Here is a 72,089-nt window from a genome sequence, read left to right as displayed (position 1 = left end):
GGGGTCATTCTGGTGGTAGATTTATTGTGTAGGGTAGTGCAGTGGTGTTTGGGTAGTGTAGGGGGTCGTGCTGGGGTAGTGTTTTAGGGTTAGGGGTAGTGCAGTGGTGTTTGGGTAGTGTAGGGGGTCGTGCTGGTGTAGTGATTTTGGGTTTAGGGTAGCACAGTGGTGTTTGGGTAATGTAGGGGGTGGTGCTGGGGGTATTGTTGTTGGGGCCGATTCACAGAACTAACTTAAGGAAAAATCCTAAACTTACTACTTTTGGTATTCACAGAAGTTAGGAATTTGTCTTAAGTTTGTCTTAAGACAAACTTAAGACAGACTTAAGACAGACTTAAGAAAAACTTAAGACAGACTTAAGACAGACTTAAGACAAACTTAAGACAGACTTAACACAGACTTAAGACAAACTTAAGACAGACTTAAGACAGACTTAAGACAAACTTAAGACAAAATCCTAACTTCTGTGAATACCAAAAGTAGTAAGTTTAGGATTTTGTCTTCAGTTAGTTCTGTGAATCGGGCCCTTAGGGTTTGGAGTAGCTCCTTGGTGTTTGGGTAGTGTGGGGGGGCATGCTGGGGGGGGTGTTTTAGGGTTTTGTGTAGCGCAGTGGAGTTTGGGTAGTGTAGGGGGTCGTGCTGGGGAGGTGTTTTGGGGTTTTGGGTAGCGCAGTGGTGTTTAGGTAGTGTAGGGTGTCGTGCTGGTGGTAGTGTTTTTGGGTTTAGGGTAGCGCATTGGTGTTTGGGAAGTGTAGGGGATCGTGCTGGGGTAGTGTTTTAGGGTTTAGGGTAGCGCAGTGGTGTTTGTGTAGTGTAGGGGGCCATGCTGGGGGTAGTGTTTTAGGGTTTAGGGTTGCGCAGTGGTGTTTGGGTAATGTAGGGGGTCGTGCTGGGGTGGTGTTTTAGGGTTTAGGGTAGCGCAGTGGTGTTTGGGTAGTGTGGGGGAGCGTCCTGGGGGTGGTGTTTTAGGGTTTAGGGTAGTGCAGTAGTGTTTGGGTAGCATAGGGGGTCGTGCTGGGGTAGTGTTTTAGGGTTTAGGGTAGTACAGTTGTGTTTGGGTAATGTAGGGGGTCGTGTTTTAGGGTTGAGGGTAGTGCAGTTGTGTTTGGGTAGTGTAGGGGGTCGTGCTATAGGTAGAAGTAGGGTTCAGGGTAGTGCAGTGGTGTTCGGGTAGTTTAGGGGGTCATGCTGGGGGCATTGGTTTAGGGTAGTGCAGTGGTGTTCGGGTAGTGTAGGGGGTCATGCTGGGGGCATTGGTTTAGGGTGGTGCAGTGGTGTTTGTGTAGTGTAGGGGGTCGTGCTGGGGGTAGTGTTTTAAGGTTTAGTGTATCGCAGTGGTCTTTGGGTAGTGTAGGGGGTCGTGCTGGGGCTAGTGTTTATGATTTAGGGTAGCGTATTGGTGCTTGGGTAGCGGAGGGGCTTGTGCTGGGGCTAGTGTTTTAGGGTTTAGGGTAGCGCAGTGGTGTTTGGGTAGCGTAGGGGGTCGTGCTGGGGGTAGTGTTTTAGGGATTAGGGTAGCTTAGTGGTGTTTGGGTAGCATAGGGGGTCGTGCTAGGTGTAGTGTTTTAGGGTTTAGGGTAGCACAGTGGTGTTTGGGTAGCGTAGGGGGTCGTGCGAGGGGTAGATTAAGGGTTTAGGGTAGCGCAGTGGTGTATGGGTAGCGTAGGGGGTTGTGCTGGGGGTAGTGTTTTAGGGTTTATGGTAGCGCAGTGGTGTTATGGGTAGTGTAGGGGGTCATGCTGGGGGTAGTGTTTTAGGGTTTATGGTAACACAGTGGTGTTTAGGTAGTGTAGTGGGTAGTGCTGGGGGTAGTGTTTTAGGGTTTAGGGTAGCGCAGTGGTGTTTGTGTAGTGTAGGGGGAAATGCTGGGGGTAGTGTTTTAGGGTTTAGGGTAGTGCAGTGGTGTTTGTGTATTGAAGGGGGTCATACTGGGGGAAGTGTTTTAGGGTAGTGCAGTGGTGTTTGTGTAGTGTGGGGGTCGTGCTGGGGGTATTGTTTTAGGGTTTAGGGTGGTGCAGTGGGGTTTGGGTAGTATAGGGAGTCGTGCTGGGGGTAGATTTAGGGTTTAGGGTAGTGCAGTGGTGTTTGAGTAGTGTAGGGGGTTGTCCTGGGGGTAGTGTTTTAGGGTTTAGGGTAGGGCAGTAGTGTTTGGGTAGTGTAGAGGGTCATGCTGGGGGTAGTGTTTTGGGGATTAGGGTAGCGCAGTGGTGTTTGGGTAGCATAGGGGGTCGTGTTTTAGGGTTGAGGGTAGTGCAGTTGTGTTTGGGTAGTGTAGGGGGTCGTGCTGGGGGTAGGTTTCGGGTTCTGGGTAGTGCAGTGGTGTTCGGGTAGTGTAGGGGGTCATGCTGGGGGCATTGTTTTAGGGTTTAGGGTGGTGCAGTGGAGTTTGGGTAGTGTAGAGGGTCGTGCTGGGGGTAGGGTAGTGTAGAGGGTTGTGCTGGGGGTAGTGTTTTAGGGTCTAGGGTAGCGCAGTGGTGTTTGTGTAGTGTAGGGGGTTGTGCTGGGGGTAGTGTTTTAGGGTTTATGGTAGCACAGTGTTGTTTGTGTAGTGTAGGGGGTCGTGCTGGGGGTAGTGTTTTAGCGTTTAGGGTATCGCAGTGGTGTTTGTGTAGTGTAGGGGGTCGTGCTGGGGGTAGTGTTTTAAGGTTTAGGGTATCGCAGTGGTGTTTGGGTAGTGTAGGGGGTCGTGCTGGGGCTAGTGTTTATGATTTAGGGTAGGGCATTGGTGTTTGGGTAGCATAGAGGGTTGTGCTGGGGCTAGTGATTTAGGGTTTAGGGTAGCGCAGTGGTGTTTGGGTAGCGTAGGGGGTCATGCTGGGGGTAGTGTTTTAGGGATTAGGGTAGCGCAGTGGTGTTTGGGTAGCCTTGGGTTCGTGCTGGGGGTAGTGTTTTAGGGATTAGGGTAGCACAGTGGTGTTTGGGTAGCATAGGGGGTCGTGTGGGGGGTAGATTAAGGGTTTAGGGTAGCGCAGTGGTGTTTGGGTAGCGTAGGGGGTTGTGCTGGGGGTAGTGTTTTATGGTTTAGGGTAGCGCAGTGGTGTTATGGGTAGTGTAGGGGGTTGTGCTGGGGTAGTGTTTTAGGGTTTAGGGTAGCGCAGTGGTGTTTAGGTAGTGTAGTGGGTAGTGCTGGGGGTAGTGTTTTAGGGTTTAGGGTAGCACAGTGGTGTTTGTGTAGTGTAGGGGGTAGTGCTGGGGGTAGTGTTTTAGGGTTTAGGGTAGTGCAGTGGTGTTTGTGTATTGAAGTGGGTCATACTGGGGTAGTGTTTTAGGGTTTTGCATAGTGCAGTGGTGTTTGGGTATTGTAGGGGGTTGTGCTGGGGGTAGATTAAGGGTTCAGGTTAGTGCAGTGGTGTTTGTGTAGTATAGGGGGTTGTGCTGGGGGTAGTGTTTTAGGGTTTAGGTTAGTGCAGTGGTGTTTGTGTAGTGTAAGGGTTTTTGCTGGGGATAGTGTTTTAGGGTTTAGTGTAGCGCAGTGGGGTTTGTGTAGTGTAGGGGGTCTTGTTTTAGGGTTTAGGGTAGTGCAGTGGTGTTTGTGTAGTGTAGGTGGTCATGCTGGGGGTAGTGTTTTAGATTTTAGGGTAGTGCAGTGGTGTTTTTGTAGTGTAGGGAGTTGTGTTTTAGGATTTAGGGTAGTGCAGTAGTGTTTGGGTAGTGTAGGGGGTCGTGTTTTAGGGTTTAGGGTAGTGCAGTGGTGTTTGGGTAGTGTAGGGGGTTGTGCTGGTGGTACTGTTTTAGGGTTTAGGGTTTAGGGTAGTGCAGTGGTGTTTGTGTAGTGTAGGGGGTAGCGTTTTAGTGTTTATGGTAGTGTAGTGGAGTTTGTGTAGTGTAGGAGGTCATGCTGAGGGTAGTGTTTTAGGGTTTGGTGTAGTACAGTGGTGTTTGTGTAGTATAGGGGGTCGTGTTTTAGGATTTAGGGTAGTGCAGTTGTGTTTGGGTAGTGTAGGGGTTCATGCTGTGGGTAGGATTTTAGGGTTTAGGGTAGTGCAGTGGTATTTGGGTAGTGTAGGGGGTCATGCTGGTTTTAGTGTTTTAGTGTAGGGGGTCATGCTGGGGGTAGTGGTGTGTTAGGGTTTAGGGTAGTGCAGTGGTGTTTGGTTAGTGTAGGGGGCATGCTGGGGGCAGTGTTTTAGGGTTTTCGGTAGTGCAGTTGTGTTTGGGTGGTGTAGGTGATCGTCGTGCTGGGGGTAGTGTTTTAGGGTTTAGGGTAGTGCAGTGATATTTGGGTAGTGTAGTGGGTCATGCTGGGGTAGTGTTTTAGGGTTTAGTGTAGTGCAGTAGTCATTGGGTAGTGTAGGGGGTCATGCAGGGGTATTATTTTAGTGTTTAGGGTAGTGCAGTGGTGTTTGTGTAGTGAGCAGCTCATGCGCTGCCTCGCTAAGCGAGACCTAAAAGGCATTGCACCAAGATGGCTGCCAACACTTCCTGGATTGAAGTGTTGGCAGCCAATTAGAGCCAAGCTTGTGCTTGTGTAGTTAGGTCCCACCCAGATATATAAAGATTTTTTTCCTTTAATATCTCAAAAACTACTGAACGGATTTAAACCATTTATGAAAAAAGGACGCTTTCTGAACCAAGCACTACCTTTTTGCCAAATTTGGTGTAATTCCGTTCAGCAGTTCAAGCTGTAGCCATGTCTAAAGTTTCCTATGGGAAATGCATTTTTCAACCTCTTTTTTTTTAATTTCTCAGGAACTACTGAACAGATTTACACCATTTAACAAAAAGGTCTCTTTCTGAACCAAGGGCTACCTTTTTGCCAAATTTGGTGTAATTCCGCTCAGCAGTTTGAGCTGTAGCTGTGTCTAAAGTTTCCTATGGAAACAGCACGTTTTGGGACCCCCCTTTTTTCTCAGCCCCTGCTTGGCGAATCACCCCGAATCTTTCAGGATAGGAGCTGACCGGAGCGGGCCATAAGTTTTAAAAATTTCGCGAAGATTCGTCAACCGGCGCCAAAGTTATTGGGAAAACTAAAAACCCTTTTCCAATGGAAACTAGGTCCTAACCATAACTATCTATTGGCAACCGCCAGTAGATAATATATACACACCCACACAAAATAATCGCCACACACGGCGTGGAGGTAAGAGCTGCCATACAAAAACAATGGTGATGTATAAGATTGAGTCATGTAGGCTGTGATGAATAGCCTTGTATGTATTTCTTTTATGTTCAGCGGGTCATGGACATGGACATGATGCTGTTGCGGATCTAAATATTTGCACAAATCTGCTGTTCTTTATAATCTTTTAAACAGGCATTTTAAGTGGGTGGCAGAATAAGTGCTGAAATCCCACTAGTAACTTTTAACTTAACGGCCCTCTGTATTACCACTCTACAATCGATTTATAAGTACATTAAACATGCCAATTATGTGTAAGTCAAGTTGACCATGTTAAGGGGAGACAACACAAGCATTTTAGCACAAGTTAGCAGTGGTAAAGCACAGATTCCTAAGGCCAACAAAAACAATTTTCAGCAAAATGTTTGAGGGAAGAGCACCCTACTGCTGACAGGTCTAACTATTAGTTTGCCAAATTAAAGTCAGATACTGCAAAATTCATGCATATAAATCTCTGCAATAATAATTTACTAGAAACAACTTGAATATTATTGAGTTGAGGTCTGTAAGATCAAAGGATAATATATTTTTTATGGAAACTCACAATTTTGTGGGTGCACCGGTTGTGATTAATTGGGTTTCGAACAGGCCAAGGGCTTGCTGTTAAAATTATTCTTCTGGAATTAGCTTACATGTTCACAAATATCTCAACCTCCCACACTTTTAAAATTATTTTAATTTGTGCATTTATTGTATATTTATTATCCACTACTGATCCCAGGGATATAATATACTTATCTAAATATCTAATTATGTTGTATCTAATATTATTATTATTAGTAAGAGTACTAGAAGTATCAGTATTAATGTTGTGATATCAGGATTCTTCGAACTACTAATCTAGAAAAAAGTTGCTAATAAAAATCTCTTTTTAACACATTACAAGCCTGCATTTTTCCACCCCGTGTGGAAGGAAAACTGTGCAGTAAATATTATGTTCTTTTATCAGAAACCAGGGTCAATTACATTTGGCTATTATTGATTTGCAAGGTGCATTCAAGATGGATTTTTTTTCCCCATTAATAATGATATTACTACGAGCGGGACCATACTGTGGTTGTAGTATTACAAATTCAATGCCATGAAAGTGGCGACTAAAGCAGATGATGTTGTCATGTGGAATGTTGATAATTAGATTTAATCTTGTTACAGTTTTCACAGTCAATCAGGTAGACTTTCACATCCCTATCCATCCTCTCGATACCTACTCAAAAAATCTCATCAAACCTGTGTGTCTTGAAAAAGCATATCTTTATAGAATACCAATATGCAGGGGTTTGAATCTAAAGGTTGGTTCTTTTGAAAAAATGTAGTAATCTGAATAGTTCAGTAACTTCAAACTTCGCTTAGTTAGTCATGAGCATTGGTACTCATAAGTAAATCATCTTTGCCGTTACGTATCACCAATAGAGGAAATGATTCTCTTGAATCCAACTTGCAATTAATGTAGAACAGAAAATTAGAGATAGTATTGAAGTTGCCAGAAATGGAATCAATAGGCTTAGGTTTTGGATTTAGAAACACTCAATACTTTGGGACAGATTATGTGTCTGGTGGACCATGGGACCACCAAACTTCTGGTGAAGGAGCGGCGGCGATCGGGGACTGCCACACCAGCGGTCTAACGACCGTATTACAGGTACTGCAGTCGGACCTCCAGAGAACCGTTGCAACCGCCAGGGATCCGTGATCACAGGTGGTGGCACAGCAGTCTGAGGCCACGATATGCTTGGTGGTCCCACTGCGGCACCGCCAAGCATTTAATGAGTTTCTTCACTACCCTCCTTTTCAGGCTGTGAGCCCACCATAAAAATGGTGGCTGTGAGGAAACCTAGGGGGCTTGAAGGACGTGCCCCTTAGTGGCCACACGGGCTACTTACAACCACCTGCTATGCCTTCCCAAAAATGAAGAGTCCGTCAGACAGTAGAGAATACAACTTACATGTTTATTGTCAATACTCTGCAGAGGAGTCTGATCAGACCTGCACCCTAAGATGTCTGCAGAGGGATTGACCCCCAACAGTCTACAGCAGATAATCTTTCCTCTTGTGGAGCCTTCAGCCACGCCCATTATGGAAAACTACTGGCCTGAGACGAACATAAACAAAGAGGCACTGTAGGATGAGCTAGCATCTGTCAGTTGGGGACATGTTATCAAGGCCTCAAGCCACAATGCTAGGTCTCAGCATCTCCTAACTTGGGAGCAGACACTACATATTCAGATTAGCATTGCCAGGGCAAAATGACCTATTCATTAGCAAGTTAGAAAACAGCCTTGAACAGCACAGAAAAATAATAACGAAATGTAGTGTTCTGCTGAGGCAAGCAATATGAGCAACAAGGCCTAACTTGGGCCCAGTCTAAGCAGCCTAATAGGAATTGCGAAATGCAAAATAGAGTCACACTTGCTAACTAAAGCCTGCACATTCCGGGGATAACTCAGCGGGTTGTATAAAGTGAATGAAATGGTATCTATTTAGTCACGCACTGCTAACCTAATATAGCATAAAACAAGTGAATTGCAGGAATGGGAATTTCCAAACCCTACAGACCCTCCTTTCAGCAGAAGTGGCTAAATGCATTATTTGGCTATCCGGTAGGGTCTTTACAATTCTAAGGGAGAGGGAAATGCACAGCTACTCATATAGCAAACTTGCAACAATTGAAGGAAGCAACAAACCTAATTGTATAAACCAATCTAATACTCAAAGATGCCCTCATCTATGAGCATTAGAGCCTGGATACCCTGCATCATCATAGTAGAGACCTTATTATCACGTCCTGGAGATTTAGGAGCTGGAGTAAGCTTTGTTACACAGTAAGTGCAGCACACCAGAAGGCAATGTGTACATAAACAACAGGTAAAAAGGACACCTGCAAGATGTATTAATACAATTAGTATCTTCCAACCCCATGATGTCAATAGACCCCAGAGCCATCCTGTGAGGGACCATTAACCATTACCCTCATGGATTTCTGAGGCAAGCCTGTGTAATTTCTGTATGGTGGAGTAGACAGTGGGGGCGCTATCGGGGTGTAAACACAGCAGCTGCTGCCGATGACGTGACAGGCTCCACCTCTATCACCCAGGATGACATCTAAAACCATCCAATTTTGGAGAGCAACGAGCCTCGTAGCCTGAAGCTCGACTGTAATATTGGTCAGTGTTTGACCTGGCATTCCTTGGCGTGGTTACCCCAGACGTTTTGCCTCTACCCCCCTCTGTTTGTGATGCTGTGATGGATTTTGTTTTGCTGGCTTAGATACTTTGGGCACTTTGTCACTGCTGATCAGTGTCAAAGTGCAAGTGCTCCCTGCATAAAGTGTTTTGGTAATTGTTAAATGGTTGTCCATTATTGGTATGTTTGTCTTACTAGTAAAGTCCCTAGTAAATTGCACTATGTGTACCAGGGCTGGTAATGCAAATGCTACTAGTGGGCCTGCACCACTAATTGTGCCACCCACATAAGTGCCCTAAAAAGAGATCTCAGGCCTGCCACTGCAGTGCCTGCGCACAGTTTGTTAACTGCCTTGCTGTCCTGACAAGTGCACCCGCTTGCCAGGCCTTACCCTTCCCCTTTTTATGCACATCAGACACCCCTATAGTAGGTCCAAGGTACACCCTGGGCAGGGTGCAGTGTATGTGAAAGGTAGGACACGTACTGAGGTGTGTACCATGTCCTGACAGTGAAATAAAGCCAATTTCATGTTTCACTGTTGCAAGGCCATCTTGCCCATAGGACAAAATAGGGAATGCTGTGTAACATGTTTCCAGCATATCTTCCCATCCGCATAAGATGGAGAGATGGAGTTTAGTGTACCTGAACTCAGAATTTAATAACACATCTTTTTGTGAAGATGGTTTTTTGAATTGTGTGTTTAGAAACCACGCTTTAAGTGGCTGGTTTCTTGTCTTAAACCATCCTGTGTGCCTCTGCCTGGTTGTATATTGCCTGCCTGGGTTTAGATGTGACAGGGTCTGGAAGGTGTCCTGACGCCAGGGAGGAGAAGGTGAGACCGCAACAGGCTGTCATGCATTTGATGTGGGTGGGAGGAGTAGCCCACTGGATGTGAAGTGGGCTATATTGCTGCCACAAAAGGATGGCTCCACCTCCTGCTGAGCATCTGGCCCCAGACCCTGACTATCAAAGGAGGAGGATGTGCACTGGCAGGAAGACACCCAGGTCTGGTTTGGCAATTAGGGGTATAAATGTAAGAGCTGAAACCCCTGAACTCAAGACTGAAATCCAGATTGAAACAGGATTGAACCTACTTGGTGATCAAGAGGAACCTCTGCCAAAGAAGAACAGCTGAAGAGACCGAACAGAAGGACTGCCCTTGCTGTGTGTTCTGGGGCTGGCCTGCAGTTTGCTGATTTCACTAAGGTGAGGACAAGGGACTTTTCCTTATGAAACCAGAATCAGACCTGTTGTTGTAAGGCATGCAATAAAGCTACACGAGCAAGCTGGGACCAACACTCAAATGGGGACTGCCAGGTACTTGAGGGAAGTCATAAACCAGATGATCATCCTCCACTTATATAGAGGTATGTCATCTCTTTGCCTCACCCACACAAATCCTTATCACCCTGGGAAGCAATCCTACTAATGTCAAATTGAGATTCCAAAAATGCATGCTCGCGGTAAAAGACTGGATGTCAAACAACTACCTCTTACTCAACGCTGAAAAAACAGAGATTTTGCTCTTTGGAAATGCTCATAGGCACTGGACAGATGATTGGTGGCCATCTTCGTTGGGACCTTGTCCCCCTCCCAAGGCAACAGCCCGTAATTTAGGGATAATGCTAGACAACAAACTCACTATGGCTGACCATATTAATAGCATCACCCGTTCCAGCTTTGGGCTCATGCGTAACCTAAAGAAAATCTTCAAGTGGATCCCTCTTTCCTCCCGCTTGCCTTTAATCCAGGGACTAATTATTAGCCGCCTGGACTATGGCAATGCTCTTTTCGCCTCTATAAACGAGAACCTCCTGAATAAACTCCAGGTCCTCCAAAATACTGCAGCCAGGATGGCTCTTGATCTCCCTTCTCGCACCTCTTCTGCCCCCTGCTTGAGGTCGCTCCATTGGCTCCCTATAAAAAAGCGTATTAAGTTTAAAATGTGCTGCTTGGTTCACAAATCTCATCGTGATGACACCGCACACTGCAAAGCTTCCATCTCACATCAAAACTGTAATGATTGCCCTGACCGACTCGCATCGGCGTGTTGGCCACAACATGAAAGGTACTGTCTCCGAGCATGACGATGGTTTAGCTGATCCGTACCGACGCCGTTGGCTGGAATTTTTTGACTCTTTCATGTTCAGTATCGCGGTAGCCCCGAACAGAGCTACTGAGTCGAAGGAACTGTTTTCACAGTATTCCTGCAATTTTAAGGTTATTTTGCACAGTAACTATTCTTTACAGTATTGTATGTTGGATTTTTGTTGTTATTGTTTTTGTTATTATCCTACAAATTGCTCTCTGGCAGTACACTTACAGGCAAGTGGCAAGGATCGTGAACATAGCAGATACATTATTGAGAAGAAGCAGTGTTCTTGTGAAAATAATAGCTGTTGGATTAGCTGAATGTAACACAACCACTCGTTTTATTATTTTAGATACCAGAAAATGCATATATTTTGATTAATATAACATAAAACTCTATTTGAGTCATATGAAAATAGCCTACACACTGACATGTTTTAGACCCTCTTCAATTGCTACATTATTGGAATAAGAATACAGGAAATAAACGCTGGTAGTAGAAATAGAGATAATACATTAAAAGCGCTTCCTACTAGTTGCTGCATCAGTAATCTCATTGAAATAAAAGTAAACACAATTTTGTGGATTATGAAAGTGGTTGCTGGTATCAAACGTGAAGATGAAAATCACACCTGAAAGTTCCCTGATGTCTTATGTAGTTTTTTTTGCAACTCTATGGGGCATTTTCTCAAGGACCAATCGGCGAGTTAGCAGCACTTTATCGCCGCCAAAGTGGCAATAAATTAATCGCATTATTCACAAGCTGGTGCTAACAGCGGATATCACAGTTTTCCTGTGATAACAGCCGCAAAAAACATCACCACAGATGACACCGGCAACTAAAGCTAATGAGATGCAGAGTAGGCGTTCCCATGCAAAAAGCCGCAACAACACCACTTCGCAACATTCTCAACGACCAGCCAGATCGGCGATAATTTTACAAAACTTGCGATAAGGCACGTTAGCAGCAGGGATTTAACACCTGCTCCGACCTGGTGTTAAGTCGAACGACAACAACCTGCAACATGAAAGGGAGCCCAGCCCACAGCAACACCTGCAAAACGACAGATGCAATGGAGCCATTGATCATGCAGCTCGGAGCCCCAAGAGGGCCACAACACCCACCGCAACCAGTCCCAGGCCTGCGACCCCCCTGTATCCCCCCCGCTCTCCCGGACCATCACAGAGGCAGTGCAGTCAAAGACAGCGGACCTACAAAAAACGCACCAGCCTCACAGACTTAACACCAGAGGATGTCATTACCCACTACAGGCTCAAAAGGACAACCATCCTACGCATCCTGACCATCATTGCCCACAGGCTGACAGTACCAACACGGCGGACAACCAACTTCCCTCCGCAGACAAAGCTGCTGGCTGTGCTGCACATGTTGGCCTCTGGGACCTTCCAACCAACAACTGCCAGAGTCGTAAGAGTCTCACAGCCTGACTATTCGAGTTGCTCACACATGTCTTGGATGCCATCATCAGCTTGGTAACCTGCTCAGGTGCCACCAACTCAGTGCACCCCAACTCATGGACCCTTTCCAATAGATCTTTTTTGATGTGATAGCTCACGCAACAATGTCACCTCAGGCAGTGGGGAAGATCTGAGAAGATGATGGGGAAGATGTGATCGGTGTGCGGAGGGGTGAAGGCAAGGACAATGGGAGGGCAGGAGGCAACAACCAGAAGGCAGCTATGCAGACTGGAGGTAGTAGTCCAGCTACACACCAGGAGCCATGGATGAGGTACGTGCTGTGTACTGCGGTTGCAACTATGTCACCTCATGTGGTGGGGAAGACCTGGGACGATAATGGGGAAGATGTGGCAGGTACAACACACCCTACTGTAACAGGAATATCCCGAAGGGACACAATCTTGGACTATTTCTTCACATGAGTACGGTCAGCTCTGGTGCCCCTACCTCAGTGCATTGCGACTCACCGACCCTTCTGATTGGATATTGGGTGACCTCTGTACTGTTCAAGTTGTTGTCAGCACCAACCACTCCATGAGGGCTGGCTCACACTCACCCCACACCCATCGAGCAAAGGCATCCCTGGTCAGGTGACCCTGGCAATAGAGAGTGGCCGGGCGCACTTGCCCGTAGCCAGTTCAACTGACTATCAATGTGTGTCTGTGTGCTCATTACGTATGCATGATGGCCCGAGTCCTACCACATTAAATTGTGCCTTGTACAGTAGATGCAACCATGTCACCCCAGGCAGTGGGTAAGACCTTGTACATTTAGCTCTGTCGTCCCCCCCTTCATACTTACGAGGAGTGGACCTGGCCGGCGTATGCAAGTCCAGTGTAGGGGTGTGAATGATTGTCCCGTGGCTCTGGGTGTGGTTCAGTATGGAAATGTGCAATTGCGTGTGGCTTTGTCGCAGTGTGTGTGTCCGTTGGTGAGTTTAAGTTTTCCCTGATGGGAAATAGACACCCACGTAGGTAATCGAGTTCAGCTGCCATGAGTTCGAACCACGCCCGCACCTGTTTAGCCACCTCCTTCTGGCAGTCTAACACCTGGCCGTGGAATGCGATGTGTGCTTCTGTGAGGTGCTGTGAGCCATCAGTGGTGGTGTGTGCTTCCTGCTGTGTGGTCTGTGCAGGGGGTGGGGTCTCCTGGATGCAGCTGGGCTTCCCTGCTCCTGGAGGTGGGTTGCCTAAGATGTCCATGAGCTGTTGTAGGGCGTTGGTGTGGAAGGTGTGGAGGTCCTCTTCATCATCACTGATGAGTTGTCTGGTCTGCTCTGCAGGATGTGTTGATTGTCCCTCTACTATGTGAAGGGGAGATGTATTTTGACATTGTGTTGACATGTATGTTGATGCATTTTTCATGTTTACCTCAGGACTGCATGACAATGTACATTGTGACTGTTTGGGAGGAGCTGACTATTTGATGCGGGACAGTGGACATTTGAACTACATCACGAATGTGAGGTTGTACTCGCACATTTTCATCTCACAGTTTCCTGCTATGCCAGATGTGATTGGGCAGTTTCCATGCACAGGCGGAACTAATTGTGCCCTCTGTTCTGTCGTGGGAGTGTTGCACTTTGTCCCACATTGTCATCGATGTTGATGTGCTGTTATTGCTATCTGTGTGTGCTGCATTGTGGGTGAGTCGCCCCTGCTGCTCAGATTTGGCTGCCCCTTATCCCTTTCAGGCTGTGTGCCTTTGACTTCTGTGCTTCAACAGTGCTGGGATGTTTCGGACTTGGGTATATTGGGCTCTTGGTCTAATTGTGGCTCTTGGGCATAGTTTGTCCACAGATGTTTTGTTGCGTCAGGGGTGGTTTGTGCACGTGGATGTTTGGCCTGCTCCTTTCCGAATGTGGTCCACACTCAGCCACCTCAGTGTTGTGGCATGCACAATGTCATGCTGATTGGACTGCAGCCATGCTAATCATTGTGTAGTGTCACTTGCATTGTCAGTGTTGCTCACAAATACACATTTTGCAGGGTTTCGCACTTGTGCATGTGTTAGTTGTGATATCGGTGATGTGTGGAGTAATACCCTTTTGGGCACGTTGTGGACGGGGGCCTACTTGGTGTTGGTATTTGTGCTGCAGTGTGCCACGGATGTCAGGGACATGATCCAGAGTCATTGTGGGTGTGCAGTATGCTCTGCTTAATTGTGCATGTGTGCCATTGTGCCTATCTCCCCCCATCCCCCCAGTCCCTGGTCAGTACTCACCCTGTTGATGTTGTGTCAGGTCATGTTGAGCAGTGCCCGGTGCCACAACTCCTGGCACTGTATCCCGACTGCTGACTGTGGCCACCATTTTCTCCACGTCATCCAGCTCATGGTGTGCCGCTCGACCCCCACCTCCAATCTGCGTTGCTGCTTTCATGTTGGCATCGAGTTTCTTCTTGGTTTTGGCCTTCATATCCTTCCAGCGCCTCTTGACCTCTTCTATTGTCCTCCTCAACGCTACATCTGCATTCACATGGTCCAAGATAGTCTGCCATATTTGCGTCTTTGTTGCCAATAACACGTTGGATGTCATGAACAGTTGTTGGTAGTGTTCTTTCACCTCCGTGACGATTATCACACGTTCTTGAGAATATCCCCCTATCAGTATCGCGCTGGATTCACAAGATGGATTCAAATGTTTTCCTGCAGGTTTCTTCCTTAGTTTGGAGAACATTCAATTTTTTTAGTGCCTTTCACACAGAATTTCAGCAATTTTCACAGCAAAGGGCCAAATTCACAGCCGTTTTGCAATGCTTTATGAATTAATTTCTCTGCTTTTTTGCTACAATAAAACTTTGTACTATGGGGGCAACATGGGTATACTCACTTCCTTAATCTTGGAGCGCTCCCTGCTCTCTGCAATTCTGACTTTGACAAAGTAGTTGTCCAACTGGATGCATGTTAGGAATTGGCAAACATTATATTAAAACCAGCAAACCTGTCGTCGTTCACCTACATAAACAGGCCTCCTTATTATGGAATGCTCACAGCCCACCCAGGAACATATTCACTCGCATAGAATATTACACTAGCTTGAGTGTAGTATTACCTGGGAGCAAATTTGTTTCTGAGTGTAGGTTCACGGACATATGTATACTTAAAGGTAAATATGGAAATAAGTTTGTTAACTTCCTCCTTGAATTTTGCTTGGTTGTAATTTTACCGACCCTCAATCTTCCTTATGCTAGAACCCTTCTGTTCCTAGCGGTCCAGTAATCTCCCTATATATATATATTCTGTATTTTTCAATTCTGTTCTTTACTAGTGAATTTCAAAGAGCAAGTTTCTCGAGGGGGCAAATATCTGTCAAAGTAGACGTGATTATCTCTTATACATCACTTTTCTTGATTTCAATACAATTTATTCTTACTCTCAATACCCTCCTATAAAAAAAATCTAAAAGGAAAGAAACCAGCAGTCTTGCTTTAGTAACAAGAACAAGGAACAAGGGTTGGTGCCCGCAAATATTGCCGCCTGATTGCCGAGTATTCCCGGACGTGCCATCCTTCATTAAGACTGCCTACCACTACCCTCACTAGGTCGCCCTGTGAGTAATTTTTCGTCACTGCACTCACGGTGACACTCTTTCCGCACTAGCCAGCGCTTAACATCCTTCAGGTGTCCCTACATTTTTACGTCCTGAAGAGACCCTATATTGCACACAAGGTCGAAACGCCATCGACTGTTAGTAAAAGGGAACCAACACATAGCAGTTCTCATTGTACAAAGTGCTGATTATAAAATGTATATCTCATAATGGTCGCTTTTGTGTTCTAAAGAAAACCATGTACATATGTCACGAGATATGTCACCATTTTTACAGGTTCCTTTAACTTCACTGGGACACCCTTCACTAATTTGTTTGATTATTGTTGATTTTTTTCTTTTTTGAAATACTATATCTGTATTGTTGTGTTTTTCATCTCATTGTATAAACAATTGTTCACCCCAATTGACTTCTATGGTGTGTTCGGCTGCTCTCTTTTAGACATCAATCTTAACCTTGAATATTGCCATTGTGCGAACTTTATTATTATAAATAAATTTGCATTAGTCCACAGGAGCCTATCTGGCACATGCATCAAGCCAAAAACAGCTTGCAAAATTAGCGATTAGCTAATTGCGAGCGCATGCAAGCGATTCCCCATGCATCAAACAAATATCCGAAAATTGCTAAAATACCGACTCGCAAATACCGGGATCCCAGAGATAGTGAATCGGAATCAGCGCCAACCAGATTAGCGGGAGCAAATAAGAAATCGCAGAATAAACCCGCAAATGGATGCATCAAACATAGCTAATAGCGATTTTCTCAAAAATCGCTTTTTAGCAAGTGCAGAATAAGGAGAATCAGAAGTAGGTGGTAAAAATGATTTTTGGACATTTAACTGCAATACAAATGATAGAGCTGGTGAGGGCCATTGCAACTAACCAATGAGTCCATAGAGGACGCACACAAAGGCGGCACACTACTTGTGTGATAGGAGGATGAGGACCCATGCAGCAGGCCAGGGCAGAAGGAGATTCCAGGAGAGGGCTTTCTGCCTGCGCATCAGTCAGATGTGACACACCCAAGAGGACATATATGAGTAGTACTTGATCAACGCTGCGATACAACTCAACCACATAGCCAAATTGGAAACAACAATGCTGCGCTAAACACAGAGGACCCATGCAAACCGTCCCCATGTCCAGGTGTAATGTTGCCTGCACCTACTTGCATCCAAAGGTGTCCAGGGGGTAGTGGCATTAGCGGGAGGGGTATCACTAGGCTCCCACTCACGTGTCTAGAGAACCTCCCTGGTTGCCATGATGACTCAGACCCACGACCACAGCAGCTTCCCCAAAACCCAAATGGATTTGAATCCACCCAGACTCCATTCATATAGGATTGCACAGTTTCCTAATGTGATATGAGTGGCTAGATAGCACACATGACCCATATGTCCACCATCAGTCAATGAGTAGAGCTTCCGTAACCGGAATTGTTATCACTCCATCAACGACCAACCAATATGCAATGTGAATGACATCATGACGGACATCGCAGCGCAATCTCCTTGGAGCATCAATGATCCATACATCTTCCGATACATGGCGAGGGACACCTGCTAGGTCAGACAATATACTCATGCACACTAAAGCATACTGTAATGGCAATGCAAACCTGACACATACACATTTCACACTACCCTGTAGGTGACAGTGCATGCGTGATGAGGTACTATATCATGACTCCAAAGTTGAACCCAGACGCCCAACTGGAGCTGCGGTACAATGCACCACACACCAGGACAGGTAATGTGATTGAAAGGACATTTGGATAGGTCAAGAGTCGCCTCCACATCCTGCACAGACCTGGTACTGCGATGCAGGACCAGCCGGTGACCTGCTGTCGGATAGTGGCAGCATGTGCAATGTAGCCCATCGTAGCTCCCACAATACGCATACCCATAGATGACCACGGCACTGCGGACAATCAGCCCCCTGTACACCCACCACACCTGCATCCTGCAAGCTATGCTGAGGGGCAGTTGATACGTGCCCACATCACCCAACATCACTTCAAAGGTATGTAATCATGAGACAGAAACGATCATCCATCACATGCCAAGTTTTTTATTTGCACTAGCACATGGACTCTTGTGTGTCTAAACATACATGTAGCCTAAGGATACATTAACGTCATGTACCGAGGCACTATGAAGAATGAGGTTTGGTACTCCATTGGCAGTCCCTCTGTATGTCCTGACCATGGCCAATTGTCCGGAGGGATGTGACTGCTCAGCGCGCCCTCCCACGCACACCGAGGCACCTATCTCCTGCAGCGCCATCCTCACCCATTGGTGGAATAGTAGGTGTAGAACGGCGTGCACTACACCTTCTCCCGGTGCTGACTGGCGCAGACATGCTGCTCACGCTGGATGCCCCCTCACTCCCCTCATCTCCAGTGGCATTGCTGAGGCCACCTACACCAGCCTGGATCTACTCTACAGCTGTTGTGAATTGGCCAAGGGCCCTGGCCATGTCCCCACAACAATGCCCCATGTCGATCTGCATTGCCACCGACCGACGTGACAGCAGTGCAGTGGCGTTGCTCAACTTGTGGTTGGAGCGTGTCAATCCAGCCAGGCGCCCCATGAATTGCCGATGCCTCCTCCGCTCGGTATTCTGTACCTCCTGCATCACACGCACAAGCTTGTGCAATGTGGCGTTGGTGTCCCTGTTGCCCTCCACAACTGCTTGAGTGAGGTCACTTATGCGCTCTGCCATGGTGGAGAGGTTTTTGTTCAATTTGCCCATTTGCAGGCTGATGGATCCCATGTGGCGTGCCTGCAGACGCTGCACCCTTGTCATCTGCAGCTCAATGGGTCCCCAAACATTTGGAATGGATGGCTCCTGCGCAGTTGTGTGGCCCCTTGCCCTGCGTCTTCGCATCGTCGAGACGGGTGTCTGCAGGGTGGTGGTGGTGGACCGGACACGAGGCGGGCCTTCTGCAGTTGCCCTTTCAGGTTCAGGAGGGCTCTACATTGGCTGCATGGGAGGGACTGTAGCCCTGCGTCGTGTGGGTGCCTGGGATGTGCTGGGAGGTGTGACTGGTCTTGCTACGGCAGGCTCTGCGGTGGACTGGGCGCTCTCCCTGCATTCGCTCCCTTCACTGTCTCCTTCCTCAGCACCTGTGGTGTGAAACAGTGCAGGATTAAAATTTCATTGGATAATGTTTATCTACATGGTGATTATGTCTGCTCTTACGTTCTCACTCTCTGTATTCCCTGTCTGTAATGCATATTGGGCACAATGGTCAGACAAAGTGCTATGTGACTCACTAATTGGTTCAGGGGACTAAAACTCCCAAGATGCATTAGTAACTGTTTATGGAATGTGGACTGGGGTTGGTTACAGCTGCCTGCCTTCTTATTACTGTATGGGCGCTATTATAATGTACATTGATGGGTATATCATAGTGCCTCTTACCTTCAGTACTGCAGGCTGCGCCGGATGTATCCATCTGCGTGACCCCCACAGCAGCTTCCGGCAGGATTGTGCCCTCCACCAAGTCCTCCAGGGCTGTGTTGTCCGGGACTGTCGATGGACCTCCTCCGGTACTCTTAGACTCCCTCAGCCTCTGGGCAATTCGCTCCTTGGCACGGCTGCGCAAATCGTACCAGCGTTTCTTTAAATCATCGATGCTGCGGAGTGTCACTCCCACAGCATTGACCCTTGACTTTATCTTGTTCCAGAGGCATCTTTTCTCTGCCTCTGGGACTTTAAGGGAGAGCTTCCCAAAGAGCTTGTCATGGCTCTTCACCACATCTTCAATGAGGTACTCCAGTTCCCTCTCACTGAACTTGAGTTTTCTTTTCCTGGCACCTGCACCCTCCTCAGCTGATGTATTGGCCATTTCCTGGGTTTGCAGTGGTCTGGATGCTCAGTAGTCCTCTCCATAGCTCTTTACAGGCACTCAGCTTCCTGCTCTGGCTTCCTATGGACACATAATGCACCATGGGAAGAGTTACTTCCTGGTTCTGATGTCATCAGGCTGTTCCCAATGCGATTCTCTAAAATTGCGATCTTGCAATTAGCGATATCGCTAATAGCGATCTCGCTAATAGCAAACTCGCTAATTGCGAGATCGCTATATGTGTGTTTTCAGCTAATAGCGAGTTCTTGGATCATTTCCGCTAACGCGGTAGCGATATTTACTGAATCGGTTTATTTTCGCTAACTGCATCATGCATAGGAGATAGCAAATCTTTATTTGCGATTCCTTATAAATCGCAAATAACGACTCAGTATTTCTTAGCTTGATGCATGTGTACCATTGTTCTTCGGTTTAATTGTTTTAGTAACAAGCAGACAATAGATTTTATGAACCATGCTACTCCAATGTCTTGGTAGCCGTCATTTTATTTTTGTGAATTCCTCTTGTTAAAACTTTTTTGTTGCGCCTGAGCAGAAAAAGATAAATACAAAAAGTAAAGTGTCTGGAAGTTACAATAACATCCATTTTCCGATACTATAATTGGAGTTTTGTCTGGCATTTATTAAAGTTTTAACACAACATGACTTTCACTGCAGTAAATTCCTTTGCTTCTAATGGTCATGTGTTCCACTGTCTGTGTGACCTTAATGTCAAGGTAACTACCATTTGATATTGTTAGTATATCCTTCTCACAAATAGCTTAAATGACATATCTTTATGTCTTTTGCCGGTCTCACAATGAGCTGACTCCATTTCCTACCTCTTCCTTAAAATTATCTAACATTTTATGACATATTATTGTCTCTGACCTATAAATTTGTCCTTTTCTGAAAGCTTTAAAAGCTATTTTGGACTGTGAAAATCATTCAGGATTCAGTAGTCAGACGAGGTCACTGCAGTATCAGTTCTTCATACAGCTGTCTTTGCACCTATTCAAAAACGAGACACCTAAAGGGATCTTGCCTCATTAAATTTACTCTTCTTAAAAAGTATAGTGTCTTCGGTGATCATAGTTGCTTTAGATAATATTAAGTAATCCATGCATTTATGTCAAACAATATAAAAAAGGAGCTAGGAAAAGAAATTCAGCACATCCATATCCGTCCCCAACAATTATATCGATGCAACCCGGAACTGTACCAGATGCTCAAGATACTGCTGTCTAAACAGAAAAAGTACAAAAGTATCACTCAGGGTTCACTCAGTTAAAGAGTCCAACATGTACGGAATCCATTGATTTCAATATATGAAAGAAGAGTCGTCTGAATATTATATAAAAGGCTTCATTATATGTGCTGCATGAATACTTTACACGCTGCCTCATAGTTTAACCTGACTTCTTTTTTTTGCTAATCTACCCAGGATTAAGCACAGGTTAATTTATTGACTTTTTGTTTTTCACTCTTCCTGAGATTGTGGCTGTTTCTTGACCAGGGCTCACACCCAGACAATCAACAACCCAATGTCAGACATTGGTAGCAGTAGTGGGATCAAGTCTTGTGTTTGTGCAGTACCATACAGTGATTTGTGTTACACAAAAATCACGGATAAATGATTTCTCACTAGAGTTGACCTCTTAGTTTTTCAGTAACTGATTTCTCCCCTTTCTAAATGTAGGTACACTACCTTTATTTCTTCTCGACATAGAGATGGAGTTGTGCAAGTTTGAAACCCTAAGCAGGGCTGAACTGTTGAACCTCTGAAAACAGTATTGGCTTGTAGGAGAGTAGGATCTGCTTCACATGATTACCCCCACTTTTTCCTGGTGTTTCACTCTTTTTCGACATTAGTCTGGCTATGATCCTGCTATTCAGGGCCCCAGCCTAGCTCCTTCCCCTCTAAATTGATTGCATGTACTTTAGGTACACCACAGATTGGATCCTGAGGTACCCTTGTGAGTCCCAAGTATATGGTACACTATGTACCCAGGGCATAGGTACCCCAGAGGCCTACCAGGGGCTGAAGCATGTATTATGCCACCACTGGAAAGCCACCCAAAATGACACCACAGGTCTGCTACTGCAGCCTGGGTAAGTTGATGCATGCACCCCTTACTGTGATATAGGCTACCTGTATCACTACATATATACACACATATAAACCTATAAGTCACTCCTATGGCCGGCCTTATCAATCCTGAAGGCAGAGTGCTTGGTTCTTATGTGAGTGGGTGTCCCTGCATAAGCAGAGCCCCTCCACAGCATTCGGAGTCCCTTCTCTGATACTGTTTGTAGTGCATCCTGACCATATACTCTTAAGTGCATTATAACCTCGCGGTAAATGCTAACTTTGAGATGGCTGCATGGAAACATGTCGTGTTTGGTGTCTAACACTTTGGAATTCTACCCCCCCCCCCCACCAGTTCTAGTGGCGGGGATATAATTCCACCCTTCTAGAGGGAGAGACATGTACCCACTGGTATACCCAGTAGAAACTTAAGAGAGCCCTGGCATCACAAAATGGATGCTGCAGCCACAGACACGGGTCTGGCCTCCTTGTGCTGACCGAAACTCCGGCAGGGGAGGCCTGGACAATAGGTTTCCTGTCACAGGGAGGTGTAACCACCTCCCAGACACGCTTATGTGTAATGGGGCTGGGTGGGAGCATTCTCTGAGTGCTTTGAAGTCCTGCACTGGGGGCACATTTGGTGTCCCTGTGCATAGTCCAGCTCAAACCGGTTCAGGGGTATCCTGCCCCTGCTCTGGCACAAAACTGGACAAAGGAAATGGGTGTAGCCACCCCTCTTTCCAAACCCTCCCATAGGTGGGTCCCCAGAACTAGTCCAACCCCTTCCTTAGGTATAAGTAAGGAACCTCTGTAACCAGAACTTTATATATCCCTGGACGAAACTCTGAAGCTGAATCCTGGAACTTAGACGTTCTACTCAAGACTAGAGGACTGAAGAAATCTCCCTTGGGGTCAAGGAGTGACTCCCCTGCTTGGCAGGCATCAACAAAGCAATTTGCCAGTCTTCATTTCTGAACCTCCCGCCGGAGTCTGAAGTATTTACAGTCCCGGAAGAGGATTTCCAGACATCTCAGAGGCTGACCCGAGTCCGAAGCAAAGCTGAGACCCGCAGCCATCGTGAGTAGCCGAGGAACCGGAACTCCTGGTCACCGTGCACTTTTGCAAGTGCATTAACTTCTCGACGTCTTCTGAACACGTGCTTGGGCTGATTTGTAGCCTCCACCTTGAGCACAGAAACCACCAAAGATTGTTGTCCTAGTCACCTTGAGTGACCCGTGGGCCACCATTTTGTGTTTTGTCCTGCGGTCCCTTTGTGATCCCTGGTCCATCGACTGGTGGGTCCCTGAGGGGGTAACTTTGAATTTCCTTGGGCTTCCCTGGTTACCCCAGACGTGCCCCAACTCCCTACCAAGTGATGAGTCCCACAGACATTGCTGGTCTGCACCGAAGCATCTTTCTCGTTTCTGCGTGGGTTGCTGTTGCCAAGGCTTGTTGTGTCCAATCCGGGCACCGACACTGCAGCACTTGACATCCTTTGTGGGACAGCTCAAATCCAGCTCCTGGTTGTCCTCGACACCTCCTGGTCCTTGTGGCTGAGGAGTCAAGCTTCACCTTCTTCACCTGAAATCACCCGAAATCGGTGGGCATCTGCCCATCGCCTTCCTGGTCACTGGCTAGTGACCTAGACTCAGTCCCCTCTTCTTTCAGGTTCTTTTCATCTTTGATCCAGGCTTGGATCTCTTCAGACACTTTGCATCTTCCCAGCAGCAGCACTTCTTCGCCAGCTCCCATTAAAATCGACGACGCGACCTGACACCTATGCATCCGGCTTCCCTGGGTGAGCTAACACGAGTACTCTGGTGCTCCCGTGGGTGTTGACCCCAGAACTTCCTAAGTCCCAGAGGGTTTGGTCCTGACTCAATTCTAAGTGTGCCTAATCTTTAAAAAGCTAACCGCGACTTTTCCCATAGAAGCTAACGGGAGCTCGCGGCTGTGTTCTCACACTGCACACGACCCCGTGGGTCCCCTGTGTCACTACCTTGGGTGGTTCCTTGGGGTCTCAGTGATTCTACAGGATCTAGGCCTTGTTTCTAGTTAAGTTGTGGTTCTTATACCACTATTTTAGTACATGGTTTGGCTCGCCCCTAGTGGACAGCATATACCAGGCACACTTCTCACATTGGTGTGCAGCGTGTGGGATTCCAGCTATTGTTTTACCAGATAATCTCAATTGAGTGACTTACTGAAAACCACTAAATGTACCCTAGGTACATATAATACAAGCTTTAGAATAACAGTAAGTTCTACTGAACTTAGAGTTGTGTGTTAAGGGCTTAGCACACCCTTCCTACAACTCAAGAGAGTTTAGTAGGCCACACTAGAGTAGGTAGTACAATACACCACACCTCACTAGTAATGTCTTCAAGGCCAGGATCAGTGGGTCCCTTCCAGAAGCCAATGGGCTTCTAGTTTCCAAGTATGATAACCTCCCATTGATGGAACTGAGGGCATTATGTACAGCTAGGAAACTGAGGACAGGCAAATGTCCAACCACCCAGCATCTCATAGAGGTACTCAGACTGGATGATCTCAGCAGACCTATAGGATCTGAAGGGGTAGGCAGAGTGGGTGGGACAGCACCTGAGGAAGGGCCTAGGGGTGAAACTCCCCATGACCTGACCTCTGATGCTGGCCAGGCAGATGACAATGATCTGGACCTGGAAAATCCAATTCCCCTAGAAGGGTGATGGAGAGGGTCACAATGGGCCCCTCTTTGTCCCTCCTGGAACAGTTGGTAGTGGGCCTCTAAGGTCAAGAGCTCCCTCAGTGGAGTCTAACCATTCTGGCTTATCCATAGGGACCTCTATTTCCTCTCATAGGAGGGAAACCTCTCAGGAGAGGTGGGGAGACTGCTTAAGTATGAGGAAGCTCAGCTGGAAATCAGAAAGAGGCAGGTAGCCCTAGATAAGGAGGCCCCAGAGCTCTACAGAGCTAGAACAAAGTTGGGACTAGAGTCCCATGGTGGCAAAAACATCCCTAGAGATAGGGAGAGGACTTATGACCATAGAAAACTGAATATGATTGCCCCTCCCTACCAGAAAGGGGATGACATCCACAAGTGGATAACTGCACTGGAAGGGCCTGTAAAGTTCAAAGGGTCCCCCAGGAGCAGTGGGCAGCAATCTTATGGCTCTCCTTTGCAGCCAAAGGTAGAAATAAGCTCCTCACTGTTAGAGGGGAGGAGGCAGATGATTATACCAGTCTGAAGAGTGCCTTGATTGATGGGTTTGGCCTAACCACTGAGCAATACAGGATAAAGTTCAGGGATACCCAAAAGACACAGAATCAAGACTGGGTAGAAGTTGTAGATTGTGCTACTAAGGCTCTGGAAGGTTGGTTACTTGGCAGCAAAGTGCATGACTTTCAAGGAATGTACAATTTGATTATGAGGGAGCAGATCCTTAATAATTGTCAGAATCAGCTGTTGCACCAGTACCTGGTGGACTCAGATCTGACCTCTCCCCAAGAATTGGGAAAGAAGGCAGACAAGTGGGTCAGAACCAGGGTGAGGCAGAAGGCACAGAACCACGGTGGTGAACCCAAGAAGCAAGATCCTAAAAACTCTGACAAGGGTGGGGAGAAGGGTAAAGACCAGAAGTCTTCACAAGGGCCCCAAAAAGTCTTCTTCAGGTGAGGATTCACAGTCTAACAAGGCAAAAGGCCAAAAGAAACCATGGTGCAAAATCTGTAAGCAGAAAACTCACTGGACCAGTGACTGCACCAAGTCCAAAGAATCTACTTCAGCCACCATTGCCCCTAAGGCAACTGTTTCCCCTAGTACAGCTACAATTGGTGATGGTAATGTTCAGAATAAGGGTGTAGTAGGGTTGACCCTGGGTTCTGAGATGGACTCTGGCCTAGTCAGAGTTCCAACTCAGGCTGTTCTAGTCTGTGATGGAGGCATGGATATGCCCTCCTTTGTGGGTCCCAGTAATCTGGGCAAATACAGACAATAGTCTTTAATAAATGGAAAAGAGGCTTTGGCATTCAGGGACACAGGAGCAAGTGTCACAATGGTGACAAAAGATCTTGTGGATCCTGGGCAGATTATACTTGGTGAAATGTACCAAGTGACCAATGCTAGCAATGTCAGAATAAACCATTCTCTGGCAGTTGTTAACTTCTCCTGGGGAGGGGTAACTGGCCTTAAGAAGGTTGTGGTAAGTACAGACCTACCAGTACAGTGCTTGCTTGGCAATGATCTGGAAACTTCAGCTTGGGCTGAAGTGGAGCTCAGGATACATGCAGAAATGTTAGGGATCCCTGCTCATGTCTTTGCTGTGACTAGGACACAGGCCAAAATGTGTAACACTGGACAGACCCTGGATTCTGGAATAATGGACCAGGTGCCTCCCAAGAGGAGGAGTAGTAGGGTTAAGGCAGTGCCTTCCCACCTGACTCAGAATGCAGACCAGTCTCCTCAGGGAGATGATCTTGAGCCTGAAGAAGGAACTGTCCCAGAGGAGCTTGAACCTGACCAGGTTGAGTTATTGGGGACAGGGGGTCCTTCCAGGTCTCAACTGAGCCAGGAGCAGAAAACCTGCCCCTCTCTTAAACCCCTCAGAAAGCAAGCTGCTGATGAGGCTGCTGGGAATGCTAGTGGCACCCATAAAATGTATTGGGATGATGGACTCCTATACTCAGAGAGTAGAGACCCAAAGTCTGGTGCATCCAGGAGGGTGGTTATATCGCTGAAGTTTAGGGGCTTCCTATTGACACTAGCCCATGATATTCCCCTAGCAGGACATCTGGGCCAGAACAAGACTTGGGACAGAATTTTCCCTCACTTTCACTGGCCCCACATGTCTGAAGACACTAAGGAGTTTTGTCGCTCCTGTGTGACCTGCCAAGCCAGTGGCAAGGCAGGTGGAACCACAAAGACCCCCCTGATAGCACTACCTGTGGTGGGGGTTCCCTTTGAGAGGGTTGGGATTGACATTGTTGGTCCCATGGATCCTCAGATAGCATCTGGGCAGAGGTTTCTACTGGTGGTGGTGGACCATGCCACCAGATACCCAGAAGCAATTCCCCTAAGGACCACTACAGCACCTGTGTTGGCAAGAGCTGTCTTGCGTGTATTCTCAAGAGTAGGCTTTCCTAAGGAGGTAGTATCTGACAGGGTTGCAAACTTCATGTCTAGTTACTTGACTGCTATGTGGAAGGAGTGTAGAATGAACTACTGGTTCACCACACCCTATCACACACAATGCAATGGTTTAGTTGATTTAAGGTCTCCCAGAGAAGCTCAGGCGGAGATGGGACATCCATTTGTCCTGCCTTTTCTTTGCCTACAGGGAGGTGCCACAAAAGGGGGTTGGTTACAGCCCTTTTGACCTTTTTTTTGGCCATCCTGTTAGGGGTCCTTTGTGTCTGGTAAAAGAGGAATGGGAGTTACCTCTCAAACCCCCGAAACAGGACATAGTGGACTCCGCTCCAGGATGGCTGAGTATATGAAAAAGCAATCAAAAACCTTGAGGCTAGCCTGGAATTACAAAAAGCGTGGCATGACCAAAAGGCTGTACTGACTGTTTATCAGCCAGGACAGAAAGTGTGGGCATTGGAACCTGTGGCCCCAGCAGCCCTCCAGGACAAATGGAGCAACCCCTATACAATTGTTGAACAGAAAGGGGAAGTCACGTACTTGGTAGACCTTGGAACCCCTAGGAGTCCCCACAGGGTACTTAATGTCAACAGACTTAAACCATATGTTGACAGGGCAGACATGGGCTTGCTCATGGCTACTGACGAAGGACAGGAGGAAGAGAGTGACCCACTCCCTGGCCTGCTTTCTCAGAACCCTGATGATGGGTCAGTTGATGGTGTAGCCTTGGCAGGCAGCCTCACTGCCCAGCAGCAAACTGCCTGCAGAAAACTTCTCAGCCAGTTCAGACATATGTTTTCTCTGACTCCAAGTCAGACCACCTGGTGCACTCATGAAGTGGACACTGGGGACAGTCTGCCTGTGTAAAATAAGATCTACAGGCACCCTGACCATGTCAGGGACTGTATAAGGACAGAAGTCCAAAAGATGTCGGATTTGGGAGTTATTGAACCCTCAGATAGCCCTTGGGCTAGTCCAGTAGTCCTGGTACCTGGACCTCACACCATAGATGGCAAGAGAGAGATGAGGTTTTGTGTGGATTACAGGGGTCTCAATGCAGTCACTAGGACTGATGCCCATCCCATACCCAGGGCAGATGAGCTGATAGATACTTTGGCCTCAGCCAAATTTTAAGCACATTTGACCTGACAGCTGGCTACTGGCAGATTAGGCTAGCTGATGATGCAAAGCCAAAGACAACATTTTCTACCCCTAGTGGGCACTATCAATTTGTGGTAATGCCCTTTGGTTTGAAGAATGCATCTGCCACTTTCCAAAGGTTGGTGAATTAAGTCCTTACAGGCCTGGAAGACTATAGTGCGGCATATCTAGATGATATTGCTGTCTTTAGCTCCACCTGAGAGGATCACCTGGTCCACCTGAGGAATGTTTTGGAGGCCCTGCAAAAAGCCGGCCTAACTATCAAGGCTACTAATTGCCAGATACAGTAGAGTCAGGTTGTGTACCTGGGCCACCTTGTAGGTGGAGACCAGGTTCAACCATTGCAGAGCAAAATCCAGACCATAATGGACTGGGTTGCTCCCACTACCCAGACTCAGGTGAGAGCCTTCTTAGGCCTGACTGGGTACTATAGAAGATTTGTAAAGGGGTATGGATCAATAGTGACACCCCTGAATGACTTATCCTCTAAGAAAATGCCCAAAAAGGTTCAGTGGACAGTTAGCTGTCAAAAGGCATTTGATGAACTGAAGCAGGCCATGTGCACTGCTACCATTCTGCAAAGTCCTGACTACTCCAAAAAGTTCATTGTCCAAACAGATGCATCTGAGTTGGGGGTAGGAGCTGTACTGTCACAGTTGAATGATGAAGCTCAGGATCAACCAGTAGCTTTCATTAGCAGAAGGTTGACCCCCAGAGAGAAACGTTGGTCAGCCATTGAGAGGGAGGCCTTTGCTGTGGTTTGGGCTCTGAAGAAGTTGAGGCCATACTTGTTTGGTACTCACTTCATTGTTCAGACAGACCATAAGCCCCTCTTATGGCTGAAACAGATGAAGGGTGAAAACTAGGGGTGGGCGGAATTTGCGTAATCTCGTTACGCAAATCTCCGCGAAACGGTAAAAAACCTCCGCGAACACGCAGAAATTCCGCGAACACGCGGAATTGCTTGTTCGCGATACTTTTTTCCTGTTCGCGATCGCTGTTTGCGTGCTCGGGGTGAAATATCTCGCGAACACGCATATTGAGAACGCGAACAAGCAAAAAATTTCGCGAAGTCGCGGAACGCAGATTTTTGGGTAATTTCGCATTCTCCGCGGAACGCGAAATTACGCAAATTCCGCAAATTCCGCGAACGGAACGGAATTTACTGCCCAGGCCTAGTGAAAACACCAAACTTCTCAGGTGGTCCATTTCACTACAGGGGATGGACTATACAGCGGAACATAGACCTGGGAGTAACCATGCCAATGCAGATGGACTCTCCATATTTTTCCACTTAGAACATGAAGACTCACTGGTCAAGGTTAGTTTAATGTCCCTGTGTTTGGGGAGGGGATTGTGTAGGAGAGTAGGATCTGCTTCACATGTTTAGCCCCACTTTTTGCTGGTGTTTCACTGTTTTTTTACTTTAGTCTGGCTGGGACCCTGCTATTCAGGGCCCCAGCCTAGTTGCTTCCTCTCTTAAATTGATTGCATGTACTTTAGGTACACCACAGATTGGATCCGGAGGAACCCTTGTGAGTTCCTAGTATATGGTACACTATGTACACAGGGCATAGGTACACCAGAGACCTACCAGGGGCTGAAGCATATATTATGCCACCCCTGGAAAGCCACCCAAAATGACACCACAAGTCTGCCTCTGCAGCCTGGGTAAGGTGGTGCATGCACCCCTTACTGTGATATAGGTTACCTGCATTACTACATATATACACTCAAATAAACCTATAAGTCACTCCTATGGCAGACCTTATCAATTCTGAAGGCAGAGTGATTGGTTCTTTTGTGAGAGGGTGCCCCTGCATGAGCAGATCCCCTCTGCAGCATTCGGAGTCCCTTCTCTGATGCTGTTTGTAGTGCAGCCTGACCATATACTCTTAAGTGCATTATAACCTCGCGGTAAATGCTAACTTTGGGTTGGCTGCACGGAAACATGTTGTGTTTGGTGTTAAACACTTTGGAATCCTACCCCCCCCACCAGTTCTGGTGGCGGGGGTAGAATGCTACCCTTCTAGAGGGAGAGACATGTACCCACTGGTATACCCGGTAGAAACTTAATAGAGCCCTGGCATCACAAAATGGATGCTGCAGCCACGGACACGGGTCTGGCCTCCTGCTGCTGACCAAAACTCTGGCAGGGGAGGCCTGGACAATAGGTTTTCTGTCACAGGGAGGTGTAACCACCTCCCAGACAGGCTTATGTGTATTGGGGCTGGGTGGGAGCACTCTCTGAGTGCTTTGAAGTCCTGCACTGGGGTTACATTTGGTGTCCCTGTACATAGTCCAGCTCAAACCGGTTCAGGGGCATCCTGCCCCTGCTCTGGCATGAAACTGTACAAAAGAAATGGGTGTAGCCACCCCTCTTTCCAAACCCTCCCATAGGTGGCTCCCCAGAGCTAGTTCAACCCCTTCCTTAGGTATAAGTAAGGAACCTCTGTAACCAGAACTTTAGATATCCCTGCATGAAACTCTGAAGCTGAATCCTGGAACTTAGACGCTCTACTCACGACTAGAGAACTGAAGAAATCCTGCTTGGGGTCAAGGAGTGACTCCCCTGCTTGGCAGGCACCAACATAGCAATTTGCCAGTCTGCATTTCTGAAGCTCCCGCCGGACTCCAAAGTATTTACAGCCCAGGAAGAGGATTTCCAGACATCTCAGATGCTTACCCAAGTCCCAAGCAAAGCTGAGACCCGCAGCCCTTGTGAGTAGCATGGAACCGGAACTCCTGGTCACCGTGCACTTTTGCAAGTGCATTGACTTCTCGACATCTCCTGAAGTTGTGCTTTGGCTGATTTGTAGCCCCCACTTTGAGCACAGAATCCACTGAAGATTGTTGGCCTAGTCAGCCCTAGTGACCCGTGGGCTGCCATTTTGTGTTTCGTCTCGAGGTCCCTTTGCGATCCCTGATCCATCGACTGGTGGGTCCCTGAGGGGGTAACTTTATATTTCCTTGGACTTCCCTGGCTGCTCCAGACGTGCCCCGACTCCCTACCAAGTGGTGAGTCCCACAGACCTTGCAGGTCTGCACCAAAGCATCTTTCTTGTTTCTGTGTGAGTTGCCGTTGCCAAGGCTTGTTGTGTCCAATCTGGGCACTGATGCTGCAGCACTTGACATCCTTCCTGGGACAGCTCCAATCCAGGTCCTGGTTGTCCTCAATGCCTCCTGGTCCTTGTGGCTGAAGAGTCAAGCTTCACCTTCTTCACCTGAAATCACCCAACATCGGTGAGCACCTGCCTATTGCCTTCCTGGTCACTAGCTAGTGACCCAGACTCAGTCCCCTCTTCTTTCAGGTTCTTCTCATCTTCGATCCAGGCTTGGATCTCTTCGGACACTTCGCATCTTCCCGGCAGAAGCACTCCTTCGCCAGCTCCCATTGAAATCGACGACGCGACCTGACACCAATTGACACCTATGCACCTGGCTTCCCTGGGTGAGGTAACACGAGTACTCTGGTGCTCCCATGGGTTTTGACCCTAGAACTTCCTAAGTCCCAAAGGGTTTGGTCCTGACTCAATTCTAAGTGTCCCCAATCTTTAAAAATCGAACCGCAACTTTCCCCATAGAAGCTAACGGGAGCTCGCGGCTGTGTTCTCACACTGCACACGGCCCCCGTGGCTCCCCTGTGTCACTACCTTGGGTGGTTCCTTGGGGTCCCAGCGATTCTACAGGATCTAGGCCTTGTTTCTCATTAAGTCGTGGTTCTTATACCACTATTTTAGTATATGGTTTGGCTCGCCCCTAGGGCCTGACGTTTATTTGTGCTTATTACTGTCCCATTTGAAGTGTAACTTATGTGTTTTGACCTCTAGCCTCATAAAGAGTCTAGAAGGGTGTGTTTAGAAATAAATACATATATTTTATATATATACCTGGTGTGGCTGTCTTTCAATTAAGCACTCAAGAGATTATAGACTGGTAAAACAAGCTGCTTTACATTCCTTCAAGACTTAGCCTGAAGGCTGCTCTCCATAGCTACCACTAGGATAGCTTTCAATAAAGGTTGTCTTTAACCTATAACCAATAAGGGGTTGTTTGGACTGGTACAGGGTGCCTACTATAACTAGTGGACAGCATATACCAGGCCAACTTCTCACTGGGCTGAAGGCAGACAAGAAGGCTAACACACTGGATCTCCAGATAGCCCTCAGAGGCTTTGAGGTGGTGCAGAGGTCCTTTGACCTTTTACCCTGTCACCAGGCAGGTCGCTCCCCACATCCGCCACGCAGCCCCCTATGGGTTGAACCTCCGTTGCCGCTTCTGCCGCCTGACTGCTCGCTCCCTCTTTTATTCTGTACCCCTGCGCTTGGCTTTCTGTGCCACTTTGTTTTTTCATTCTGTGCCCCTGTGTTTTGCTTTCTGCACCCCTGTGCTCTGTTGTCCCTCTCCCGCCGTCTTTTCCCGACGTTTTTTCCCTGGGTTTTCCCGGGGTTTTCCCTGCCGCTGAGCCCCTGCGGCCCCGCCCCCTTCACTCCCATTGGCCGCCCCGCTCCCACCTCCCAGCTGCTCCTCCCTCCGTCTGCCCTCATATGGAGGCCGCAAAGCGGCCGCGCAGCAGACGCGCACAGCGGGCGTGCCGCTGGTGCGCTGAAGGCGCGCCTAAAGCAAGCCCATCTGCGCCCTTCCGTGCCCGTCCACGCCTGGACCGCACCCAGCGCCAGAACCCCTGGACCCCGCACCACCCGCAACGCAAGACTGCACTACGACGCAAGAACCCTCCACGCTCTCAACACCAGACGAGACCACCCCTGCTACCGGGCCACACCGAAACGCACCCAGAGGCCTTTCACCTGCCGGAACTGCAGATTCACCAGCATCCAACCCTCCACACCACCAGCCAGAGAACCCAACCACCTCCGCTGCATCCTCCTCAACACCCGCTCCGCTCGCAAGCACGCCATCGAACTCTGGGACCTCCTAGACTCCACCGCCCCCTACGTTGCCTTCCTGACGGAGACCTGGCTGAACGCCACCTCAGCACCAGACATCGCCATAGCTATCCCACAGGGCTACAAGATCTCCCGCACAGACCGCACCAATGGAGTGGGAGGAGGAATCGCCATCATCCAAAAAGACTCCGTGACACCATCGCAGACCTCATCAGCACCCACGCCCTCGCTTCCACGGACTACATCCTCCTCGGGGACCTGAACTTCCACCTCGAGAACAACAACAACGCCAACTCCACCACCCTGATCGACAACCTCGCCAACCTCGGACTCAAACAGCTCGTGATGACACCTACTCACGCCGCTGGACACACGCTCGACCCCATCTTCTCCGCAAGCCCCCACGTCTCCTTCATCCACACCAACGAACCACACTGGACCGACCACAGATGCGTCCACTTCACCTTCAGAAAACCCACCACACACCACTGCACCCAACAGCTACCACGCCGCTGCTGGGGCAAGATCACCAAGGACCAACTGACTACCGCCCTCGCCCTGAGCCCACCCACCGACCCAGACACCGCCGCAACCAACCTCACACAGTGGATCAACGACTGCGCCAACACCCTCGCCCCTCTCAAGACCTCTACAACCAACCACACCAACAAGAAAGCCGCCTGGTTCACCGAGGACCTCCGGATCTCCAAGCACACCTGTCGGAAGCTGGAGAAGAAATGGCTCCACGACCGAACACCAGACAACCACACAGCCCTCAAGAGCACCACCAACAGACACCACCAACTCATCAGGACCGCCAAGAAGACCGCCTTCAAGGACTGCCTAGACAACAACGCACATAACACCAAAGAGCTCTTCAGCATTGTGAAAGAACTCTCCAACCCCAGCTCCAACACCAGCGACATCCTGCCATCTCAAGACCTGTGCGACTCCTTGGTCACCTTCTTCCACCGCAAGATCACCGACACCCACGACAGCTTCAACTCTGACCCCCCCGCACCCACCACCGAGTCCACCACCCCTGTGACTACCACTCGCACCAGTCGCCTGACCGTCTGGTCCAGCGTCAGCGAAGAAAACACCATCAAAACCATGAACTCCATCCACTCCGGATCCCCATCGGACCCCTGCCCTCACCACGTCTTCAACAAAGCCAGCGCAACCATCGCGCCCCACCTCCAGAAAACAATCAACTGTTCCTTCGAGACAGCAACCTTCCCAGAAAGCTGGAAGCACGCCGAGATCAACGCCCTTCTGAAGAAGCCCAATGCGGACCCCAAGGACCTCAAGAACTTCCAGCCCATCTCCCTGCTCCCTTTCCCGGCAAAAGTGACCGAGATGATTGTCAACAAACAGCTGACCCACTACCTCGAAGTTAACAGCATCCTGGATCATTCCCAATCCGGTTTTCGCAGCAACCACAGCACCGAGACCGCCCTCATCGCCGCCACTGACGACATCCGGACCCTGATGGACAAAGGAGAAACAGCCGCCCTCATCCTCCTGGACCTATCAGCAGCCTTTGACACGGTCTGCCACCGCACCCTATCAGCACGCCTCCATGACGCCCGTATCCAAGAGAAGGCCCTGGCCTGGACCACATCCTTCCTCTCCGGCAGAACCCAGAGCGTCCGCCTCCCACCCTTCCACTCCAATACCACCGAGATCATATGTGGCGTTCCACAGGGATCCTCCCTCAGCCCGACGCTGTTCAATATCTACATGGCCCCCCTCGCCCACGTCGCACGACAACACAACCTCAACATCATCTCCTATGCCGACGATACCCAGCTGATCATATCCCTCACCGAAGATCCCCACACCGCCAAAGTTAACCTCCACAGAGGAATGAAGGCCGTAGCCGACTGGATGAAGGACAGCAGACTGAAGCTGAACTCAGACAAGACAGAGGTCCCCATCAGCCTGGGACGACTCTTGGTGGCCCACATCACTAGGCACAGCCCCGGAACCCACGGACCATGCACGCAACCTGGGGGTCATCCTTGACTCCACTCTCTCCATGACCAGGCAAGTCAACGCCGTCTCCACGTCCTGCTTCAACACCCTCCATATGCTCCGCAGGATCTTCAAATGGATCACCCTTGACACGAGAAAAACCGTTACCCAGGCCCTCAACACCAACAGACTCGACTACGGGAACACCCTCTACTCAGGAACTACAAACAAGCTCCTGAGACGAATCCAACGCATCCAGAACGCCTCGGCCTGACTCATCCTCGACGTCCCCCGCCGCAGCCACATCACACTCCACCTGAGAGGCCTGCACTGGCTCCCCGTCAACAAAAGGATCACCTTCAAGCTCCTGATCCACGCACACAAAGCACTGCACAACACCGGACCCACCTACCTCAACAACCGACTCAGCTTCCACACCCCCACCCGGAGCCACCGCTCAGCCAACCTCGCCATCGCCACAGTCCCTCGCATCCGAAAAACCACCGGCGGTGGCAGATCCTTCTCCTACCTCGCCGCCAAGACCTGGAACACTCTCCCCACCATCCTACGACAGACAGAGGACCTGCTGGCCTTCAGAAGACCCCTCAAGACCTGGCTCTTCGACCAGTAGCACCCCCCCTCCCCAGCGCCTTGAGACCCTCTTGGGTATGTAGCGCGCTTTACAAATGCAGTGATTGATTGATTGAGGTGGCAATCCACCTCAGGAGATGACTACAGTGATAATAATGGTGAGGGGAGGAGTACTATTAAAAGAATAGAAGATGGAGGACTCAACCCTGCAACCTCAACTCAAAGGAGAGCCCAGCTCAGCCCCAGCATATGAGTAGGATGGGTAAGGGAGCAGTGTGTCTGCCAGGTGTCTGACCCCAGAGGAGCTGGAGGACAGAAACGCAGAGAGGGATCTCAAATTGCAGGTGGTCAAGCTAAAACTGGAATCTGGGGGAAAGAATGGCAACATGGAGACTCTTCATGGAGGAGAGAACTGACCATGAGCTCAGTCTTAGAGAGTTGGACATAAAAGCCAAGCAAGTAGAGTCCGGCAATAGAGGTGGCAGTGTACCAGCAGTGTTCTACTGGTGAGGTGAGGGTCTGTATACCACAGGAACTGGTGCCCAATTATGTGGTGAGAGATTGTATTGATATGGGTCCTCAGCTTATGAGGTAGCTATAAGGGTATGAAAGGTTCCAGAGGAGTGGTTGAGGGTAGCCTGTGGAAGTACATGTCTACAGTGGAGAGGGGCACAATTCTAACACTTGAGGTAGAGGACCAACCCAATTATGCCCCGATGAAACCCATTCTTATTTACAAATGTGGGCTAACCCCTGAGAAATAGCCTGAGAAGTTCAGGAACATCCACAGACTCCCACTTCAGGCCTCGGTGGACTTCGTAGATTATTCCAGAAAGGCACTGAAGGGCTGGGTAAGGGGCAGTAAAGTGGATGAGTGTGTTGGGCTGTACAACCTGATGCTGAGGTAGCAAACACTCAATACCTGTTTTACATAGCTGAATGAACATCTGGTAGATAGCAAGCTGACTTGGAAAAATTAGACCCCAGGGTGTTTGAACTTGATGACAAGGGTAGCTATCATTAATCAGTCTGTAGATTCTGGTTGAAGGGACCTGCACCAGGGGTAGACATGTTTTATTCAACATGAAAAGTAATCACAGTGTTTTACATTTGTGTAGAGCTTTTATTTATCTTTTACATTGAAAATGTATTAGTTTTACAACAGGATCATTACATATCCGACACTGTGCAAGACAGGCTTATGTGTACACTCTCTACTGATTTAAAACATTGTAAATAATAACACATTCCATTATTTGGAAAGTCCTTTTCTCCACCAAGTTGAAGTTGAAAACATTTTACCTCTCGTCTTGGCTGATAATTTGATTTTGTTAGCTTTTGCTCCTCAGGCCTTACAGCAGGGTCTGCATCCTGCTGAGGTTTACTCTCTGAAATGTAATTTCAACTTCATCCTCAATCTTTTACTCACCTTGTAACTCACTGTGAAGTGTTTAGTAATAACCCGGCTGCTATTTCTGTATTGTGTACTATATCAACAGTTGAGAAGGTGCATTACAGTAATGAGACTGGTAACTTGTAAATGTATTTGGGATAGTAAAGGGGTTGGAATGAACTGCAGTGCAAGGCTGCAATTTCTATGCAGCGGCCATAAGTAATGTGGTCAGTAAACCAAGTTGACAGCAACCATGAAGGATCCTCTTAGGAGTAATTTCGAATCAGTAATGTCACTCCCGGGATTATTAATAATAAACTGATCAGTAATTCCGGAATGCGAATTCACCAGACAATTATATTCATCTGTGGAGAGGGAATTGCCTTGGAAATTGCTGTCACCACACTAATTTTAATAGCTAATTCCCCATTACTAGGCCTTTCTTCCTGGACAAACTCCACCAGGCCATTGGATATGTGCCCCTGGAAATGCTTGGGTAAGGAGGCCCCATGCAGAATCATTCTGAATTCACGATTCAGCAGGTGACCCTGGTCACCGCTCGAACTAGACATGTCAAGTCACTGAGAACGAGAGCCTAAGCATTTCCATGTTTATATGAAGTAGTACATCATCAGGGTGCACAGGGAAGGAGCTGATAGGAAGAAGGTGAGAGCAATGACGACAACAGATACAGAAAGTGGAAGAGACCAGTCCAGTTTCCACACAACTCAACAGCTGCACAACTGTGTTTATGTAGATGTTTCCTAATACTATAAGGTTTCCGACGAAGTCAGCGTCCAAATTCAGCCGACAGGTGATGGGGAATGAATTCACGCAGTCACCGGGCATGCTTGGGAATGCAAACGGAAGACAGGGAGAATCTGAGGGCAAGTTTTTGAGGACGAATTAGATTACGTAAGCAGGACCTAGGAGGCAGATATGTAGATTTGCATAAATACGTTTTCTCTTATCAAAACAGAAGTAATCGGCAGAAACAGTCTAACAAATGTGGACACATTTTGCATTCCAAGAAAGGAGCTCTCTGGCGGATTTAGTCAAAATCATCAGCCACGTTGTGCCGTGTAGGATTAATTTAACCACTGTCACGTTCATCTGTATTTAGTCATATGTTGTTTTAGGATAAAGCAAGAGAACTAGTCTGGGAAATTTCTCATTTAAAATGAGCAGAAAATTACTATGTGCGCATCATGCCTAGCTCTTTCCAAAAGCAAATATCGCCTCATGTCCCATGATATATTCTTAAAGAGCTAGAAAACAAACCAGGCAGACATGTTTTGGTCTGACGTAGAGTTTGAAGTCCAATGGCACAGGAGGTTGACAGCCCAAATCTGGGGATAGCGGCCATTTTACTTACCATGGCTCTCTTAGCACAAAAAATAAAACTTGGAAATGCTTCAGTCAATAAGAGCCAATTGCAGTTACTCTTCTATATTCTATGCAAATGTATTGTATGCAATGTAATGCAAATATATTTGACATATGCTGTGCCATTAAATACAGTGGCCAACTGTATTCAAATGAACCGCAGAGCTCCACAAACTGTACGGTCCAACCCAAGCTACAAGGACATGTTCCTATGGTTCAGACTCCATACAAACCAAGGTGTATTTTGGCCTTATTGGGCCCATTGGTAAGGTGACCCTCATGGCTTAGCCCATACACGCCATGTCAGAGAATGCATGTTACGGCCTTTAGGGCCTGATTATGATGGTGGTTGGACTTTTGTCCGACCGACATCCTGTCGAGAATGGGACCTCCCAACTAGCTGTTGGCGGTCTTGCCATAGGGATTACGATGTGACCGCCTTTAAGGCGGTCGCATTGTGTATTTTTTGTATTGCAGCGCCTGCTGTGGGCTGCAAGTACGCACCACAGTACAAAAAATACACATTGTGCATGTCACTGCACTATTTTGCAGGTAATGCCTGCCAAATGGTGCAGGGATATGTATGGGGGCACCATAGGGGACCACCAGAACCCAAGGCTGAGAGCAAGGGGGAAAGGGGGGCACCAAAGTCCCTTTACGCCTGCTTTTTCATGTCGGGTTAGCCACCATTAAATGGCTGTCAGAAAGGGACATTGTAATCCCTACCACAGTGCTGGACCCGGCACCGCAACTGTTTTAGGAATTTAAGTCCCTCCTATGCACCGACGCGCTCCTTGAGTCTGTCGGATGCACGGCAGTTGATCTGTCTCACGCCAACCATCCGCCCGCCATTGTAATGTGATGGGCGGACCTCCATGGTCCAATGGCGGTGGGGCACCACTGACGGGCTGACGGTGGCGGTCCCACCACCATCATAATCAGGCCCATAAATCCTTATCCCCCAATGGCACAAAACAATCTACTCATAATACTATTGGCTGAGGCTGCAGTAATTACCTGCCATTTAGATGTATCCAGCATTTCAAATGATCTATATGGTGTTGTTCCAGGTATATATGGGACCACTTTATCTGCTATAGTTTTTGAGTGGTCACATGTTGCCCTTCAGTACTACCATCATGGAATGACAAGGTAATGAAAGTGGCGTCGCTGCTTTGGTTTGGGCTGCGGTCCATATGTGAATGACAGACTCCGCCAGATCTATATGTTGTTCTTTCTATTATGCAGCGAGCAGAACCAACTACAGTCAACTCCTAAAAATTCAAGGTGAAATCCTCTCTTATATAACTGACAAAGGTAAAGCACGTCTAAACAAAGAAGCATTAAAAAAATCAAGCACCCAATCAATGTACATAGAATCACTGTTATTGTGAGAAAAAAGGCATAGCCCATCTCAAGCAAAGTAAACATGGCCAAAGGGACAGCTAGATCAATAAATATAAGGACTCACATTGAACCCGTTCTTCCACCTCTAACAGCTGGGAGGATGTTTGGATTAACTGAACGCCCACCGCTGACAATGACATTTCAATCAGGGAATGTCGTCCTTTCCTTCCGAGGTCGGTAAATACCATTAATTGGTAATAGTCACACCTTTTATTTATAGCGCTAAGAAAAGCAGAAGCGTAGCATGAAGCGCAATATAATTCAACATATTATCGAATGAACTTACGAAAAGCACAGCGTCTATTTCATTTTCCCTACATCCTGCACTGTACTGTGTGAACTATCGCGTACAAGTACTCGACGGCTATTGCAGAGTGTGGGAGGAAGATGACTCGACGTGTGACAGATGGCATCGTTTCCTAATGTCTGTCTGTAAACATGCCTCCAATTAGGAGGTAACATTTGAATCTCATAGCAAAAGAGCAAATGCTGAGCATCCGCACCGCCAGATGAAGCACATACCATCCCCTCAGCTTTCCACATAAGAGCGTAAAGCAAATTTTCCTGTCTGGAAATGAGAGACAAGGGATTTGCCGCCATAAATGTTTTACATTAATATTAAAGCCATAACATATTTTCCACTAAATTTTAGAGTTAAAGAATTTCAGCAATTTTATGATCTCATAATTGATTTATTAGATACTGAATTTCACATAATGGCAACACACTTAAGAATGAGCGAACCGTATAGTTTTCAACCACTCTTATTACAACGAGCTTAATTGACCATGAATTGTTAGCAGCTAAGCTTTGAAATGGGATGAACCCGAAGCACAGGTAGATATTATTCTAATGAACAGTGATGTGTGAAACCAATCATAGCCTTGTCAACAAGATAATGGTGAATTATACAGAATTCACGGATGGAAGGGTCTGTGACAAGCACACTGGGTGCAGTTTGTAGGCACTGCAACTGACATGGAATTTGAAACGAATACAATAAAAAATAAGTCTGAATATTTCTCCTAAGCAATAAGGACTGAGTGTGTTGTCAGAATGTGGCACTTAGGCGCACAGTGTAAATTATGAAGCTCAGTGGGAGGGCAATCAATAGCTCCAAACACTTAGACTAGAGCGTGGCAATTATGTATTATAACAAAATCAGTTTTTGTCAAGTAATTATATTCCTATAATTATTTTCACATTCTGTGCTTTGAAATTTCCTGTACATTATAAAGTAAATGAAAACCCTGAAAGAAACTTTTGTGATGATGTATTGTAGAGGTGCCTGCCTTTGAAATGATTTGTGGATGTGCAATGATAAATTGAAAAGCAAAGTGCAAATGAAAACTACCTCGCCTTTCCCTCGCCTTTTAATAGTGTGTTGAAACATAATGTCAGGTCAAAGCATATTTCAAAATGGAAAAAATTAATTCTAGTTCTATTTTTTAAATGTTATTCGCCATGCTATATCCCATTTGATGACCTATAGAGCAGCTGACTAACTTTATCCGTGTCTGGGCATTATGTTGTTCTTGTGAGCACACAATCACCTCAAATGGTCTGCTTTATAGGTTCTGTCCTCTGAACCTAATAAGTAACAGGCTAAGAAGCGGATTTTGTGATAAGGAACTGGAATCTGCAATTATGGTAGGAATAAACACCGTCAAGCTCGGCCAACAACTGCCTCGCTCCCCTTAGGGGCAAGTGCATATACACCGCAGCTTGTGGACTGATCACAAGGGAAGCAATTGCAACAGGAGGAGGCGGCAGCAGAAGGGAATATAGACTATGGCTTTTGTGGTGGATACAAGATCACACAGCGGAGGATTCCTGGATATTCTGATACAAAGTCAGGATCAGGAAGATGATCTGCCATTGTAGTGTAGATAACTCTGGTGTTAACACAAATCCTCTCACCCAGATCCTGAGCCAGCGCACCTACAAGCAGCCGTGGTCGGTAGTAGGAGTAACTGCAGGGCGGTGACGTGGGGAGGGGGAGGGGCAGGGTGGAGGGTAGTAAACTATGGATTGCGGAGGTTTACAGGTAACTTAACATATAAATTAATAAAACGAATTTCGTTGCCTGCACAGCATCGCATTTGGGGATGCAGTGCAGGCAACGAAATTCGTTTTATTAATTTATATGTTAATTTACCTGTAAACCTCTGTAATCCATAGTTTACTACCCCCCACCCTGCCCCTCCACCTCCCCAGTCACCGCCCTGCAGTTACTCCTACTACCAACCGTGGCTGCCTACAAGTAATCAGGGAAAGGCCTGTAAATGTCCACCTTCAGAACAGAAGGCTGTGTTTCAGCATATTCTTCTGTGTGAGATTTGCCCTGCTAGTATGTTGCTGTTTCCTAGATCTGGTCCTGCCTTTCTGCTCTTGAAAGGTTTTGGAAACCAGACATTTTATTGATCTTATTATTATGTTATGCTGTGCAGATATTTGGTGTGCACTATCACCTGGGAGGGTATCCTGGCAATGAGCAGGTGTGAGTCTATCCAAACCTAGGACCTAGTGGGAATACTTGAAAAGCCAGGTCTTCAGATTCTTGTGCAGTTCAAGAAATGAGGAGGTATGTGTAGCAGCAGCTTGTTCCATGCTTTAGGAGTGATGTAGGAGAAGGCTAGACTACTGGATCTGGTTTTTCATATGCATAGGATTTGTCTAAGTAGGAGTCTAGAGGAGCGGAGGTGTCTAGAATGTTTGCAAAAGCAGATGTGATTGCTGAGGCATTCTGGGCCGGTGTTATACAGTGCCTTGAAATCGTGGGTGAGGAGTTTGAAGTGTGCCCATTTGTGAGCAAGACCTCTGACTTCCTGGTCAGAGTCACCGCTCTACCCCTGCGTAGTGCCTAGTGCCACTGTTAAGGCTCTGCCCTTAGGGCCAGCTTGAGCCCATCATAAAGGTGTTCGAGGCCCTCCAACACACGCAGACCCCTGCCTGCGCCTCATCCCTGATGGTCTAGTGGAAGAGCACCCTGCTCTTCTGCTATTCCGCTCTTCCATTTTGCCTCTCTTTCTTTCCTTTCCTCTCGTTTTTGCCTCTTTCTCTCTGCCTTCTTTGTCTATTGTGCCGCTGTGTCTTTGCCATTTCCTCCTGTTTTGCCTCTTTCTTGCTGTCTTCTTTTTCTGTTGTGCCTCTGTTTCTTTGCCTTTCCTCCTGTTTTTGCCTCTTTCTCTCTGCCTTCTTTTTCTGTTGTGCCTCTGTTTCTTTGCCTTTTCCTCCATTGTTTGCCTCTTTCTTTCCCTTTATTTCTCCATTGTGCCTCTGTTTCTTTGCTTTCATCCCATTTTTGCATCTTTCTCTCTGCCTTTAATTCTCCATGTTGCCTGTTTCTTGGCCTTTTCTCTCATTTTTGCCTCTTTCTCTCTGCCTTCTTTTTCTATTGAGCATCTGTTTCTTTGCCGTAGCCTCCCATTTTGTCTCTTTCTCTCTGCCTTTATTTCTCCATTGTGCCTCTGCATCTTTGCCTTTCTCCCGTCTTTGCCTCTTTCTCTCTTCCTTCTTTTTCTATTGTACCTCTGTTTCTTTGCCTCTTGCTCTTATTTTGCCTCTTTCCCTCTGCCCTTATTTCTCCATTGTGCCTCGGTTTCTTTGCCTGTCCTCCTGTTTTTGCCTCTTTCTCTGCCTTCTTTTTCTATTGTGCCTCTGTTACTTTGCCTTTTCCTCCCATATTGCCTCTTTCCCTCGGCCTTTATTTCCCCATTATGCCTCTGTTTATTTGCCTTTTCCTCTCTTGTTGCCTCTTCTCTCTGTGTTTTCTCCTCTATTGTTCCTCTTTTCTCTTGGCCTGTTTCACTTTCTGTCCCTTTTCTCACTATTTTTCTCTTGCCCTCCCCGCTCCCTCTTCCTGTGATCCCCGCTGCTGCTGCCCCCACGGCTTCTCCCCCAGGGTGCCATTCCCAGCTCCCAGCTAACTGCCCTCCTGGACCCCTACTTAATGGCGGCTGCTGCACGTCGAAGGCACACCAAAGGAAAGCCCGCCTGTGCCCATCCGTGACCAGAGCGCTACAAGCACAGACCCCCCGCTGCTACGACCCCAGCACTCTCCAAGCACTCAAAGCCAGACGCAACAACAACTGACAGCTCTTGACGCCGAACAAAACTGAAGGCCCGATCTCCTGCCAACACTTCTGCCACACCTTAACCCACCTACAGCCCCCATCAGTAGCCTACAGCCCACCGAAAGCCAGCACACATAAACCACTGGACTGCATTCTCTGTAACGTATGCTCCCTGCGCAGACACACATAGAAATCTGGGACCTCCTCAATGCCCACATGCCTGAAGTACCCTTCTTCACAGAAACCTGGACCAATGCCAGCTCCACACCCGACATCGCAACCACCATACCCGACAGATACAAGATCCAGAGAAAAGACTGACTCAACCACCCAGGACAAGGCATCGTCATCGTCCGCAAAAGCTACATCCCATTGACAAACAGCAACTCAGATGACACCCTCCCCCCATGGAATACATCCACTTCCAAATCTGGCCCAACCCTAGAACAACACTCTGTGGGACACTTGCCTATAGACTGCCTGGATCCCGCACCCCCTTCACCAATGCCATCACCGACCACATCACACCCAAGGCCTTGTCTCTACGGACAACATACTACTCGGAGACCTGAACTTTCACCTGGACAACCACAATGATACCAACATCACCGCCCTCCTGGAGAACCTCACCAATATAGGACTGAAACAACTTGTTTCCACCCCCACTCACACAGGAAGACACACACTCAATCCCATCTTCGCCGGAGGAAACAACATTCGCTTCAGCCACACCTCAGAACTGCTTTGGACCGGCCACCACTGCATTCATTTCTCTTTTACGAAACCCACCACACCCAAGCCCACATGCCACCTCCCAGGCAGAAGCTAGAACAGAGTCTCTGAAGAACTCCTCACCTCTGCCCTCACCTGCACTCCACCCCCTACTATGACAGATGCCATCACAGCGGCAAACAACCTCCACCAAAGGATCGCCAAATGCGCCAACACTCTCGCCCCCTTCAGAACACCACAAGACAATACAAGAAGAAAGCCAACTGGTTCACCGCAGAACTCTGAGAATCTAAGCGCACCTGCAGACGTCTGAAGAAGACGTGGTGAATCAGCGGAACACCAGAAGCACGCGCCGCCTACAAAACAGCCATCACAGCACACCACCAACTCATCAAATCAACATAAAAAACCTTCATCCAAGACAGAATCCACACCAACGCCCACAACTCCAAGGAACATTTTGCCATCATTCAGGATTTCGCCAAACCCAATAGTGAAACAACCGACGTCACTTCCTCCCAAGACCTCTGCAACAAACTCAGCTCCTTCTTCCACCTCAAGATCAATATGCTCTATGCCAACTTTGACGATCAAGGCTATAGCATGGCCTCAATTCCCACCCCCAGAGACACCCCCCAACAAACCCTTCTCACCTGTACCCCTTTCACCACAGAAGACACCTTCAAGACAATGAAGAGCATCTGCTCAGAGCACCTTCTGACCCCTGTTCACCTCACTTTTTCCACAGGGCCGCCACTCCCATCACACACAAAGCTACGTCAAACTATCAACTGCTCCCTCGACACAGCCACCTTCCCCGACAACCCTCTCCTAAGGAAGCACTCCGCAGACCAGACGGACCTCAAGAATTTTGGGCCTTTCTCACTGTTTCTTTTTACCGCCAAGGTCATTGAAAAGGCCGTCAACACCTAGATAGCACACTTCATAGAAACCCACTGCATCCTAGACACCTCTAAGTCCGGGTTCTTTGGCAACTACAGCACCAAGACAGCCCTCCTCTCCATCACTGATGACATCCGCGCCCTCCTCAACCAAGGCCACACGTCAGCCCTTATCATCCTGGACCTATCAGCAGCTTTCGACACCGTCTCCCATCACACACTAGCCACCAGACTCCACAATGCAGGCATCCAAGGGAAGGCCTTAGACTGGATACGCTCCTTACTATCAGGCAGAACACAGAGAATAAGACTACAGCCCTTTCTCTCAGAGCCGACAGAGATCAGATGCGGATTACCCCAAGGATCCTTCCTCAGCCCCACACTCTTCAACGTCTGCATGGCCCCCTCACAACCATTGTCAGACACCACAGTCTCAACATCATCTCCTACGCCAATGACACTCAGCTCATCCTCTCCCTCACCAAGGAACCCAATATCACGAGGCACAACTTCCAAGAAATGATGAAAGCAGTTGCGACCTGGATAAGCAACAGCTGTCTGTTGCTCAACTCTGAGAAAACAGAAGCCCTCATCCTTGGCTCCACCCACTCTGCATGGGACAAGACGTGGTGGCCCCTGCCATCAGAAACCCTCCCACCCCAACTGACCACGACGCAACCTCTGCATCATACTCGATTCTTCACTCACCATGAACCATCAGATCAACGCCGTATACTAAACATGCTTCAATACACTCCGCAAACTCCGCAAGATGTTCAAGTGGATCCCCCCGACTCAAGGAAAACCGTCACCCATGCACTCATCACCAGCAGACTGGATTACGGAAACACCCTCTACACCGGAATCAAAAACAACCTCCTCTGCAAACTCAAGACCATCTAGAATGCTGCAGCCAGACTTATCCTCGATATCCCACGACACAACAACACCACCCAACACCTCTGCAACCTCCACTGGCTCACCGTCAAAAAAAGAATAACCTTCAAGCTGCTCACACAAGCCTCCAAAGCCCTCCACAAAACCGGATGCCGATACCTCAGTAACAGAATCTCTGTCCATGCCCCCAAGAGAATCCTCGGCTCAACCGACTCCGCCCTAAACACCGTTCCTCACTTCTACAGGACCAGAGCTGGTAGAAGATCCTTCTTCTACATCGCAGCGAAGACCTGGAACAAACTCCTCTTTCACCTCCATCATTGCCCGACATTGCACGAATTCAGAATGGACCTCAAGACCTGTCTCTTTGGTTGACCTCAATGGAGTTGCCCCCTGCTCCCCCAGCACTTTAAGACCCTCGCGGGTGAGTAGTGCGCTCTACCGAAACCCTGATTGATTGAATGGGGAGCCAGTGTAGCTCCTTCTGGTGTGGTGTGATGTGAGTGCAGAGTGAGTGTTTCCTGTAGTTTAGCTTGCTAGTGACCAGGGCGTGAATAATGGTTTTCCAGGTGTTGATTGGAAGCCATTTGAAAATCTTCCTCCATATCTTCAGTTCATGAAAGCATGAGGAGCTGACGGCATTGACTTAAGCGGTCATGTCAAATTTGCTGTTGATGCTGTTCCAGAGGTTCTTGGTGTGAGTGGTGGGGGTGGGGGGCAGTCCTAGCTCTGTTGACCCCCAAATGTAGTTCCACAGCGATATCCTCTTCCCAAAGATCATGATTTCCATCTTATGGCGTTCAGCTTTACACATTAGGTCTTCATCCAGTGGCCGAATTCAGTCATGCAGACGTTGAACTTGATCCAGCTACTTGGTTTCTTGTCCACAAGCGAGAGAATAAGATGCATGTCATTAGCCTAAGTGAGGACTTTGAATCATGAGAGGAGATGATGCTGGCTAGAGAAATCATGTATACATTGAAGAGGGTTGGGCTCAGGTAGTATCCTTACCGAACTCTGAAGGTGAGATCTGAGGTGTGTGGTACCAGGTGGATGGAGCAGATCCATTGTAGTTTGTGTCCTTAGATTCCAATGTCATTTAGTCATTGGTCGAGGATGGGGTGGGAGACTATGTCAAACGCTACAGGGAGGTCCAGAAGGATGAGGGCCACCATGGTTTCTCTGTCCAGAGTCATGCAGATATCATCCATGGCAGCAAGAAGGGCAGTGTCCATTCTGTGGTTGGGTCTAAAACCAGACTCAGTGGTGTCAAGGAGTTGGTGATCATTGAGGTCTTCGTTAAGGTGACTGTTAATGATTTTCTCTAAGACCTTCACCAGAAATGGTAGCAGCAAGATCTGTCTCTGATTGGCAAGAGTTGAAGGGTCTGCAGAGGATTTCTTCAGTAATGGGAGGACAATTAATTTCATGTTTCCAAGAATCTGGGGAAGTCGAGGAAGAGATTGAGGTGTTCAGAATGAGAGAGACCATGGTGCTGATTGGCTGCAGACCTCTGGAGTAGGCATGGTGGGTACATGGGTCAGACAGGGCTTGGGAGTAGATGGAATTCATAGTGGCAGAGGTTTCGTCTAGGGTGATGATGGGCCATGTGGTTAGCATTGGTTCTTTGGAGAAGATTAGGAGGTGTTTGGCGAGGTCTGGCAGGTCCGGTTGCAGGCTGAACTTAATGTAAATGGTTGTGATTTTGTTGATTAAGAATTGAGTGTGATTGTTGTAGAATTCCTGTGAGGGGGTGGTTGAGTTGGAGGCAACCGATGTTGAGGTGAAATCTTTCACAATGGCGAATGTTTCTTTGTTTCTGTTGGTGCTGGCATTGATGCAGTCTGCCAGAGAGGCGCGTTTGGTTTCCGGATCATTTGGTGGTTGCATGTTAGGGCAGATTTGAATGTGCTTCTGTCAGCATTGTCCTGCTTAATTCTCCATTAGCGCTCACGTTTTTTGCTTTGGTGTTTCTGGTGCATTCAGGATCAGGTGATGTTGAGCTCTGTTGAGGGGTGCATTAACAAGAACTGAGTCAGACTGTATCATAATCACTTCTTACTTAATAAATGTCCATCTATCACTTCACTGCAGTTCCTTTAGTTTAATTCTTATCTGTTTAGCTCTGTCTGCTGTGGGGGGTTCTCACTTTCCTTATGGGTACTGCTACAGATGTAGATGAGTGGTTGTTCTTTAATTGAGATCTACAGATCACCAGCCTATAGAAATGCACTCAGAATAACAAGTACATTAACAGATAGCTTCGAATCTACTATATGGGAATGACCAAAAATCTTACCTAATGGAGATTTATCTTTAAAATATTCAGTTCACTGGCACCATAGTGTAGTGTAAAACATATCAGCTAAGAGTCTCCCAGCAATAACACACTGTGGAGTTTACTTCACTGGAGGGAAAGCTGCTGTCATATATACTCTGCAGATTATTTAACATAACAAAAGTATTTGTAAAGCGCATGATTACCCATGGGTGTCCTGGCGATGAATAACAGATGCTTATTGTTACACAACGGTACTCATTTTATCGACGTCAGATGGATGAAAGGCTGAGTGGTCCCACTGGGATTTGAACCTGTGACCATGAGGTCAAACACAGGCCCTTGCAGTGGCTGCTTTAGTCTACTGAGCCACCAGACCCAGCCTTAAGAATTGTGCGCACCAGATGCATGATTATAAAAGGAAAGCAGTTCAGAAAGGCACAACTCCTGCTGTACTCATATGGATCCTAGAGCCATATCTTTATATTTATTCATTTAGTTCTATATAGAGCGTATATGACCCTTCCGGGTATCAGAGTGCTGTAAAAATAGAAAACATATTAAAAACAGGCAATAAAACAGATATAGGTATAGATAGAAAATGTTGTGCAAATAGCAAACATGTGAAAACACATCAAGCTAAAAGGAGAAGGCAAAGAAAACAATTATATACAATGCTGCAAATGACTTAGTAGAATCTTAGTAAATTATAGATCCAGAACTGTATACAGGAAAAATACTAGTCACGCTGAGTGATTTCTGGTCTACTGTTGAGAGTATCTATTCAGCAACAGCAGTTTTATTTCTTTTTTGAAGGAAGTAGTTGAGGGATTAGATCTGCTTTCCAGGGGAATTGCTTTCCATGTCTTGGAGCAAGGTGAGAAAAGGAGCGGGTATAAGTTTTCTTTTTTTTAAACTTCTGTGGCTTCAACAGTAGAGAGTTAGAACTTCTTGGAGAAAGACTCGCACCAGATAATTCGAGTTTATTTTGCCAGGTAGACAGGAGTGTTATGATGAAGAGCCTTTTGCGCCACGTAGGCTATCTTCATCTGAATCCTTGCTTCAAACGGTAGCTATTAAAGAGGTTTTAGATCTGGTTTAATGTAGTTATGTTTACTAGATCCTGTGATGAACCTCGCATCAGAGTTCAGAGTAGCCCTTATCCGAGCCAACCTAGCTCGGGGCAATCCTGCAAGAGTAGCACTCCCATAGTCTAGTTGGGAGATGGCTAGGGATTGGACTGCTAACTAAAAGTCATCCGTGGACAAAAAGAGTTTGATTTTCTTTAGTAAATTCAGTTGGTAATTTGCTCCATTGGTGGGTGCACTGATGTGATCTTGCATATTCAGGTATTTGTCCAATGTTATGCCTAAAGATCTAGTGGAATCCACAACATGTGGGACGCAGTTGAGCACTGCAAGTTGTTTGAGCCAATAATCCAAGGGGGAAGAGAGACTATGAGAGGCGATCCGGAGAAATTCCATCTTGAGTGTATTTAGCATGAGGTGATTTTGGGCTAAACATTGTTGGATTTTCAGTAGAGCATGATTAGGAGTTTTTATATCTTTAGGTGAGGAAACCTTCAAGTATAATTGTGTATCATCCACGTACATGTGGTAATGTATGTTTGAGTGTTTAAGAATTTTGGTAAGAGGTTCCATAAACAACTTAAAAAGTGTGGGCGAGAGTGTTGATCCTTGAGGTACTCCAATGGAACCTGAGTAATGTCCGACAGGGTTTGATTATCTCAGATTCATTGAGCTCATTCTGAATAAATGAGGAGAATCAGCTCACTACGGGACCAGATAAACCCATCCTTTTCTCAAAGAGGCCAAACATGTTGTCATGTTTGACCATATCAAACTCAGAGGAGAGATCCAGGATTATAAAAAGACAAGGTTCCTTCTGATCAAGTAGTCTAAGGGCGCCATCTACGATGTGGGTTAAAGCCGGGTCAGTGCTATGACCAGTTCTGCAACCCGATTGGCAATGCTCAAGGAACTGAAACTGCTCAATGTGGTTGCAGAGTTTTTGATGCACGCATTTCTCTAGTTGATTGCAAATATGTGAAGGATCCTATGAATCAAGGCCTAGGGGGCCGCAACATACAGTAAGACATTGTCAGCATATAGGGAGATTCTGTCTTCGTGGTGTTCAGTCCATTTCAGCCCCCTATTCAGGGGTCACCCCTAACCCAGGTCACTAACGGTTCCAATACTAGGGAAAATATGAGAGGCGACATGGGGCAGCCTTGCCTGGTTCCCCGCTCCAATCGGAATCGCCGGGAGATATGTTGGTTTACGACTATTTGGGCGGTTGGTTCCGTATAGAGCAGTTTTACCTACTTTATGAATGTGGGGCCAAAACCCATGTGCTCGAGAAGAGCAAATAGGTAAGGCCATTCAATTGTATTGAATGCCATTTTTGCATCCAAGGATGGCAGGGTGGCATCCTCTTGAATAGTGTTAATCCTCTCCATCACCCCATGGAGTCTCCTGAGGTTGAGCGCTGTGTTCCGACCCAGCATGAAGCCTGATTGATACGGATGTACAAGCTTACAGAGAACAGACATTATTCGGTTGGCCAAGACCTTAGCGAGGATTTTAGCTTCAGCTGTTAATAGTGAAATTGGGGGACAGGAGTCACATTTCAGCATTGGTTTGCCCGGCTTGTGTATAACAACCACCGAGGTTAGCATCAGGTCAGTAGGTAGGGACTCCTTCTGGTAACTTTCTAGGTACATAGCTAGGAGAGTGGGTGTTATCTTAGTGGTCACAAGTTTACACAGCTGTTTGGGAGCCATTGCGTCCCATGGCTTTCCTCGATTTTATCCCTCGTATGGCCAGCGCCAGTTCCTCCTCCGTAAGCTCACTCTCTAAGGAGTCGCGGTCCTCCGAGCTAGGAGTAGCAATTGGAATGGTGGCTAGAAAATCTCTGGAGTCAGTAAGGGTGGTGGTGGCATTGGCCGAATATATCAAGGCAAAGTGGTATGCAAAAGCTCAGTGATCTGTTGCAGATCGGTGAACAGCGCTGAGTTTTTCCCTCAATGGGGGGTACCCATCTCTGTGCAGCTTCCCACATAGATTTTATGTAAGGTGGCTTTCTGCTTCGATCTAGCGGCCTCCAATGCAAGCTGACAGTAGTCATGCCGTTTCATGTTAAGAGTGCTTGTAACTAGCACATCATCTGAGTGTGCCACCATGCCCTTGAGTCTCCCTATCTCATGTTCCAGGGCCTCCAGCATTGCCCTCAGCTCCTTCTCGTGACCCGTCAATAATGAGAATGCTTGGCCTTTTATGACCGCTCCAAAGGCCCCCCACAGGATTTGTGGTGAGTCTACTGTGTTAGTATTTTCTGTAAAGTAGTGATCCACCTCTTTTAAGATTTTCATTTTGACATGTGGAATCTTCCAACACCACGGATTTATCATGAGGGTGGCGCGTTTAGTCGCGTGTGGCAATGTTATTTGAGCAAGGACAGGGGAATGATCAGAAATGCTGCGTGCTAAACTCCTGGCTTCAGTAAAGTTAGGTAGATCGGGGACATTTGTGAGGAGGTGGTGCAATCTAGACTGGGTACCGTGAGCAACAGAGTGAAATGTAAAATGGCGCAGGATGGGATTGAAGTACCGCCATAGATCAACTAGGCCAAAGGCCGAAAGGAAGTCCATTAGTTGTGAGTTGTCATGTCAACCTGACCATCCACTGTCATGTTAAAATCACCTCTCAGCACCAGAATGCCCACAGTGAGGTTAAGCAGGAACTTACCCAGGTCGGCTAGTGTAGCTTTTTAAATTGGGGGTGGGATATAGATTGAAAGTATGGTGAGAGGTCTCCCTTCCCAGGACACAGCCACTGCAGTAAATCTGCCCTGGTTGTCCACCCAAGTGTTTTGTAATATGTATGGACATTGTTTCCATATTAGGATACTGGTCCCCCTCAACCGGAAGTGAAGCCCGCGTGAGCAGCCAGTCAGGATCCCCATCTTTCTAAGGCCTTATACTTATTACCCATCAAATGTGTTTTTTGTAGTAGGGCGATATCAAGTGCCTGTCGCTTGAGGTATTGGAGTAGCACACTTCTTTTTAGTTTGTCCCCCAGCCCATTGACATTCCAGGTGATGACCCGGAGCGATCTATTCATATTATGATGACATATTTCATTTAGGTAATGAGGGTCACTTCCCGCCCAGGGCATTTATGCAAGTGTCAATCACTGGAGTAAAACTGATGAAAGTTTTGATCATACCTGCCTTAACGACATCATATTCCTCACTGTCATCACAATAAAGCAATTACAACAGCTAACGAAACAAATCCCCCCAAAACGTCCCATACCTTCCCCCTCCCTGCCTCCCTGCATAGCGGCCTCTGAACCTCCCGCCCCCCAAAACATGCAGAGTGCCTATCACCCACCCTTGAACTATTATGGAACGTGGGCCAACCGCACTCCCAATGGCTCATATCATTAAAGCTAGATGCAACATCGTATTAGTTAAAACAAGTGAACATCTAATCCCTGTATCAGGCTATTATTATAACTTAGAGGGGTCTGCAACAGAGCCAGGCAACAATAAACATATTGGATGGTTCAGATCAGTGCCAGGCAAACTAAATGCGAAGCACCAGCAGTAGGAGTTTAACCCATTTGGTATTACCAACATCACATAATGTTTAATCTGCTTGGTTCGATTCCAACGAGCCATGTGCCGTTGCAGTGTCGTTTTGGGATCCTACTTGGTGGCGTGTCCTGTCCTTGTTTCCATTGCCACGGTTCTCTTTGCGGTTGCGCTTTGTGACAGTGCGCCATCCATTGAGCCAGTCCCATGCTTCCTCCGGACTTGTAAAGAACCATAGTTTCCCTTCAGATTCGACATGTAGCTTACCTGGAAACAACATGGCGTATTTAATTTCTTGATCCCGCAGGGCACGTTTCACTTACAGGAAGCTGTGGCTCTTTCTTTGCACTTTCAGTGTAAAGTCCAGATTTTTTTTTATTATTCTATTTTCAAGGCAAACCGGTGGGGCCGCTCGCGCCATATGGAGTATTATATCTTTGTCACGGAAATTAAATACTCTTGCGAGGATGGGTCGGGGAGGCGCACCGGGTTTTGATCGTCTGCCTGGTACTCTGTGCTCTCTCTTGATTGAAAAATAGTTAGACAGGCCTTTAGGTTGGAGATGCTGCGTCACCAGGTCCTCCACAAATATATCAGCTGCCCACCCCTCCACCCATTCCAGCACCCCCAAAATGGGCATGTTATTGCACCGCATTCTACCTTCATAGTCCTCAAATTGGCACTCCATTATGTTCCGGCCAGCTTGCAGATCTGCAACTCGGCTTTGGAGGAGAGCGGTGTCTTTCGTTAAGGTCATAGTTGTGGTTCCCACCTCCTGAATGTGATCATTTATGTTCCGCATGTCAGCACTGATCAGTGAGACCTCCGACGCTACTGTATCAATCCGGCTTTCCAGGGATGTACGAACCGTCGTTATGGCCTCCAAGATGTCTTGCAGCTTAGGATCCTGCTGGTCTCCAGGCGATGCCCTATCCAGTCTGTCGGGATTCACCAGTTAGGCCTCTGGAGAGTGGTAGTCCAGTTTATCTAGCCTTCAGATACCAAAGTGGAGGTGATGGTTCTATGCTGCAAGTTGATCGCACCCCTATAGATGTAGCACGCCGGTCATCGCCGGAGGTGTGTTGTGGTCCCCACAGCACTTCGGTAGCAGTTAGAGTCCCAGGCGCCTCCCACAGGAGTCATCATGCGTTTTGACAGCGATCGCCAGCCGACCAGGTCACAGGGAGGGAGTCTAGAGGGTGTGGTTGATTCTCAGCAGCCAGCACAGAGAAAGGCAGGCCACGGTGTGCCCTTAGCATTCCCTGCCTCGCCGACAGTATCGGAGTTCTTAGTTTATGGCAAGCGTGATCACCTTACTGCCAGATGCCTGGGCGTCTCTCACGGGAGCCGGAGGGAAGTTCCTGTGGCAGCCGTTGGCCTTCCAGGTCAGAGGAAGTGAGCTTGAAGGCCTGGATGATGTCCCGGGGGCCGCTGGATTCTGCACCCCACAGAGCAGGTAGGGCAGACCTCAAGTGCTCCGCCGTCCTACACCGCGACAATAGGTGCCGTAATGTGATCTCAATCTCGGTTCTAGCAACAGCAGCCGCCCGGGTCTGCCAGTGATGCACTTCGTGCCATGCCGCCACAGATCAGGAGAGGGCTCTTCGATCACTGCAATGCTCAGTGCGGCAGGTGTCGGAGTTGCCGGGGGAAGTATGTCCGCTGTGGAGTGTTAATATCTAAAGGGCATAAGGATTATTTACCGGATTTATAGGAGTGGAGCATCGGAGCTGAGCTAATGCCCGGCCATTTCCTTCGGTAGCTGGCCATGCCCCATAAACATACATATCTAAACAAATCTGCAAATAGACTGACATAGTGTATCTCTGAAGAAAAAGCTAAAAGATTGTATTCTCTTCCAAAATAACACATCTTTTATAATGTTTTAGGGAAAGAAGGCAAATAACTTCTCACAGCTTGACATTTCATAGAAGGGCTTGATTACAATCTATTAGCTGGCATAACACTCTTAGGAACTCCTACTTCCAAAGGCATTGTATTGGTTAAAGCTACCCATAATCAATTAAGAAAATGATATCACACATTATAAAACGCATGAATACAATAGCTTGTTCAACTACAGCAGAGCCTGAAAATGTATCCTTGAAACCTGTAACAGAAAGAACATCCTGCCCTCTGGAGAGGCCAACAAATACTATACAAATGCATTAGGACAGGCCATTGCAGAAGCTGTATTTTCATAGATTTGCTAAACCAGAGAAAGACGTGTGTGGACTGCTCATACACTTAAAATAAAAATTCACTTTTCGGCAGGATTTATGAAATGATTCACAATGGTGTGGTCCAGTTATGCAAAATGAAGTATGCCTAATGTATTCATTATTTTTTAGAAAATTAAAATTAATCTACCATTCTCCACTCTGATATAGCATTTTTTTAATTATGGTGTATTTTCAATAATTTCTTCACCTGCATGGTTTTCTCCTTCTTGTGTCTTCAACTATGACAAAAACCTCTAAAGTAAATTGCTTCTAAAAGATTAAATTAAAATATTAGAACAACACTCATTATAGCCAGGATTATTACTATTAGTACTATGTCTGTTTTTATGAATATGCTTCACTAATCTCACCAAACCATGAACCTAGTTGTTCCCAAATCTCAGGTTCTCCCATTGGATGAATCTCATACACATTTGTTTGTAATGTTATCAATATATTTGTTAATGCTCTAACTATTGTCAGGAATGTAAGTACATCAATGCTGAACCTTCCCCACAGGACAGACTCCTCCTTCTTTAGCCAAAACCATACGTGAAAGGTATGTGATATTAGATCACAATAGATCTCATCACAAACATCTCTTCTTTAATTTTAGTCTAATCAGCTGTTGTGTTAATTGCCAAACAGTCCCAACAAGTATACACATTTCTAATCTTAGTGTTGTTTAAAGCTATTCCCCTAGAAGGAATCAAAGTATGTAATTCATCTAGGACTTTTTGACCGACACTTACTACTGATAGATCTTTGGGAAAACTAAAGCTTAACATGAACCTGCCAAAACTTGTGGAATAGTAAAATAAGCAGATTTGTTAAAAATGTGATAAAGGTCTTTAAACATAATATCAGGACAACCTAGCATATACAATCTGTATATATTATAATTATAAACACACATACTATTTCCAACTTTAGAATTTGTTGCTACAAAATATTTACAAGAGCTATTTATATGATTTAATCTATGAGTTTTAGTATCAGTATCATTATAAAGCATTGAGCCTTTATTTCGGATTGAGATATATTCAGCAAGAGCAAACAGATATCCAAAACACTAATTAGTGCAATAAAAATAACAAATTATAAAATCTGGAAAGCCAAGCAAAGTCTTTCTTATCTCAAATGCATCTTTTACAGTACTTTAAAGCAGTTGTTTCCAAAAATGTTTAGATTTTGAAAGCAGAAGTAATGAATGCAGTAAAAGTAATCAAAGCAACTAAAAGTAATCCAAAAGCAATCGAGGTAATTAAAAATGTTTGAAAGTAATCCAAACAAATCAAATGTAAAACTTTTAAGAACAATCAGCCTTTCAAAATTCAGAGCAACAGCTAACTTTGCCTAGTCATAAACAACAAGTACAACCATCTTATAAAGGTAACACAGGTAGCTCTCAACTTTGGGGAGACCTAGTGTGGGCCAGTTTGTATGTGTCCAGGTATCTGTCGTTTGGAGCGCATGATCACTACGTGTGGTGTGTATGCTGTGTCCTGATTGGCTGAGTGTTGCTAACTTAATGTGGCATCCATATTTGTGGTATTTTGGGAACACGCGCATTTGGCCAAATGTGTTTTATTGGGGCCGATTTCCTCAGACCAGATTGATCATGATTTTACCTGGGTGCATGTTTGTCTTTGGGCTAATTGTAACCCCACCTGTGACCTGTCGATCAGTAGGCTCGGGTTGGCCCACAGGGCCTGTCTGACCACTTATTTCTGATTTGGGGTTAATGATGAGGTCAATTTGGGTGAATCAGACAGCAATGATATGACTTTCTTAAAATGTGTGCAATTAACATGGTGGTCATTGATATCATTTTTACCGACATCATCAGTAGTGTGCGTACAGTTGTCATAGCGTGCATTGACGTTGTCTTTACCAATATTGATATTGGTATGCATAGCTTATGGCATACATTTTTTCTACTGGTATCGACATTGTTATGCGAGCACATTTTATGGCATGCATCAACATTGCATTAATTGGTATTGCCATGATTAGGCCTGTATATATCATGGTGTGTAATGACAGCGCTTTTACAAATATTAACAGTAAGAGATAGAAAGCAATGTATCAGCTGGGCCATTGCAGTGATCTAATACCAAATCCTCAGTAATATTTACAAGAGGAACTGATGGAATAGAAAATCATTGGCTCACAACATGTAATGTGGTTCCATGTGACTCACCAGGCCTACTTAAAATCAGACAATGCAGGGAGGCCTCAGATGAACGGTGTGACATTTTGGAACACATTGTTCCTTGGTGCGTAAGTTGGGTAAGTGCGTTCGAGACATTTGTCCAGCCATTGGAAAGACATTAGGTAATATTAGCACCAGTTAGGGTACCTCCACAAGTAAACAAGCAAGGAACTCCCAGGGGCAGCAATGGAAATCCACTTTTAGCAACAGCATCACAAGCAGCATGAATGGCCAAAGGTATGAGAGGACTTCTTAGCCATGAGCCAGAGAAGGGCAAAGCCCAGAAAGGCATAGGCCACTAAGTAACTTTGCAGTCCACTGTGTAGATACCTTTGCTTCCCCAAACATTCTGGTGTATTCTGCAAAGATGATAAATTACAAAACAGACATTCCCTCTTCTCCACACATTCTTGAGCCTCCTGCAATGATGACAAATCAGCAAGTTAATAATGCACAAGCTCATCTTAGGTTGGAGGTAGCTAGGCGTAATATGACATCCGAGTGTGAGGTTGTTGACGGAGCTCTAACCTCAATCGCAAAGGCTGCAGTGATGCATTCTGGAAAAAATAGACTTTCAAATATCAGTCCCTCAAATATTAACCATCTGCATTATGGCTATCCAAAACAAATTTAACCGGGTAAATCGACTGATAGTAAAAACCATATATCTACAGATTGAGGAGGGGGCCACTTGACACTGTAGCCTCCTGGCTGAGAAATTTGCATCTCCCACTGATATAATGACAACAATCATTGACTATCTGAAAGAAGAAGCAGTAAAAGCACAGAAAGACCAAGATAGATGCCCGCATTCTCCTTCCGGGTCTAAATTGTCCTGCAGCATTAGCTGTTATTCAGTGTTAAGGGAATTGGGACCTAACAATTAACCTGATTTTACAACACAAGATGACAAAAATATTCATTACATCAGCCCTTAAACTGGTGTTAATCCCTAAAAATGGACGGTTTCCACACAGTGCCACAAAGTATGCTTTCCACGGGGGGAGCTTGATGCCAATAATTTTATGGACAAGGGCCTAAAGTCATCAAGAGACAGATCTAATGCACACACTAGTTTTTTTTATTTGTAAACAGATTTTAATAAGCTTTTGTGCATACGTTCGTGTAGTTCTGAACAATTTATGACAATATTTCTAGATGCAGATACTCAGTCTCACGCTAAAGGAAAATATAATTACATGTCTAAGGCAGAAGGGTGTGTCATGCTAGTACCTTAAGTCCTCTACCACCCTCTGTCGCTTTAGTAAGGGCTCTGCAAGCTACATAACATTCAATTCGCCTAGCTCCCTTCTATTTAAACTAAACATTTAGTGAAAATAAATTCTTAACATTTCTAAACTATCCCCGTCCCCCTCCCTGACCTTCCCCAGGCGTGTCGTGGGCAGGCAATCTATTATCTTCCTAATGCGGGGATGCATATCCATTTGCTCTACTAACTATCATGATGAGCCCAGAGCTTGTATCTTATCAGTCTGAGGAGTTACTACCATTGCGTATCTGCTCCTCTGTTCCTCATCCCTTGGTGTCTAAATTGTGGGGTTCACCTTTCACCTTCACGGGTTTCCCCTGTTAGGTCCTCTTCTGCCTCATTCTCTGGATTCCGCAATAATTCCACCAATGCCGCCCATGCTCTAGCTGTCTACAGAGTTCTTTCGCTCCCTGTTGTCTTGGCTATTTGCAAGCTTATCGCCCCCTCACATTCTGCCAATTTCTTGAATTCTTTTTTCCATCCAAGTATATTAGGGACCCCTCTTGATTTCCAGTACCTGGTGATATCTCTTTTTGCCAATACCAGGCCAAGGTCCTGGAACTTACTTGTCATTTTATTTTTAGCCGTATTGGGGAACCTGTGTAGTAGACAATACCCGGGTGTTACTGACACTTCTTTTGTGGTCACATCTGCTAAGGTTGGAGCTACTTCTTCCCAAAAATCCCCAAGGTTCGGGCAGCTCCAGAATATGTGTAGGAATTCTGCTCCTACTATGTTGCAGCGTGGGCAAGCTGCTGTGTGTGTATTGAAATATTTATTAATTTTGCCTGATATGAGGTAGGCTCTGTGCAAAATGTAGAAAAGCACCAATTAAAATCTAGCATTTCTGGTACTCTTCCATGCCCTTTCCATTAATTCCCCCCATGCTTTCTCAGCTATTGGTTCGCCTAAGTCTTCCTCCATTTCTGATACAACTTTCTCAGGGGAGGGAGCGTCTCATGCTTAAGTCACCTGTAGATGCAAGTGACCGCCTTAAAGGTTCCAGCTGCAGTTACCACATACTGACACCCCACCAATGTCTGCGGTTCCATGAGTCCCTCCCTTCAGTGTTTTCGTATCCCTGCTGTGAGGGCAGTGTGCAACATGAAATCGCACCCAGGTATGTCATATCTCTCTCTAAAGTTGTTAAATGGGATCAGTTTTCCTTCGTCGAATATGTCCCCCCTTTAGGACACTCCTAGCTCTTCCCAGGCTCCAGTCTGCGCCAGTCTCCTCCATGAGGAAACACCTCGCACATAACCAGTGGGATCTCCGGGGCATAAGCGCACTTAGTCTTAGACCTTTGTCAGCTCCTGTTCCAACACTTATGCACTGTTGTCAGTTCTGTGGGCATTTCTCGATCTTGAATAGGGAGTCTCAACATTACTCGCGACAGCAGACTCAGGCTTGGCATCGTGTCTCCCTGTTCTACTGTCCCTCTTATTCTGCTCGCCACACATTTCATAAGCCACTGTCATTGTGCTGCGAGGTAATAGGCCTCAAAATAAGGTACCGCTAGCCCTCCCTCTGCTCTTGGACTCATTAGTGTGGTGCGTGCTACTCTTCACCTACTCGTTCCCCATAAGAACGTCATCACCAGTGCCTTTAGTTGATTAAATATTCTTGCCGGGATAAAAACTAGCAGCACTCTGAAGTAATTTAGGAGCCTTGGTAAAGTCACCATATTCAAAAGGGCGACTCTGCCTGCTACTGATATGGGAAGAGTCCCCCAGAAGTCGAAGCTAGCTTTCGCGCCCCTCAAGGCTCTCCCAACGTTACCTTCCAATAGGTCTCGTTGGGTGTGGTATATCTGAGTTCCCAGATATGTTAAGTACCAGTTCTCCCACTGGACTCCCTCTGTCTCCTGTGGTCCTACCCTGCCTGCCTTGGTAGGGAAGAGACATGATTTTGCCCAGTTCACCCTGTGGCCCGCCAACGTCTCCAACCTTTGTAGGAGTTCCTTAGCCCCCCAAAGTGCTCCTCCCACATTTACCAAGAACAGCAGTAAGTCATCCGCATATAATGCAATATGATGTGTTTGCAATGTCACTTCTAGATCTCGATAATGATGTCCTGTCCTAGCCTTTGCGGCCTGTGGCTCCATGGCCAATGCAAACAGCAGGGGTGACCCTGTTGTTTTCCCCGCTCTATTCGGCAGGCCTTGGAGATTAGTCTGCCCATCTTAACTCTTGCTGTGTAATCCTCCTTATATAGTAGAGCTGTCCACCCAATGAAATCAGGACCCATTCTGAATTTCCTCATCACTTGAAATAGATAAGTCTATTTAAGACGATCAAAGGCCGTTCAAATCTACTGCAAAGATGATCGCCTCATCCCTGCAATAGGAATTGGCCTCAAGAATATGCAGTAGCCTTCTGACATTTAATGTCATGTTTCTGGCAGGAATAAAGTCTGCTTCGTCTTGATGTATAAGTGCTGTCATATATAGAAGAATGCGAGTGACTAGACTCTGTTCAAAATTTTATAATCTAAGTTAAGCATAGAGAGCAGCCTATATGCTGTTCTGTCACATGCTGGCTTCCCTGGCTTCAGCAGCGGAATAATTACCGCTTCCCTCATTGAGCCAGGGATTTTTCCCTCTAGCTTGGCTTGGTTATATACTTTTACTAGTCTGGGACCTAGCACTTCAATAAACGTGGAGTAAAACTCTACAGGAAGTCTGTCCGTCCCTGGTGTCTTATTCCTTGCCATGGCCTTAATGGCCGCCCTCACTTCACTCAGCTCTATGTCTCTTCCCAGGACCTCTGCTACTACCTCCGACACTGCCAGTAGCTTCATGTCGCACTATGAATTTGTCAAGTGCCTCATTTGTAGGGGAAAGTCTACTTTCATATGTTTGTGTAATAATCCAGAAATATGTCATTAATATCTTGTTGTCGGTGGCGAGTCTCTCCCTCTTGCTCCTTCAGCGCTAGTATGACCAAACCTCTCCTAGCTGGATTAGCCAACCAGGCCAGTAGGGCCCCAGATTTGTCCCTTTCAGAGTGAGCTCTGACCATATAATTTGTATAGTCAAAGCAACACAGCATCTCTACCTGCTCAACTACGGCTTCTTTGGCTGTCAGGAGCTCCTCCTGCTTATCTCTCCTTTCAGGCCTTTCTTTCAGGAGCTCCTCCTGCTTATCTCTCCTTTCAGGCCTTTCTTTCACTAGGGCTCGAAGTCTCTGCTCAGCCATCAGGGTGTCCTTCATAGGTACCTTCCGTACTCTCACCACCTTCGAGATGCAATGCCCTTGTATTACCGTCTTATAGGCTTCCCACTCTATTAGTTTGTATGTTGCTGTGCCATCATTCTCTTCAAAATATTGCCCGATAGCGGTGCGCATTGTCGCTTGAAAGACTTGGTCCTCCAGCGCTTCAGGTCTCAGGCGGCAGGTCAGGATTTTGGGCCTCTCTCGGGACCATATTAGTCCCAACAATAACGGGTTATGATCTAAGATTGTTCTGGCTAGGTATTCATTTCTCTGCTCACATTTGTGCACGTCAGGGGAACACAGTATGGAATCTAGTCTGACATGTAACTCGTGCAGTGCTGAGAAAAAGGAATACTCTCTCTCCTCTGGGTGGTGCGCCATCCAGGTGTCCACTAACCCACACCGCTGCTGCCAGTGCCTTCGTGCATCTGCTATTTTATGCATGGTAAAGTCTGGGAGAGGAGGATGGGAGCGATCCAACTCCACATCTGTTATACAATTAAAGTTCCCCCCTAGAATTATCGATCCCGTCAGCGCTGGAGTCAGCGTTCTGGAAAGATGAGTCAGAGATGAGGGTTGTTCTGTGTTTGGACCATGAATGCTACCCAATGTTACATCTTTACCATCTAACCTTCCAGACGATATGACGTATCTCCCCTCAGGGTCAATTATTTGCCCAGTGCACTGAAATGGTACTCCCGCCCTTTCCCAGATCAGGATCACTCTGGCAAAAGCTGAGTAGTTTGTGTAATACACTGGGTCCCTCCATCTACTCTGAAGCACGGCTCCTTCTTTCGTCATTATATGCGCCTCCGGCAGCAGAGCGATTTGCACCCCCATCCTCACTAAGTACACATGTACTCTGTGGCATCTCAACATAGTATGCTTCCCCCGCACGTTCCATGATATACATTTAAGATCTATAGGAGGTGCCATTATGTTGGTCTCACCCGCACCCTGTTAGCTACCTTACCATTGACATGCCTGACATCTAAAAATAAGCCCTGAATTGAACAAGAAGCCCAAATCCCCCTCCCTAGGACAGGTACAGATTGTCCAGGTCCCATTCAAACTCTAACAAAGTTACAAGTAAGTCCTCTTATGGTTTTGGGGTTATGCAGCTTACCCACCAGGCCCCGGAGCACCACCAGGCCATACCCACCAGTGTCATGGCTTAATCTTTGGCCCGGCTTGCATGCTACATATTTTTGACCTTTCCATTAGAAGTTATGTCCTCAATTTTTACTCCCTCAGTCTCAGGCCGGCCTGCCAGAGGTATATATGTGACTGCTTCACCTTCTCGTCTTAGCCCCATTACGCAATATCATCCGCCGTCTGGGGTGTAACCTTTAGCAATTCAGTTTCTGAATCCTCATTGGCACTGGTGGCCAGCGAACCTTCTGACCTATCCGCTTCCTGCCCACTATTGCTTGATTTAGGACTAGAGCCACCTTGGCTAAGCTCCACAACCGCTTGCCTTGCAGCACTTTGCGTCTTTTTGATCTGACCTCCTTCGAGGAATGCGCCCAAGTCGTATTCTTGCTCTTTTCTCTGGTCTTCTGTGCCAGAACTGGTGAGGAATTCCACCCTTCATGTCCTGTTCCAGAGTTCAAACAATTACATGCCTCTTGTGGCATATTAAAAAACTGCACACCTGCTTTACCAGCTACTCACAGTCTCGCTGGGAGCAACATTGCATAAGGGATCTATAGTTGCCGCAATTTCTTTTTTGAGGTCTAGGAACGAGGCTCTTTGACACAGTACGTCCCTGGTAAAGTCTGGGAATATCATTACTTTGCTGTTATCCATCTGCAGGTCCTGTTTTTGGCGGGCCTGATGGAGAATATGATCCCGATCCCTGTAATGAAGAAGCTGCACCACTAAAGGGTGAGGAAAGGCCCCAGGTCTGGGCCGTCTGGCTGGGATCCTGTTTCCATGCATAAAAAGGCGAGAGACCCTCTGGCGCTACTTCGGCTTGATCCACTCTCCAAGAAATTGTACTATGTCCATCCCTTCTGCTTTTTCAGGTATTTCTCATATGCGTAGATTATTTCTACAAGATCTCCCCTCACTGTCCTCTGCCCTTACTTTGAGAACTTTAACCTTGGCCTCTACCTCTCTGAGCGATTTTTGTAAGGTTTATACCGCCGCAGGGAGATCATTAAGTGCGTTTTCGGTGGTTGACACTCTTTCTTTTCATTTGCGGTGGTCGTCTTTCAGTAGGTTCAGATCTGATCCAATTGGGCTATTTTAATCTCTAGCGCATCCCTGGACACTTTAATTGTTGGATCTGTCGGATCCTTAAGCAAATTCTCTTGGAACCAGAATGCTGCACAAAGGGGTCCACCTCCTGTTAGCCCTGACTCTGAGAATAATCAAACACAGAGAAAAGGGAGAGCAGGCGAGGGAAAGGGAATTGGGAAAAGGAACAGCAGGGAATTATACATCTGAGAGAACAAAAGAAAACATATATTACCCTTCAATATAATCACTACCCTCAGGTAATTCTTGCTTGTGAATACAGAACAACTATATCCCTAGCATATAACCAGATAGGCCCTACTTCCTGGTATGTACACCTCAGTCATATCATAAAACACCAGAAGACCTGCTGAAACCTGTAAGCGCAAACAGAGACAGTTCACAACTTATCCTCCTGTTCCAACATAACACTAACACCTTTACACAGAGGACCATTCAATAATCTTACATACCTCATAACATTCAACTGAATAGTGCTATGCAGGCACCAAATAATATATGAAGCATCAATAATAGCGGAGTAATGGCCTGCATAATGTCCGTCAAGGTGGGCCGCATAAGAAGCGGCGTCCTACCCTGATCCCATGCTTTTGTCGTCATCGGTCTGGGTTCCGGCTCCCCCTATGCTGAGGGGACCATGTCTTTTTCGCTTGGAGACTTTCCCGATCCCTATCGATGTCTCTTTGCTCTCACAGTGTTAGTATTTACTGACAGCACAGTTGGTTTTCAGGCAGCACCCACAGCCCCTCCATGCATCAATGGGCTGCGCCCTGTGCTGTCCCTTGGCACGCCACTGAATACAGACTTGTGACCCACAAAAGAAGCATGAGCTGGGATTATGGCACGTTGAGTTTCTGATCTATGAAACACAATGCTCTCTAATGGCTGCCACACTGGTGTAACCCTGCTGTCCACTTCTGACCTAGTCTATCTTTGCTGTCTTCCTTTGGCCACATCCAACTCAGCACTCCTCACATCAGGCTTCGCAGATCTCTAGAGATATTCTCTCTAGCCAGCACTCAAGCTGCCACTGAGTCACCTGTGGCAGTGTCTCCTGCCCACTTTTTGCTAATCTGTGCCGCAGGAGTTTGGAGCCATTCTTGCTGTCCGATGCGGAGTTCCTCTCACCCAGATCCTCCTTAATCTTGCTGGCCGTGCTAAGTCAGACGTTTGTGCTCTCCTCTGTACCTTCACTTGGCAGGCCTTGCGCTCCCAGGCCCGCTGCTAGGTCTGAGGTTTATATGTTCCACCCGGGTACTCTATGGGTGGATTGTCCCTCCCACCTGGGTACATCAACCTTCGTTATCAGCATGGGGGTTACCAGGCTTCCAGCGTCAGTGTTCACACGGCGCCATCCTAAGTAAGAGCAACCCCCGCCGTTGTACCATCTCTGGAGCAGGCTCCTCTTCCTTGTGGTGATGTACACAGGCCTCTTCGGTGCCCCACAGTGAGTCCTCCGGCTCCGCACCCTTTCCTCTTGGTGGTCAGCTCTTGGGACATGCCTCTGCTGTCTCCGAGACCTTGTTTCTTACCTATGAAACAGCAGCCGGCCACTTTGGTCTCTTTCCTCGTTCTTCAGCGTCTAGGGATTTCCGCCTCTCTGCGTTGCGGCAGCCATCTTTTTTCATGCTGCGCGGTTCCCTTTAGGATAAAGTCAGGTGATTTCACAGCTTTTAACGTCCACCCCTCCTATTTACTGTGAGGAGCCTTGTACTGGGAACTTTCCGCCTCAGTGATCTTCTAAAATTAGCGTGCCAGGGGCTCAGGATAGTTGCGATCGGGAGATATGCTGGCCGGTGCTCTGCACGCCCCCTCCCATCTTACTTAGACCATTCCATTAACTGGAAAAAACAAAATTGACTAAAGAACCTAAATAAGAAAATGAAATTGGCATCAAGAAACCAAAAGCAGAACAAGTGTTCCTCCTCAAACTTTTCCCTCTCATTATGCACATGAAACAAAGTGCACATCATCTGAGAGAAACACCAGACAAAAACAACTCAGACTAGGTCCCAGCCTCAAAGGGTTAATAAAAATGGACACCAAAGATCTAACTAATAGTTCAGTCCAAACAATCACACCCATCATCAAAGATGGCCCTGGGTCCGGTCACCTGTCAGATCCTGAATCCTACCCCAGAGATATCAACAATTAGAGTGCACTTGGCACAAAGACAGCATATGGTAAGGTCCCCCGAAAATGGCTTGGACGTGAAGTCTAAACTAGCCCTTGTTGCCAATGGAGGCGCCATTCAAAGAACAATTATGGAGTTAGAGATCTCCGCCCGATCAAATCAGAATCAGAGATCAGTCTCTCATGAACCAAAGTTTGATGTCACAAACACAATGAAACCGTCTGAACACACCAAATCATAGAACATCAGAGCGACCCATGCAATCAGCTAAAACTTTATTAGAAGCCAAGCCCAGTGAATTGCCAAGCCCGAAAGACATGATCCGCAAATGTCAGGATAGCAAATTCCATAAGAATAAAAATAAAATCAACTTCTACCCAAACTATATATACCATGTAAAAAGGGACATTCTCAAAAAAAGACACATTCTCAACAGAAGGAACATCATCGAACTCTACTTCACTTTTTCTGGTCATGGACTGCTAAACTCCAGTGATATTGAATTTGTTGCCTTTACTCTACCTGGGGTGGGTGAAGTCTACAAGTGCTCAGAAGTTATTTTCACCAACCCGACAATTCGTCAACTCCTGGAGGAAAATAAGATACAATTAGTACAGTGAGGCCTACAATTATCTATCACCATTGAAAAGAAATACCCAGCCATTCTGTAAGATCACCATCCAGTATGCAGGTGTCCCTGATAACATATTTAAAATATTAGAAATGCATCACTCCTGTACATTTTAATGCACAAGGTGCCTCTAAAGTGCCACATTCAGCTACAGGTGAATTATTAATTAAGGCCCCCATGCACGGGATTGAGAGAAGATGCACATTAATCTAACCAAACATAACAGACTAGGCATGGTCACCAAGAGCCTTGTCTAGTGAATAAGTACAATTCTAATAACAAGTTCATACATTACAAAGTGCAAAATGTCACAAAATAACCCACCACATCACAAAGGAAATAAAAAGCCCTTACAACGATTTCTATAACAAAAAATTAATTTCTTACAAAAAGTATTCTTTTCTCTTTCTTGTTTTTTTACATATAGACCTAGTATATCATAACTTTAGACAACAAGGACACAAAACAATATAACACATACATTGATGACAACAATGGAAAAGTAATATGTTATAAATGGGGGTCTCCAGTTGGCAAGGGCTTGCACCTTTGTGCCAACAGGGACCCTTCTTCCTAGTTACACTCCTAAAATTACCCCTGCTCTCCCCCTTGATAGCTTGGCACGAGCAGTCAGGCTTATCTTAGAGGCAGTGTGTAAAGCATTTGCACATAACCAACAGTAATACAGTGTAAGCACTACAAAAGGACACCAAACCAGTTTAGAAAAATATCCAATATTTTTATATACTTAAGACAAGACCAAAAACTATAAAAATCCACAATACAGCACTTAAAAATCCACAGTGATCAAAATACGCTTTGAAAACAGTACCTTGATGTCATTAGCTCCGTCCGGGCCTATCACGGCGTTGTGAGCAAACAAATCCAAACAGTTCTGGCTGACCGTGGTGGCACAGGCCAGCTACAGTGTCGGGAAGACCCGCAAACAGTACCTTTTAGAAATGCAGGGTGTCTGCGACCTCTCGTTGAGCTTCCGAAAACACAACATCCGCAGGCGTCGGTTCCAGAGGTCGGTGCAGGAGTCGTCGGGCCCTCGAAGTCACATGCTTTGTAGGTCGATCTCCACTCGGTTGGAGTCAGGAGGGCTGGTGTCGACAGGCGTCAGGTGCTGCGGTGCGAAGTGCAATGATGCGGCGCGCGGTGCCCTCAGGTTGCGGTGCGAGCAGCGGCTCAGTGGCGGCATCAGATGGCATCGTTGGTGAGACCAGGGTCACAGTGCGGGATGAAGGCGGTGCTCATCACGGTGCTGGCAGGTCACAGTGCAAGCAGCGGCGGCATCATTGCTGAAACGCTGTCGTCGGCTGATAAACTAGAGTCGATGGTGCCGGTGGGGGTAGGCCAAGGCTGCGGCGTGGGATGAGGGCGGTGCGTCATGTAACTTTACAAGCAGTGCCCTCAAACCCCGGTGCAAGCAGCAGCATCGATTTCGGTGTGGAGCAGCGTTGTTGGGGATACCAAGGTGAAGCGAGGCGGTACAGAGTGGGGTGCCCACAGGTTGCGGTGCGAGCAGCGGATAGGTGGCAGCATCAGCAGGCGTTGGTGAGACCAGGGCCACAGTCGGCGTTGTGGCGGTGCACTCTGCGGTAACAAGGCGTTGTTGTGCAGTGAGGCGGTGTGGAGTGCGGTGCCCACAGGTCACAGTGCGAGCAGTGGCTTGGTGGCGGCATCAGCAGGCGGCGGCGATGAGACCAGGGTCAAGGTGCGGCTTTGCAGCGGTGCCCTCTGCGGTGCCCTCAGGACACGGAGCCGGCAGCGGCATCATAGACGTCGTCGGGTTGCTTTTCTTCTGTTGCAGCACAAAACACACAGTCCTCAGTGCTGCTGGCAGAAGAACTTGAAGTATTTTCTGTTCCTGAGACTTCTTGAACAGGGGGCAAGCTCTACCTCAAGCCCTTCGAGGAACTCACAAAAGAAGATTGCAGAAAGTTCAGTCCAGTCCTTCCACTGCCCAAAACAGAAGCAGCCACTGCAGGCCAACAAAGCAAAGCACACAGCAATGTGGTAGTTCCTCCTCACAGCGTCTCCAGCTCTTCTTCTTGGTCCAAAAGAGTTCTATATTTCAGGAGTCTGGGCCCCAATATTGATATCCCAAAATCCTTTGATCTCTTAGACAGAGAGTGTCTGTGCCCAGCCAGAACCATTTCTTCCTTCTCTGGTGCGATTTCCTGGCAGGAGGTGGAGACAACATTGTCAGAGGCAGACCAGGCCCTTTGAGGTGCAAGGAAATCTCCTCCCCCTACCCCCATCACAGCCCAGGTCTATTCAGCCCTTTCCTGACCCACCTAGACTATCTGGAGCCACTCTTGCTTCCCAGCGTTCTGTCATCCAAAACCCAGACAGGCAATCCACATTCCAGCAGAGGCACACGGGATGACTGAGCAAGAAAATACTTGCATACTAAATTTTATTTTCCAACCTAGTTCCCAAGGCCAGTTATGTTTATAAGATGTTATAAACAAACTTCCCATTCTGTCCTATGGGGAACAGGTAGCCTTGCAATAGTGAAAATCGAAATGGACTGTAATTCATGCCACACACCCGGGCATGTCCTACCTTTCACATACACTGCACCCTGCCCACAGGGGTACCTTGGGCCTACCTTAGGGGTAACTAACATGTAGAAAAGGGAAGGGTTAGGGCCTGGCAAGTAGGTGCACTTGCCAAGTCGAAATGGCAGTCCGAGACTGCACACAGGCTCTGCAATGGCAGGCCTGAGCCACACTTTACAGGCTGCTTGTGTGGGTGGCACAAACCAGTGCTGCAGCCCACAAACAGCATTTGATCTACAGGTCCTGGCACACGCAATGCACTTTACTAGGGACTGACACGTAAATCAAATAGGCCAATCATGGAAACACCAATCCATAACACAATTTACCACAGGAGCATTTGCACTTTACCACTGATCAGCAGTGATAAAAGTGGGCAGAAACACAACGCCAGCAAAAACTGGGAGGGCAGAAAGCAAAATCTCAGGGGAAAAATGTCAAAATATGCCAAGTCTAACACAGTACAAATGATAAGCACCGAAATTCAGAAAAAGCCAGGAAGCATCCCTCAGGAAAGATACCTTATTCAAACTCACATGTATTCTAATCGGCATACACAAACAAATCCAAACTTCACTCATTCAGACAGAAAACATTCTTAAGTAGGATAAACAAATCAATCATTATCAATAAACCGGAAGGGCAAGAAAAATTATTTTTATATAAGAACCCCATATTGACTCAATATTATCAATTGATTATAAGTTGACATGCCTAATGCAAAAATAGAACGCACAAAATATGGCATGACTAATTTCCGGAGATTTTAAACCTAACCTGATGGATACAGGCCCGAGCTCCATATGGGAGGATTATGGCAACCAATAATGAAACATACCACCGATACCATGAAACCAACACAAAGGCAATATCAGAGAACAGTTAAGCACAGACAAGAAGTGAGCTATGTTTTTAAAAATATCGGATTACAATTAATGAATGGTAGATTTCCAACAGAATTACCTGCAGCATATGCCACTTTTGATCCTAATAGGTTGGCCACCTTCCACTACAAATGGATATCAATTGCAAAGTTTAACTGAATAAGTCACTTTGAAGTGCTGCTTTCTCTGTCAAGTGATCACACAATGCTGGTGTGTACTTTAAGTGCACCAACAATTTGTCGGCTCAAACAGATTGTCATTAGCACTCAAAATTAATTAGAATTAATTAAATGAATCAAATGGTTGCTAGAGGCATTGGATATTTCACTGGTTGCAGCAATGTGTGGAGAAATTTGCAGGTAAAAGTAGTAGGGACCTGGATATCTCGGAGCCATGGCTGGCACGGATAACACAATTTCAACGGGGCCGTGAGGGCAGTAGACGGGTTAGTCAAGTCCCAGAGATGATCTGACCAGCTTACCAGCTTGGTGAGGAAATAAGCCAATTGAAAATCAAACTAACCAAGGCTGTGAGACTCTAATGTTTCAGTAAAAGGTATAACCAGTTCTCTAAGGAAGAAAGTTATTGGACAAAAATGGGACAAAAATAGGATAGAATCTTAAAGTAAATGGACAAAATTACATGAATCACTAAGAGTCAAGTGCTCCAGGAAATTCTGGCGCCTAATGGCAAGCTAGATGACAGGCCTCTGTCAGCTGCTGTCAATATTGCACCAGTGTATTGGGTGAAATACATAGAAAAACTCTGTGTGGAGAACAGTTCAATGAATAATATATTCGTCTGGGAGAGGAACAGCTCAAGCCTTTGTGCAAATGATACGTCCATTCAAATGGCCGCGATGACTGTTAAAAAAGTGATCAGCAAGGGGGGGATGGGGAAGCAAGATGGCTGAGCGGATGTGAGCCGCTTCAGCTCCGGACCCCATGGCTGCCCTAAGCGATTTGTAGCACACATAGAGACCCGCAACCCGACTGAACTCACCTGGCATGAACCCGCGCTGATCCGGAGCACAACAGGGGTCCTGAAACTCATCCCGCAGCTGACAAGCAGTCCCAAAGTGAGATGAGGCATGCAGCCGGATCGGTCTCCATAATGGCGTGGAGATCCACGCCGGTCGGGACGGCTGCAGGGAAATGAGCACCCGTTCCTCCAGACTTGGCGCACCCGCGGCTCCTTTGGCAAAGAGAACCTCCGGAAGCAGCAACAACATCGAGGCGGCTCCCTTGCACACCTACAAGGCCAGGGACCTGCCACATTGTCTAGAGGGGCGGCACACGCTGTGCGGTATTGTGAAACCACGACAGTGATCCCAGGAACACGTAGGAGGCAGGCATGCAACAAGAAGCAGAGGCGCTGAGGGAGGAGAGCAGCAACCGCTAACCGGATCAGTCTCTTGTGAATATCCTGCCCGCAGTAAGCTTTTTTCTCTGGAGGAGAACTGTGAGGGGAGGCCTGCCTGATCTCAAAATGGCACCGGCAAGGTGAGGAACCTCTGGATAAAGCCCTGAACCTGCGTTGATGGCGGTGAGGGAGACGGGGTAGACTGGACGCCTTTGTCCCTTTGCTGCCCCACGTGATGTGATCGCAGACTCCCAGCTGTCACCGTTTTACTGCCAACCCTCCTCGCATGTTGCCTGACTTTAAGATGGCCAACAGAGTGTAATTGCCAGCAACAGGCCAGACTTCAAGACTGGGTGACTGAGAGTGTGGGGCTAGATTCTAGACAACATTTCACGACAGAGCCCACTGCCTGCCTCGGCGCCGTACACCGCTCTGCCCCTATGCCACCAAAGAAGGTGACAAATAAAGTATCCCGTTATTTTGCCACTGCAGAAAAGAACCCTACCGCTGACGAATC

The sequence above is a fragment of the Triturus cristatus genome, chromosome 8, assembly GCF_964204655.1.
Source record: "Triturus cristatus chromosome 8, aTriCri1.1, whole genome shotgun sequence".
Classification (NCBI taxonomy): Eukaryota; Metazoa; Chordata; class Amphibia; order Caudata; family Salamandridae; genus Triturus; species Triturus cristatus.
Note: the sequence above shows the minus strand (reverse complement) of the source record.